Source organism: Carassius auratus, chromosome 6 (genome assembly GCF_003368295.1).
Source record: "Carassius auratus strain Wakin chromosome 6, ASM336829v1, whole genome shotgun sequence".
In the NCBI taxonomy this organism is placed as follows: domain Eukaryota; kingdom Metazoa; phylum Chordata; class Actinopteri; order Cypriniformes; family Cyprinidae; genus Carassius; species Carassius auratus.
The window spans coordinates 12,671,911-12,732,858 of record NC_039248.1 but is presented as its reverse complement, the minus strand read 5'-3'; the positions used below and the strand labels follow the sequence as shown (position 1 = coordinate 12,732,858).

General features: G+C 36.9%; 5 protein-coding genes and 1 pseudogene across 9 annotated transcripts; 4 read left to right on the top strand and 2 right to left on the bottom strand.

Annotated features, from left to right (window-relative positions):
* The first annotated feature begins 599 nt into the window (after positions 1-599).
* Positions 600-8,188, top strand: igfn1.4 (immunoglobulin like and fibronectin type III domain containing 1, tandem duplicate 4). Its single transcript, XM_026266304.1, has 21 exons — positions 600-717; positions 997-1,136; positions 1,257-1,356; positions 1,861-1,899; positions 2,001-2,052; positions 2,160-2,349; positions 2,550-2,663; positions 2,731-2,899; positions 2,991-3,263; positions 3,566-4,231; positions 4,362-4,486; positions 4,576-4,717; positions 4,827-5,120; positions 5,202-5,501; positions 5,588-5,767; positions 5,932-6,060; positions 6,136-6,215; positions 6,301-6,493; positions 6,760-7,053; positions 7,136-7,456; positions 8,184-8,188. The coding sequence occupies exons 1-21, from the start codon at positions 630-632 to the stop codon at positions 8,186-8,188; spliced, it is 3,894 nt and encodes a 1,297-aa protein (XP_026122089.1). The 5' UTR covers positions 600-629.
* A 3,712-nt stretch (positions 8,189-11,900) lies between these two features.
* On the top strand, positions 11,901-19,389 carry LOC113105160 (immunoglobulin-like and fibronectin type III domain-containing protein 1; annotated as a pseudogene).
* A 625-nt stretch (positions 19,390-20,014) lies between these two features.
* LOC113097160 (FK506-binding protein 5) lies at positions 20,015-24,434 on the top strand. 2 transcript variants are annotated; one of them, XM_026262375.1, is made up of 5 exons: positions 20,015-20,458; positions 22,217-22,695; positions 22,827-22,974; positions 23,055-23,135; positions 23,196-24,434. In XM_026262375.1, the coding sequence occupies exons 1-5, from the start codon at positions 20,195-20,197 to the stop codon at positions 24,084-24,086; spliced, it is 1,863 nt and encodes a 620-aa protein (XP_026118160.1). In that variant the 5' UTR covers positions 20,015-20,194; the 3' UTR covers positions 24,087-24,434. The 2 variants fall into 2 exon arrangements, with proteins under 2 accessions (XP_026118160.1, XP_026118153.1); XM_026262368.1 differs by having other exon boundaries at positions 20,016-20,458; positions 23,055-24,434.
* Positions 24,435-25,181: 747 nt separating this feature from the next.
* LOC113097147 (RISC-loading complex subunit tarbp2) lies at positions 25,182-29,783 on the top strand. Of its 2 annotated transcripts, none has more exons than XM_026262350.1 (7): positions 25,182-25,430; positions 26,092-26,403; positions 26,525-26,594; positions 27,210-27,327; positions 27,414-27,541; positions 27,618-27,810; positions 28,748-29,783. In XM_026262350.1, the coding sequence occupies exons 1-7, from the start codon at positions 25,378-25,380 to the stop codon at positions 28,903-28,905; spliced, it is 1,032 nt and encodes a 343-aa protein (XP_026118135.1). In that variant the 5' UTR covers positions 25,182-25,377; the 3' UTR covers positions 28,906-29,783. The 2 variants fall into 2 exon arrangements, with proteins under 2 accessions (XP_026118135.1, XP_026118144.1); XM_026262359.1 differs by lacking the exon at positions 25,182-25,430 and adding an exon at positions 25,443-25,467.
* Positions 29,784-30,003: 220 nt separating this feature from the next.
* LOC113097113 (protein TESPA1-like) lies at positions 30,004-41,395 on the bottom strand. Of its 2 annotated transcripts, none has more exons than XM_026262317.1 (11): positions 41,154-41,395; positions 39,534-39,687; positions 38,836-38,878; positions 38,058-38,098; positions 37,452-37,505; positions 36,504-36,543; positions 36,305-36,403; positions 34,517-34,725; positions 33,476-34,428; positions 30,924-31,026; positions 30,004-30,528 (listed from the first exon to the last, which is right to left on the bottom strand). In XM_026262317.1, exons 2-11 carry the CDS (start codon positions 39,673-39,675, stop codon positions 30,458-30,460), a joined length of 1,755 nt encoding a protein of 584 aa, XP_026118102.1. In that variant the 5' UTR covers positions 39,676-39,687; positions 41,154-41,395; the 3' UTR covers positions 30,004-30,457. The 2 variants fall into 2 exon arrangements, with proteins under 2 accessions (XP_026118102.1, XP_026118109.1); XM_026262324.1 differs by having other exon boundaries at positions 30,924-31,008; positions 41,154-41,393.
* A 1,881-nt stretch (positions 41,396-43,276) lies between these two features.
* LOC113097131 (isotocin receptor-like) lies at positions 43,277-47,746 on the bottom strand. Of its 2 annotated transcripts, XM_026262338.1 has the most exons (4): positions 47,476-47,746; positions 45,855-46,925; positions 43,884-44,131; positions 43,281-43,560 (listed from the first exon to the last, which is right to left on the bottom strand). In XM_026262338.1, the coding sequence occupies exons 2-3, from the start codon at positions 46,774-46,776 to the stop codon at positions 43,905-43,907; spliced, it is 1,149 nt and encodes a 382-aa protein (XP_026118123.1). In that variant the 5' UTR covers positions 46,777-46,925; positions 47,476-47,746; the 3' UTR covers positions 43,281-43,560; positions 43,884-43,904. The 2 variants fall into 2 exon arrangements, with proteins under 2 accessions (XP_026118120.1, XP_026118123.1); XM_026262335.1 differs by having other exon boundaries at positions 43,277-44,131; positions 47,476-47,745.
* Between the last annotated feature and the right edge of the window lie 13,202 nt (positions 47,747-60,948).

Genomic DNA, 60,948 nt, shown 5'->3' with positions numbered 1-60,948 from the left:
ATGACCCCTTTAAACATTTTTGTTCTACAAAATAAAGGACAAACTTGTAGCAGCTGGTTGTAATGATTATATATGTATATTCCACATACAGCCTAATTTCTTGACAATCGGAACAAGATTAAAACACATTCTGAAGATGCCACCGCCTGCAGAAGAGATTCCTGTTGGTCAGGGTAAGTTATATTTGAATGAAAACATTATATTTTGCAATGGTTTACATGATTAAATTACTTAAAAATACAAATGTATGTCCCAAATAGAAAAAAAGGCCTAGCCATATCGTGTTTAAAGGGTTCTAGCAATATAAAATATCAACAGCTGCTGAGTTATCAACCTGCCATTTAAAAGCCAATCATCAAGAGAACACTCTGAATTTTAGTTTTGACACACACACACACACACATAATAAATGCACCACCAAGCCTAAATCATTTATGGCAGGTTCATAGTGGTCGCTTATACTTTATTTCAATACCTACTTATTTGTTTTGTTCCTAACTTCCAAGTTAACATTGCCCTCATGTGGTTATATGGATAAATATCCAATGACGGCAATGGAGCTTGCACATCAGCTCTATTTTTTCTTTTACTAAGTGGAGATCAAGAAGAGATCTAGAGTGCCTGGTGTTATGATCACCCAGTACGTCAAGGAACTGCCACGTGGAAAATCTACACCTGATTTCACCAGAAAACCAATTGCCTTGACAGTTCAAGAAGGTATTATAATAATAATAATTAATAAGTGTTGATATTGTTAAGAAAAGTCCAAATATATTTTTTGAATATTTAAAAGACATGTTCTTTTCAGTTGTTACTAAATGCTCACCAGTAACTGATATATTGTCTAATAGACTATTCTGTGGATTTGATTAAACATTTATGTGTTAGTTGAGCAGTCATTTAGCTATAATGAAAAAGTAGTACCTTCGGGGTAGTAGATCCTTCACAAGCATAAACCTCAGAGATGATGAATGGATTGCCTTTCTGTAACTGCAGGCAAAGTGGCCATTTTTAAAGCGGTGGTGAGTGGAGATCCAGCACCAACTGTAACATGGGCTCGCAACAAGGGTGACACTTCTGACCCAGAAAAATATAAGCCGAGATATGATGAAAGGAACAGAGAACATGTTCTAGAGGTAAAATAACAATGCCAAACATTTGGATCTGAAATTACAACATTATCATACAGTACAGCATATTATGATGATGGAACCTCCTACAGTCAAATTATTGTTTCATTTGTTGCATTCAAACAGATAGCAAATGTGCAAGTAGATCAAGCAGATACGTACAAATGTTTCGCAACAAATCAATTTGGAAAAGCCATGTGCACAGCTGCATTAAGTGTATTTGCAGGTAGGCAATATACAGCACAGCACAATATTCAAGAATATTATCATAATCAAATATGTACATTCAATGAGCAAAACTAGGCAATAAGATCTATTGGTAACACTTTAGAATAAGGTTCCATTAGTTAATGTTAGTTAATGTATTAATTAACATGAACAAACAATGAATAATACATTTATTACTGTATTTATTCATCTTCGTTAATGTTAGTTAATGAAAATACAGTTATTCATTGTTAGTTCATGGTAATTCACAGTGCATTAACTAATGTTAACAAGCACAACTTTTGATTTAAATAATGCATTAGTAAATGTTGAAATTAACATGAACTAAGACTTATAAATGCTGTAGAAGGATTGTTCTTGCTAAGTTCATGTTAACGAAAGTAGTTAACTAACATTAACTAATGGAACCTTATTCTAGAGTGTTACCGATCTATTGCATAATCTGAATGCATGCTCACATTTATGCAATGTTTTTATGGTAGTTCCTTTTTCTGTCTTTTAGTTGGATTTAAGAAAAAGTCAAAAGATACATCAACAAAAGGTAGATATGTTAATCCTGAAATATAAAAGAAATATGAAGAGGGACATTTTATTTACATGCCGTATTGTTAACGTATGATGTTTTCTGTTTTGTTTGATAAGATGACCAAAGCAACGATCCTGAGGACTTCAGGAAAATGCTTAGAAAAACCACGTAATTGCTTAACTTCTCATCTGTCAGGGAATCAAGTGTTTAAGAAATGTCTCTTATAAATCATAGTTACTTTTTTCTTTCCTCAAAATGAAAAACCTTCTCTCTAGAATTGTCAAGAAGAGAAAGGAAAAACCCAAGAAAGAGGGAGAGATTGATCCCAAATTCTGGGAAGTGATGCTAAGTGCCAAAAAATCGGATTATGAGCGCATCTGTCATGAATTTGGAGTCACTGACTATCGGTGGATGCTAAAACAGCTCAACCTGAAGAGAAAGGAGAAGGAGGATGAACAAGCAAAGGTATTTGTTAGCAATTTAATCATCTGATGCTGGTGTCTCACAGTAGATTTGTCAGTCAATTTCCAATCATTTTGAACCGAGACTGTGCCTCGAGACACCCTTCTGCAATTGCAACAGCCAACTTTTCTAATCATTTTTTAAAAGGATGTTCAGTGAAGTCTTAGATTAACTTCTAAACTCCCATTTTTTATGTCTTATAGGTGGTTGAAGATGTTGGCAACATGAAGCCGATTGAAGTGAAGACAAGTGGCAGAGCTGAGTTTGAGTTTGATATGAAGCTTAAGGACACCAACAGTAAAATTTATCTCTTCAAAGTAAGTTCAAATGGTTTTTACACAGATATAAAAAAAAAGCATATTTTAACCCCTTCACTCTTTCCAGGATGGTCACATGCTTGATTATGGGAGTGACACTGATGATTCCTCCAAACACAATATTAAGAAAACTGGTGACAAATACATGTTTAGCATAAACAATCTTGGCTTAAATGATGGTGGACTATACCAAGTGGATGTTGACGATGTCAACATTATCTCAACGACCTTAGCAAGTAAGAAATCATTTCATTTTTAGCACTTCAAATAAAATACTTTGAAGTAAATCTCTTATAATAATACATTTTATTAATCATTTCCTTACAGTTCCTGATGTGGAATTTGATGGTATGCTAAAAGACGCTAAAGTGGTTGAGGGGAAGGACGCCATGTTTGAGGGCATTTTTTCTGGCCCTGTACCTCAAATCACTTGGTGTGTCAATGACATCTCTGTTGAGCATGGGGACAAGTACAATATCACAGTCTCTGAAGACAAGCTCACCCACAGATTGGTAGTTAAGAATTGCAAAAAAGAGGACAAGGGTGTGTACACTGCTATTGCTGGGATTAAATCATCCAGGGCCACCCTTGCTGTTGATGGTAAGTCTTCAATAAGACCAAAGAAACATCATATTTCAGCATAATTTTAAACTTTTATGTATAGCAAAAAGGCTGTTCCTCATGTACATACTATGTACTTATTATAGTAATTACAATAACTATGTAATAACTAGGTACTAACCCTGAACCTACCCCTAAACCTAACCCTACCCCATGTAGTAACCTTGCATTACCAGAACTTTCTTAGATAAATACATTGTAAGTACACTATAAGTACATGTTAGTACACGTACTGTAAAATAAAGTGCAACCGTTGTTTGTTATGCTATATGCCACATCAGAGGACCCTAGCATCAAGGGAAAAGGTCGAGGTGGTTCAAGTGATGGAGCAGATGTTTTTGCAAGACATCTGGCAGATGAACAGGCCAGACTGCAAAGAGAAAAAGAAGAAGCAGCCAGGAGAGGCAAGGGGACAGATGGGAGAGGTGATGGAGCGGATGACCGTGGTAGTGCAGCGGATGGTCGTAGTGATGGAGTGGATGGCCATGGTGGTGCAGCGTATGGTCGTGGTGATGGAACGGATGGCCATGGTGGTTCAGCGTATGGTCGTGGTGATGGAACGGATGGCCATGGGGGTGCAGCGTATGGTCGTGGTGATGGAACGGATAGCCATGGTGGTGCAGCGTATGGTCGTGGTGATGGAACAGATAGCCATGGTGGTGCAGTGGATGGTCGTGGTGATGGAACGGATGGCAGTGGAGGACTTGGCGGAGTTGGAAGAGAAGGATTTGGAGGAGATGCAACAGGAAAGTATGGACAAGGTGGCCTTGGAGGACTTGACGGAAGTGGAGGGAATAGACTTGGAGGAGATCCGACAGGGAAATACAGACAAGGAGGAGATGGTAAAGATGGAAGTGGGAGTATTGGAAAGGTTTCTGGAATGGGTTTGGGAACAGACGGACTGGGAGGCCAGTCAGCTGTGGTTGGATCTGGTGGTGATGGTACAGGTATGTTAATGACAAAATTGTACAAAAACTCTGTCAACATTTAACATTGCTTATCATTTAATTTCAATGAAAAACGTACCACTTAGTCTTAGACAAGTTATTGTAATTCATTCAAATGTATTCGTTCCAGATGATAATGTGCACTTTGCAAGTGGCTTAACAGACACAAATGCTCTTCGTGGCAAACCTGCAGAGCTAGTGTGTAAACTAAATACTGACAAAATTGATGGTGTGTGGTATAAAGATGGAAATAAGGTATGTTTGTGTGTCGTAGATGTCAATGACTGATCACTTTTCACTGACAAATACAGGGTTTGATATTGATATAAATCTTTTCTTATCAGCTGGCTTCCAAAGATGGAGTGGTGATCTCTAAGGATGGTTGTACACATAAGCTCATTATCCAGAATTGCAAGGATTCTGATGTAGGTCTATATCATTTTGAGGTAAATGGTTGCAAGACAGAGGCCACGGTGAGAGTTGGAGGTAATCATATTAAATTTTCATTTTTACATTTGGCTAGAATGAGGAAATGACTGTCAGTTTGGCAATTACAATAATCTTTTCTGCTGTATATTGCTTCTATTTTTCCCAGACCTTCCAGAATTCGATCCCGATGCTTTGCAAAAGTTCTCCAACCCTGTGATAGTGAAAGCAGGCCAGAGTGCATCTTTTAAGATGTCATTTCCTCCACAAGCTTCATTGGAGATTAAATGGTTTAAAAATGGCTCGGAGCTTCTCGATGGTGGTTCGGTGAAAGTTGTGAAGGAATTGAACCACAGTCGTCTTCAAATAAAAGATTGCCTGCGATCAGATTCTGGTCAAATCAAAATCCAGCTAAAAAATCCTTTTGGTTCTATTGAAGCTTTGTCAAGCCTTATAGTACTAGGTGAGTACAATATCTGCAATTAAACTGCTACCAAAACAAACAAACTTCTATATAAGTAACACACATCTGCTCCCCTGATAGACAAGCCAGGTCCACCACAAGGTCCACTAGAAGTGACTGAAAGCACATCCTCTGTCCTTGAACTGAAATGGAATCCTCCGAAGGATGAGGGTGGCTCAGAAGTAACCAACTACATAATTGAGCGTCAACAGGTCGGGCAGGGAGCCTGGAAAAGGGTTGGGGATATTTCAGCTAACCATCTAACCTTCAGAGACAGAAATGTGTCTCTTGGCAAGAGGTACATCTATCGCATCTATGCTGAGAATCTTGAGGGCGTCAGTGAAGCGATGGAGACTGAAAAAATCATGGCTGGCTCTTTAAGTAAACTTCTTTAGTATTTACTGCTAAATTTATCATATGAGAAGCGCTGAAGTCATCGAATATTCATATCACATATGTGTTGGCAGTGTTCCCTGGTCCACCAGGCATGCCGAAGGTGGTCAGTGCATTCAAAAACTGTATAAACCTAATATGGACCCCACCAGAGAAGTATGGAGGGAATAAAATCTTGGGCTACCAGCTAGAGAAACGCAAAAAAGATACAAACCAGTGGGTGACTCTGAACCCAGTTAAGGACCCTATCCAAGGTCATTTTTGTATTTTATTTCAAGCTCCATATAAATGAAAGGCACTGACTACCAGCTCTACTAAATGTTGAGTCTGGAAAACAACTGCTATGACAAAATCAATAAATAACCATTAGCAAGCACCTAACCTCAAAATACATATAAGTGGTCTCTACCTCTTACAGATCTGAAGTATGCAGTAAAGGATGTGTCAGAGGGGTCAGAGTATGAGTTCAGGGTAACAGCCATTAATATGTCTGGGCCTGGAGATCCCAGTGCTCCTTCGGTGATGGTCTGCGCTAAAAACCCCAACAGTAAGTCGCAGTCACATGATTAAGAAATCAAGTTAAGTTCAAACATCTTTACTGATCTCAAACAATCATTTTCAGTGAAGCCCCATTTCAAAGATCCTGAAGACTTTATGGTTGTGAGATCAGGAAATTCTATAAGAATCAGAATGAATTATGAGGTAAATATCCACATCTACATATCCAAACGTATTTACCTTCTAATTTTTTTTTAATCTAATAAATCAATTGATATTATGCACACAGGCCTCTCCACCTCCAGACATTACCTGGCTTAAAAATGGGGAACCTGTATCTCCCTGGAACAAGATAATTCATGCTGATGGCACTTGTACGCTTGTCATACCCTCTTCAAAGTACTCAGATTCAGGAGTGTACACCATTGTGGCCAAAAACTCAAGTGGGCAGGCCAGCTTTGACATAGATGTCAGAGTAACAGGTAAGCTACATTTGATGTAAATGATATAGCTGTCATCACACAATGTTAACAAGTCAAGTGCTGTGCTGTGCTTCACACAATCTGTTGCCATATTCATTCATTGTTCAAAGTAAATGTTCATGCTTTAAGCCTAGGTGAGACCACCCCTTCAGAGACAACAAACCAGAAAAGAGCATGTCAAAGAAACAAAGAGTTACTCATAAGTGAAAGAAACTATTGCATACATATTCTATTCCTATAAAATAATCCTCTTTATGTGGCTACAGATGAACCCAAGCCCCCAGGCCCAGTGGAGCTAGAACAGGTGGTTTATGGCAAAGTCATTATCACATGGAGTCCATCTCCAGACCACAACAAAGACGACCGACTGCACTACATGTTGGAAGAATATAACTCCAACACACGCATTTGGCGCAGAATAGCAGACCACCTTCTCTGTACTACCTACACTACCAGCATTCAACCAGGTCAAGAATATCACTTCAGAGTCTATGCAAAAAATGATATGGGAGTTTCTGATGCTTCAGAATCACCAACTTGGGGCAAAAACAACAATAAAGGTAGGTAGCAGGACCACTACCAGTTTAGCTTATTGTCTTGCACAATGCTTAATACTTTTTTTCTTTCCTTCCTACCAACTAGTTCCATTGTCCTCATCTGTGTCTGCTGTGGTCACTTTGGAAAGGCCACCATCCGTCCTGGTTCCACTGAAACTCCACACTCCACCAAAAGGATACCAGTGCTACATGACCTGTGCTGTCCGTGGCTGTCCCAGCCCATACATTGCATGGTACCATAACGGGATTTGCATCAACTCCGACAACAACTACTACATCACAAATGCATCTGGCATCTGCTCTATGTATATCCTTAGAGTTCGGCCTGAAGATAGTGGCGAGTACAAAGTGGTGGCGGTCAACCCATTTGGCAAGGCAGAATGTTCTTCTACATTAAAAGTGAAAGGTATGACAGCTGCAGTGTTCATTTCAATGCTTGAGAAGTGTTTACCACAGTCACTTGATTTACTTGATGGTTTGTCCTTTGTGAATAGTCACGTTGCTAATAATTTTCAACATGGTTACGTAATGCGTATGGGCAACTGCTATGCCAGAGCTTGTCAAAAAGTGACCTCCAGGGCAAATATGGAGCATCAATCATTTTTATGCGGTCACAGATTGATTTAGACAAATTAGCTGCACTGCTTGATGCATTAGAGCACTTTCTGTGCAAATCTCTATGGTGAATTCAGAAGCACTCAGCAGCCAGCAATAAAGAAAGAAAAAAACTACACCTAAAACTAATTGTATAAGACAGATCACACTAGTGTTCTATACGGTCTCTTTTGACAAAGCACAGACATATGTACTTGCAATGCATTATCAGTTGCAACATGACTTATTTTGAAATTCAGTAACAGAGAATGAGATCTGCATAAAGTATGTTTCAGTCATGAAAATGAAAGTGCTAAGATCTGACAATTATTCAAAAAAATGAACTGTCATTTGGATAATTTGGTTTCTAAAAAAGTAGATGAAAAGCCCTGGCCAGTGCATTACATATGTAAATCAAATTACATTTACAAAAACATTTTTCTATTCAGCTTTTACAGAGAAACTAAGGTTTATCACAATAACAAAAAACTCTTAAATATAATTTTATTCTTTTTCTTTTTTTCTACTGTGTATTTCAGATTGATCTGTACTCCACTGGACGTGCTGGTTTTTGCTCCGCTTCTGCCACAACTAATTTCCTGCATGCATTTTAAGCTAGGACAGTGCATGAATATAAATGAACATAACTATGGTTGCAACTGAGAACTCATAGAATTTACTATTATACCAAGGGATGTGTGGCCTGCTACTAAAAATAAAAGAAATTGGAAAGTATTTAAGCGTATATGACTACACAATATGCAAATAAACATTTTCTGACAAGCATACTTTCTAGCATTTTATTCTTTGAGACTTTAAATGTCATCCCCAATGAGTTACAACTATAGTGGACTCTACTGGACATTCTTCTTTGACATGGTTGAAAAGTTTCACAGACATTTATTCTCACACACATTCCCCTTCTCATTGAAATTACAGTTTCGAATATTCCAACAAGATATGCAGCCCTCAGCAGTACAGTGACACGACATCCATGTCTGTGATAGCGTGAGAACATGGATAGTACTGTTTCAGATTGCAACGTGAATAGTTCCAGTCTCAGCATGGTTCCCCACAAAACCAACTCCAATGTCAGGCATCCCTGAAACTGAAACCACTATCAAAAAAGCATATTATAACACTTCTTGTACTCCCTACTGGATACCGAGATCCCCTGTGCAGTTACTGAGCGTTCTCTTGGATTTACCTTCCACACCAGCAGTTATCCAAAGACTATAGAATACCCAAGACATGTCACTCTATAGGCTGTGTCTGAAAGCCTATGCGGCAGGACTTGCTGCCTCACTGCCTTATGAGGCAATGACTTTGCAGGCAGCGTTTTTGCAAGGCACATCATGAAAGTGATTTTGGACAGGCTTCTGAGGCAGCAGTTTAATGATCTACAACAAAATAGAATGAGTTTCGGTGTTAACTAAACAAATATTGAATTACCATAATAAAACTTTCTCGTTAGAAATAAAATCAAAAGTTCAAAAAGTTATATACAGAAATATACATTTACACACAAACTGATCACCAACGCAACTTTCAGACGCCATCTTTATTTTTTAACTCAACAGTCATAGAATGGAACACACAGGATTGTGGGATGTCAAAGGCAGTGAATGATACATCTATGCTGCCTTCAAAATTAGATCAGAAGAAGATACCTCCGGACACAGGAAGTAAAACAGAATTTTGATTTGTGCGTTTCTCGATGCCTTCCTGCCTTGGAAGGCTGCTTTTAAAAGGCAGCATTTTAGATCTTTCAGATGCAGCGATAGTTTTGAATGGGGAAAAATGCAATGCACAATATGGCCACTCAATCGCAGGAAGGCCCGCCTTTTGAAAGTAAAAGCCAATGCACACTGCAGCTGCCCTTAGTTATCTGGTTGCTATAGAAAGTCTACTTTCTGAGACGTGCGCTTAGAACTGCGCATGCGCACTGGCTGATCTAGCCTGAAAAATAAGCTCTTTATAATGTTATTTAAGCAAAAGAAACAACAGTTGTTGTCAGATTTCTTTGGCGATTTCAAATATGAAATTTAATCGTAAGCTTAATGAAAAGTTCTAGAGAATTTGATGTTTCCCCATACAAAGAGATTGGAGCTGCACTTGCATGCCCGAGAGGCGTTTCAAAGATGGACGCCGAGTGACGTGACTTGTCTTAAAGAGACTTTGTTGTATCTCAAGTATCTCACATATGCATTTGCCACTAAGGTCTATGATAACCGGAGGAAAATTATTGGGAAAACTTTGCTTCTTTTAAAGATTTTAGCATTTATACTATAGCCTATGATGCAGCGTTGACATATTTTTGTTGACTAACCCAGAAGTTAACTGAAAAAAAAAATCATTATTGGAAAAATATATATCTAATTAGCTCTAGTGTATGATTCTTAAGATAAAATATATTGCACTATTGAGATGAGTGCTGCTATTGTGGAGTATTTCATTATCTTAAATCTTATTTTACACATCCTTATGTAAGGTCATTACATAGACGTGGTGTTAAATAGTGTAGCTAATGACTAGATCAAAAAGTGCAATAAAGCATGAATGAGATCCTGTTTTCTGACAAAGGTGACATTAGGCTACATCTTGTCCCTGGCAATGGCAAATGAACAGTCATCACCACAAAAGCAACTTGAATGTCACTCTCACTATTTAGAGAATAAGTATGACCATGAACCACGGACAGGGCCTCTGTCCCTTCGCCACTGTAAACCTCACCCAAATAACAGATTTAATGTGACAGCTAATAAGACTGCAGTGCTTGAGAGGTTTCAATTTGGCCCGCTACTGTTTTATTGCTGAACAAAATGGAGAGACTGCAATAAATTGCGGGAGTCAAACACGGTTGTGTTGACACAGAAAGTTAGCTACACGTGAAGGTGAGTTGCTTCTCCTTCTTTCTTTTACTTCTTTTTTTTTCAGACAAGAACATTGAAATAAACAATATTAAACATTCATCTTTATTAGTAAATAATATTTAGAAAAAATATCAGATTTCAGGTTTGACTTGTAGCCTACTGTATATGAGAAGGTGCCCAACTACCACAGATCTGATTCTAAGCATTGATGCATATTAAATTTGTGTTCTGTGTTAAATTAATGCTTTAGACGCCATCAAACAATGTTAAAGTGCTTTCTTACTTGTGATTGCCAAAGTCAGGCTGAATAGGATTGTTTTATAAGAACTTATGTAGCAAAGGGTCTGTAGTGCTTTACTGAAACACACTGATCTTTTAACCATATTCTGCTTGTATGATGAGTGGTTTATCAGAGAAAGTGCTTTACTTTTTCACATACAGCAGTTCTCCTCATATTCTCTTATTATAATAATTCAGTATGATTTGCTCTCCTAAGCTAAAGCGTAATTGCTCTTGTAGCACATCTCTGATAAATTTATGAGGTATGTGACCTATCAAAAGCAGGGGTAAAATGCTTGTAAAATGATTGGCAAGGATCATGTACCTTATCATGGCATTAAAAAGAATTTATGTCAGTCTTGTGTTACTTTACATGCAAAATGTATAATATCACCTCCCAATATATCTTTATTGGTTCATAGGTTCAGTTCCTGGCATAGTTTTTGTTTACTGACTAGACATTAGGCATCAATAAAGTAAAATGCTATAATTTTATATATATATATATATATATATATATATATATATATATAGTACTTCCCATGTTGTATTTCTACATAGGACATATTTCTTGAATTTCACCATCGCGTGAAGGGATGTTGACAAGGTGGTATGGGACAGGTGGCTGCAGATAGTTTCATATTCCTTATTTACACATATCAGCCCTTTATCAGGGTTAAGACCTTATCATTTTCTCAATGACAACAAAAAAACTCTGTCTGTATAACAAGAAAAATGTATGCACCCCATAGAGTTAATCATATCTGTTTGCTATGGTGACACTTTATACTAATTTGTCACTGGCATTCTTTTTAATAAAAACACAAATCCTAATATTTCCGAACTTTTCTGGGTGCTCACTTCTGTCCAAATATTGTATTACACACCCCCAAAAAATGGCATGCATTCTTCGTTTAGGATTAAATTACGGTTGTTTTAATAAAGATGTGGCATATTTGTCCCACTTTAACCTACATTCACAATAAAAAAATTATGATAACAACAATAATAACTGATTGCATGTGCAATATGCAATATTTTTTCTCGATTTTAGATAAGATTAAATTCAAATTTTGAATTAAAGGCCAGTCTAGCATTGTGAAGATGCCAAAGCCAGCAGAAGGAACAGGCGGTAATTTAAAATCATGGCAGTCACTGTATGCCAAATGAAAAAATTCTTAAAACCATATGAATAATTTATTTTGGAGTTGCTTTGTTCCATCACCCATGACCTGATTTTTAATCAAGCAGTTAGTAGAAGTGAGGATAAGGAAGAGTTCATGATCAAGGCTGTGATTAAACATCGCCATCATGTGGTCAACAACAAATCCACAGCTTCAAACTGTGAAGATAAATACCTCATTTCATATTTGATGGCCATGTTCCTGTATAGTTTCAAGAAAATATTCCAGTGTTTTACAGAACTGAACATCATGGAATGATACGTTTTTGAAAATGTAGATATATATAAAAGTGAGGGACGTGACACGTATATACATATTTCATTGGCAATTAGGAAGAGATCCAGAGTGCCTGGTGTTATGGTCACACAATATGTTGAAGAACTGCCACCTGGATCTTCTACTCCTGATTTCATCCTAAAACCCATAGCCTTAACTATACAGGAAGATAATTTTTTTTTTTTTTTCGATCCGAGGTTCTGGCAGGTGTTACTGAATGCACCGAGGAAAGATTATGAACGGATTTGTGAGGAATTCGGAGTCACCGACTTCAGATGGATGTTGAGAAAACTTAACCAGAAGAAAAAGGAAAGAGAAGCAGAACAGTCCAAGGTCTTGTTTGCTTTGAGTATCATACTCATTTCCTCACCACTGTTTTTTATACACCTACAATATGACAAATCCCCACTCTTGATTTTTCTGTGTTCAAGTATGTCGAGACAATCCACAGCTTGAAACAGATCGAGGTCAAAACGGATGGCACAGCAAAATCCTTCTCTTCAAAGTAAGCGGCCTCACTTAAACAGCCCCAGTGTCATCAACAGAACTACTCTGAGAGTAATGAACTTCAATTAACTATTACCAGGATGGGGAAATGCTTGAATATGAAGATGGAACCGATGAGGAAAAACTGTAAAAAAGAGAACAAGGGAGTCTATACTGCTATATATATAAAATGTGTTATACATATACACTACAGGACAAACGTTTGGAATTATTACAATAATAAAAAATAAAAAATAAACTGGAAAACCAAGCCCACATGTATTTGATCAAAAAGACATTTAGCTCTGCTATCAAAGAAATCAATTTAAATAGAAAGCAGTTCTTTCAAATTGTAATAATAGTTTTACTGTTTGCACTGTATTTTCATCAAATGAATGCAGACTTGATGAACATTACAAAACACTTTTCAAAAATTATTTCAAACTTTTGACTTCTAGTGTACATATATAGACCCTGGTGAATTTTCCAGAATAAACACTAATAAATGTTCTCTGTTCATGTCCATTTTGTTGCCAATTTTACAATTCAGAAATTTGTCTGATCACTGTATAACACTTAAAGTATATACTGTAACTGATACTGATTTCAGATGATCCCAGTGTCCACGAAAAAGATGATGGTGTAGATGAACTAGCCAGACGTTTAGCAGAAGAGAAAGCCAGACTGCAGAAGGAACAGGACGAGGCGGCCATGAGGGCACAGACTGAAAAAGATGAAGCAGCCAAGAAGGCCCAGGCTGAGAGAGATGAAGCAGCTAGGAGGGCACAGGCAGAACGAGATGAGGCAGCCAGGAGGGCAAAGGCCCAGCGAAATGAGGCAGCCAGAAAAGCTCAGGAAGAACAAGATGAGGTGGCCAGGATGGCCCAAGCTGAAAGAGATGAAGCATCACATAAAGCCCAGGCTGAAAAAGATGAGGCGCCCTATATAGCCCAAGCTGAAAGAGATGAGACAGCCAGCAAGGCCGAGGCTGAGAGAGAAGCTGTTGAAAAGATGGCAGCTATGGCAGCAGGAAAAGGCAGTGGAGGATCTAACCTGGAAGATGGGAGTGAGGGTGATGGAACGCAGAAGAAAGGAAAAGGAGGAGATGGTACCTTGGTAAATGGATGAGAAGATGGGAGTGGAACTCATGGAATAGGTGATCGATTGGATTTAGATGGATCAGGTGGTGACTGGTCAGGTGATCAGGGTAAGAAGCGGACAAGAGTCGGTGAGCTGATACCTAATAACATTATAGGTATACGTTCATGTCTGAAACTCCCCATTAATATGAAGTCACCTGTTTCTCAGTGCTGAGATGATGTAATCTGACATATTTCCTATGCACTTTTATCCAGACCATGGAGTTCACTTCATGAACGGGTTGTCAGATACTGCAGCCAATGTTGGAGAATCAGCAGAGTTGTCCTGCAAACTAAGCAGTGAAGATCACAATGGATTATGGTACAAAGACAGAAAAAAGGTTAAGATGTACAGAAATGTATTATATTTATCCATATTTGGCAGCCAAATGTAGTGTGTGTATATCTATATCTATATATATATATATATATATATATATATATATATATATATATATATATATATATATATATATGTTATCCATTGTAATTAGGGGTGTAACGATACGCGTATTCGTATTGAACCGTTCGGTACGTCGCTTTCGGTTCGGTACGCGGTACGCATTATGTATACCGAACGGTTCGTTGGAGTAATTAATTATATTTGAAAAAAAAAAAAAGAGAGAGAAAGAAATATAATGATATGCGTTCAACAAGGTAGCCCAATAACCCAAACAACGTAACAGGCAACGCCCCTGACACTCCCGAAGTAGAAAAAAACACCATCTTATATGTTTATGTTAGGCTACTCAGCAGGCGCTCGCTCACTCAGTACGCGCTGAAGGCTCGTTGCAAAATAGCCAATGCGTTTAACAGACTAGAAATGAGAAGATCCTCCAATAACCAACAGGTCTGGTGTTTGGGTGCACTTTGGATTCCCTTTAAGCTATAATGGTGATGGCAAGAGAGTGGTGGATAAAAAAACAACGGTATGTCGCATAACAGGGTACACCAGCGGGAATACAAAAAAAAAACAAAAAAAAAACAGCGGGAATATCTGGGATATATGCGTCAGTACTATCTGGGAAAAGACGAAAAAAAGGAGAAACATGCACGCAGCAAACTATCCCTGCAGCATTTAGACACTATAGCTTACAGGGAATCCAACCCAAACACCAGACCTGTTGGTTATTTTAGGATCTTATATTTCTGGTCTGTTAAATGCATTCGACATTTTGCAACGAGCCTTCAGCGCTATATCGTGCCTAAAAACGCATGGAAAACGCTAAGCGCGTCTTTCTCCTCCTTTCCAAAGCGCTCGGGCAGAAGCGCTCATGAGGCGTCTGTCTTTGCTAAGCAACAATGACGTGCTCTCTCCATGAGACGCGGAAATTTCAGCGAAGGATAAATGGATTTGCAGCTCTAAAAATCGCTTGCAGTAGCTCTGCTACTGAATTTATTTCAAAATTGCAATCCATATACAACTATGATCAGCTGTTCCTTCATCTTGGCTGAGCTCTCAACGTTGTTACGGGAAAGGATGAAGCTGATTGGTTGGTTCTTGTCACATGACCCGCGGTGCGCTTGCGGCATTCTGAAAAGTTGAGATGTTTTTACATTTTGCTGTATCTAAAACGTATCGAACCGAACCGAACCGAACCGTGACATCAGTGTATCGTATCGAACCGAACCGTGAATTTTGTGAACCGTTACACCCCTAATTGTAATATATATATATATATATATATATATATATATATATATATATATATATATATATATATATATATATATATATGTTATTCATTGTAATATATTCTATAATGTGACTTTTCATGTGTGGGCAGAACTACATTTTCTAATGAAGTGTGGAATAATGGCTGCTCAAAATTCTGCGTTGACGTCATAGGAATTAATCACATTTTACAAACCATATTCAGTAGATTTTAAATTGTAATAATATTTCACCGTATCACTTCTTTCACTTTTTATGTGTTCTAGTAAATGTAGCCTTAGTGAGCATCAAAGACTGTTTGTTTAAAAAATAAAATCCTAGTTAATTTTAACTTTTATCTGGTAGTGGATATATCATGCATTACAAAAATTAAATGCATTTTTTATTTTACACCAGCTGGAGTCTAAGGATGGAGTTATGATTGTAAAAGATGGGGCTCACCACAAACTAATCATCCATGACTGCCAAGAAAAAAATGCTGGAAAATATAAGTTTGAGGCAGAAGGACGTAAATCAGAGGTGTTTTTTTTTTTTTTTTTTTTTTGCTTTTCACTTTGCACATTAACATGGAATTGGCAGTAAAATGCATTACATTTTGTAGGAGACATAATTGATTATTTACATTATTTGCCAGTGTATGGTCGAAAAGTACTGCTACAGAACCCGGGCAAAAAAATTGGAGGGCTCCAGTGAAGTCTTGACAGCTAATGATATTGCTGCTGGCACTTTGAGTGAGATTCTTGATTTCTTACTGTATACTGATGTAGTAAATTATCAGTTGTTAGTCTTTAAAAAAAAAAAAAAAAAAAGGAAGTGTGGTTTATACAATGTGTTCTTTTTGTTCTCAGCATTCCCTGGCTCACCTGCTCCTCCTAAAATAGTCAGTGCCTTTAACGACTGCATTAACTTGGCCTGGCTTTCACCCTCCAGCACTGGAGGGGGCAGTATCATTGGATATAATGTTGAAAAACACAAAAAAGGTAGCAATTTTTGGAGTCAAGCAAACCCAAAACACGATCCAATCAGAGGTACTGAAAATAAATGTAGATATAATTTAAATAAAATATTACAAATATTAATTTAATTTAATTTAAAGTAGCCAATCTGACTCTCATTTAAAATACAGCACAATTAAATTTTTTCATTTTATATTTAGACAAAAATTATGCAGTAAAAGATGTAATCGAAGGTGTGGAATAGGAGTTTAGAATAAGTGCTATTAACACTTGTGGGCCTGGGGAACCTAGTGGGCCGTCTGAATGTGCAATCGCAAGGGACCCCAAAAGTAAGACATGCTCAACAAATTTATACTCAATACCACTCTATACTGACATTTTTTATTTGCCAGATAGAGTACAAAAATATTTGTGATGTTATTGTTCCCAGAGCCTCCTGGTAAGGTCAAAGACCTCAAAATAACTGGATCGAGCTACACCAGTCTGTCTCTTGACTAAACCTAAGGAAGTCAAAGGTGAGGAAGATGAAGCAAAAGGCTATTTTGTGGAAATCAGACCCACAGACCAACTTGAGTGGAGCCGTTGCAATACAAACTTAGTGATTCAGACTTCCTTCACTGCTGTAGGATTGAAGTCAATGACCATGTATTGGGTTAGAGTGATCGCAGTCAATGAAGGAGGGGCTTCCACAGAGCTTCGACAATTACGTCATTGTCATGCCTCCTCCAGGTAAAGAATCTTGTATTTTTTTTTTTTATTTTTTTTTTTTGAATATCTTTACATTTTTGCTTTAGAGTTCACACAAAGATAAGTTAATCTGCCTTATTTCACTTTTTAGTAAAGCCAAAGTTCACTGACAAAAAAAATGAAAAGTTTCATGGTTGTTAAATCTAGAAGCACTGTTCATGTCAGTGTCAGTTTTGAGGTAGGGTATCAAAATATATCTTATTTTACCAAAAGCATATTCACACGTGACAAAATATGAACACTCTTTTTGTATAATACTGTATATCAGGACTGAGTATTTGTTTTATTTTATGCACAGGCCTCTCCTTCACCAGACATAACATGGTTAAAGGATGATGTTCCTGTAGTAATAAGAAATTTCTCTTTACATTAAGGTAGTAGCCTAGTGAGAAAAAGGGGAAATCACCTTTTTTTCTCGTTTTCATCAAACCGCAGTTTCATCGCATAAAATTGCAAAAATATCCCTCATATTCCATCACATTTTTTAAGAAAACGTGCCGCAAAATCAAGGATTTTTGCCCACAACAATCACAAAAAAAATCAGCGTTTTTCTGGAGGAACTGCCATAGAACTGGAACAGCATGTCCAAGGCACTGTGACTCTGTCATGAACTCCTTCTTCCGATGAGAAACGAGACAACCATCTGCATTACATGGTGATGAAGCAGGTCTATGTCAAGCAAATATGGCTTACACTCGTTGACTGTTTATTCAACAACAAATTCACAGTCATTAACATCTTGCCTGGAAGAGAGTACAATTTCAGAGTGTTTGCCAAAAATTATATAGGTCACTCAGAGCCCTCGATGTCTCCAGTTTGGGGAATCGCAAAAAAAAAGAGGTTTGTGGATGATTTGTGGATGAGTTTTAAAATGAAATACTTTTTAAATCTATTTTAAACAGCACTGATTGTTTAATTTTTACTACAGAATTTAAATGGGTATTTCACCTAAAAATGTTAATTCTTTCATCATTTAATCACCCTCAGGTTGTTCAAACCTGCAGTTTCATTCTTCTGTTGAACTCAGAAGATAAGTTGGGAATGCTGATAACCAACAGTTGATGGGAGCCACCGACTTTATGGAAAAAAAACTTACTGTGGAAGTCAATGGCTACCATCAACTGTACAGTTACCAACATTTTTGAAATATCTTCTTTTGTGTTCAGCAGAGGGTAGAAACTCGTCAATGTCAATGATTGTCAATGGATTTTTCATTTTTGGTCCAACTATCCCTTTTTGACTGCATTGCCTTAGAGACATTTAAATGTCAAATATATTAATATACATTTCAATCTAAAATCTTGTTAGTGATGAAAAAGAATCCATAGTCTCATTATGCACCCACTACCCAAATAAATAAGCCTGAAAACAAATGAGGTTTGAACAATCAATGGTCTCGGCTGCATTACAACCAGCAGTGCAGTGGTCTAGGCTACTTGCCATTTAACAGACACCTTTTCCCAAAGCAATTTACAGAACACTAATTGCAATAAGTCCCTTGGAGAAGCCTGAGATAAGTGTCTTGCTCAAGGGTGCAGTGATGATAGAAGATCTATGTAACTCTATTTATGGGTCACCCTTATCCAGGTTTATACTTCTGGGATTTGTGATGCTGTCCCTGACACATCACCACTAAACTATCTCCTCCATCTTCTGAAAATGTTGTTCCTATTAGGTTGACTGCTGCAGTACATGATGGCCTATTACATTAACCCTGTATAATTGTTTTGCCAGTGATGGTGTGCACTTCATATGCTTCATAAATTGCTCACAGCCCTCCAGCTTATATTGAACCTTCATCTGGGCCAATGAACAAACAGATAATTGAGATGCACAATGTGAGGAGACCAAAAACAGACATTACTAGAACTATATAATCACTTTTTTGCAATGTTTTCATCTCTTTCAGAAACATTCACATATAGCATGACTGTATCAACAAGGTTGTAGCCGAAAGCCCTCTTGGTCATGATGAGTGCTCCGCCAAACTTACAGTCAAAGGTATGTCTTCTATTTTAATATTAAGTAACCTATTTCGGTTAATGTTTTAGATATGAGGTTTATCATGCATATGATTTTACCTTTTATGCAGCAACTACTACTTTTCTGTTTTCTTATTTTACAGAGTGAAGAAACTTCAAACAACACAGGCTGTGTTTGTTTTATTTCTTGAAAGTGAAATAAATGTAATAATTTATGTGATCTTACTGATGTGTATTGAATGATCTGTCTTTTTGTCTACCTATGTATCAGCTTAGAAAATCATGTTTCATTTTTCTTTAGAATTATCAGGTTACCCTTAAGAAGCCATCTGTGACAATCTAGTGTATAAAGTCACAGCAGGCAAAGATTTCCAGCCATTAGTTATGTTTACATTCAATAAAACTCAATTGATAGCCAGAAGCAAAGCTTTATAGTATTAATCATTGTAAAATTACATTAGTTTGGACCAACCAAGACTCCTGGAGCCAAATAGAGCAATATAATTCTCATCCTTATACGACCTACCCAAAGTCTTCTCACTGTATGTCTGCTGTAAATCTAAAGAGAGACTTCATCATCAACCAGTCTGAAAGTTTTCGAGAGTGTGTAAAACAGAGTAAGAGAAATAAAATTAAACTGCACAATGTTCTTGATATTTAATCAAAATATTTTATAATATATAGGCCTACTGACCAGATTTAAGGATCAGTACAGACAGACAAAAATTCTGAAGGTAAGTTTGTACGTGGCGCACACCACCATGAAAGTGAGACCGCCTCCAGTGCACAACGCCCCCTAACTCACGCTCCTCGTGCTTGAAAGTTCTCTTTTGATTGTTCCCCGTCGTTGTGGCCCAATAATACCGCGTTGAGGTCGGATAGAGCGCTAACCAAATCACTGAGTAAGGGGGAGTGTTACAGTATAGATAGTGTAGATCATCCGCGAAGACAAGATGACCAAGCGCAAAGGAAAAGGTACCAATAAACAGGACGACAGTTTGCTGCTCTTGGAGACGCCATCTGTAACACCACCGAGGGGATTTAAAGAATATGCAGTCCCTGCCATTGTTTTCTTTATTTTCGCTGTCGGGGGATCAACGGCAGTCTGGTTCTGCAGCCAGCAGCAGCAAACCATCGACAGTCTAGCAGAGACAGTCAATGCAATGCAACTTAGGATAACAAAGTTCCAACAGCAGTTGGGAATGGGTAATGCACAGGTATACGATTTTGAAATACTTTAGGATAGTTAACTAGTTATAAAAATTGAATTGTTTGTTGTTGCAAGTTCACTTTTAAATCAAATAATCCAATGCATTACTTTTACGCGCAGGAAAACACACTGTATGCGCATTGGAACATTATGTACTAAGCGCATTCTTGCTCAAGTTCATATATTTTGGTCAATATTTTGAATCATTTGTAATGTGATTGTAAAAAATACATAATACTAACGGGCTTGAATGTATGCCTCATGTGTCATTCGAATATTCCTTTCGCTGAATTGTGTCATGTTGCTCCAAGGCCATTAATAGTCTGGTCGAGGAGGATCGTGTTTCCTTTTGCCAGGATGGCCTGTTTAAAGGACATTATCCAAATAGTATCCTAACCAACATGTAAAAGTAAAGATAAATAAATACGTAAATTACTGTTTCATTTGTAAGGCAGGCAGCACTGCATTACTGATCAGAATATTATGTATAAAGTAACCCTTTCATTTAAAATGTCACACATTTTTCCTATCACTGGTGATTTGTAGAACTGACTAAATGTTGTCATTCACATTAATAAGTCTTGTCAAATCTACATCCAATAAAACAGTACACCATCATTCCATTAACTTTGGGTTAAATTTCTCATTGCCAATAAATAGAGCATAAATAATGTTATTGTAAAATAATGAAACCTTTAGCATAAGTAGTACTCTTAATTCATCAAATGTTATTTGAATTTGTATTAAAAGAAGTGTCTCTATTTTAAATGTCAGTGGTTTTACAGCAACTTAAACTCAATAGACCCCTTTGTGGAAAACATTCTAGGAAATCTTTCCATGTCATTTGCTGTGACGGGTTAATCGTAACCACGTGTTGTTGTTGGGTACACCAGCTTTTGCTCTTGATGTTTTAAAATGCCACTGGTGTTGGGGGTGGGGGGGGGGAGCAGCGGGATGCAAGGCAGGATTAAGAAACACTGCTTTAGAACATTGATTTTGAAACTTGTGAATCCATTAGAATCATTAGAACACAGAATCACGATTTATATATGAATAGATTTTTTTCGGGCACCCCTAGTTTTGACAGCATGGCAACAACTCTTCCTCTTCTCTAAAGCAGTGCAACATGGCATGTCAGGTTGCATGTTTTGGGGGCTGGGGTTTATCAGGGTTTGTGACATCACAAACCCAGGAAGTAACTCATTGTAGTCCCTACGAGCCATTTGTGTAGGCATTAAACTGCCATAATTTTAAAAGGTGATATCTTTCAGTGTCATAACTGAAACTGCAGATATTGTTTATGCTCAAACAGCAACATTATACACTAACTAATGTAAAAAAAAAGTGAAATTGCAATCAACAACCCCTTTAAGATTAGAATCAAATTATGATAACATTAATGTATGCATTGTCATGACATTTCTTTGGTAACTACCTAATACAAAGATCATTGCCATCATTTTTAAAATACTTTCCTCTTCTGAATCAGTTGAATCATAGAACTCATTGCTAGTGTAACTAGCTGCCAACTGTACTGACGAGAGCATGTCATGAACAAACGGTTATGGTGTAAAAAGTGGACTTGTGTGAAATTATTTATTAATTACTAAACACTGTAGATTTAATGTATGATTGATGAATTTTCAGATGTTAACTAGAATTGTTTATGGACATGAAAGTGATTAGGTTCAATAAATATCTAAATTGGTGAAATGCTGCATATTGGTCAGATCTTCATTGCAAATAAAATATTTTGTTTATCTAGATTGCCAATGTGGGTGTTTTTGAAGAACGTCTACAAGCACTGGAAGAAGCCTTCACACAGGCCCAAAAAAAGGCAGATGTTGCACTGGCCACTTCAGAAAAAATAAAATCTACTGATCTTCAAAACCAATTCTGGTCTCTTCAGTCTGAGATGAATGGCAAACTTTCTGAACTCCAGCAGGAATCTGTTTCCACTGCAACGTTGAATGCTGTGGTCAAGAATAAGACCGAAGAGATAGAAACACTGAAGCAGAGGCTTATTTCTATCCTTACTGCGAACTCCGAGGTAGCTGTTACCATTTCTGGGCTCACAGACACTGTTTTGGTCACCAAATCACGTCTTGACGAGCAGATGTCCACTATAGACGGTCTCACATCTGAGTTGGAGGAACAAAGAACGGAACTTTCAAGCCTGAAGGAATCCTTTATCAGCAATAAGAAGGCTCTTGAAAGAAACAGACAGAAGGTGATGGACATCAAGTGAGTAACCTGAAGGACTTTGTGGAATCTTAGTTTATGGTATTATCTCTACCATTTCTGGTCTTTAGCAGTTTGGTGTTGTTACTGATAAAGATTATTCCTAATTCATCTTTATTTGTTCTCTCTGCTAGAGACCTCCTGGAGATGGAACAGGCAAGAAGATCCCAAGTTCTCGAGGAGCAGCTTATGGCAGTCCGTAGGAGTCTGGAGGACCATCAAAAGAGTACTCATAGTCTTCACTCTCACCTTGCTGCCCAAATTGAGATCATCCAGAGTCAGGTATAGTCCTAACTGTTTCATTTTTCCCCACATATGATCATTTTGACATGTCACATCCTAATTTTCTTTATATGTTTCAGATGTTATTTGAAAGCCAGCAGTCCAGTACAGAGGAAAATATTTCAGTAGAAGAGCAGCAAGTGGAGCAAGCAGCAACTCAGGAGGAAGTTCTGATCAAGGATGAAGAAGTAGAAACAAAGGAACAAGCAATTACTGAGGAGGAAACCGTAGAGGAGGTTCATGATGAAGAAGAAGAGCGAGTAGTACATGAGGAGGACGAGACAACTGAGGATGTTCAGGTTCATGGGGAAGAACCTGTTGAAAAGCAAACCAATGAGAATGAAATTCCGGAGGAAGCTGAAGTCAAAGAAGATGTTGCTGAAGAGCAAGCTGTAACTGAGGAGAATGAACAAGCTGATGATGTTCCATTGCACCAGGATATTATTGAGGAAGCAGTAACTCAACAGGATGAAATGGCAGAGGAGCTACAGGTATCTGACAAGGAAGTACCAGCTGAGGAGGTTCAGGTCCTCGGGGAAGAAGAATCTGTTGAGAAGCAATTATTAACTGAGGAGGATGTAATAACTGAGGAAGTTGAGATCAACGATGGAGATGTTATTGAGGAGCAAGCAGTAACTGAAGGGGATGCAATATCTGAGGAAGTTCAGGTCAACGATGAAGATGTTTTTGAAGAGCAAGCAGTAACTGAAGGGGATGCAATATCTGAGGACATTCAGGTCAACGATGGAGATGTTATTGAAGAGCGAGCAGTAGCTGAGGGAGATGAAATAACTGAGGAGATTCCAGACCAAGAAGAAGAAGAAGTTGTTTTTGATGTGGAAGACCAAGCTTCCATAGAAGAAACAGGAGCTGACAAAAGTGTGTCGAGAGCTGTTGACAACTTCTCTGAAGATCAGATAGTTGAAGATATCAGTCAGGAGCAGACATCACAGGAGCAATTAGAAGAAACTGAGAAGCAGAAAGACTTGGAAGAATTTGAAGAACACGTGCAAGAAGAAGAAGAAGAAGAAGAAGAAGAAGAAGAAGAAAACCCTACTGAGGAGATTGTGGAAGAGCTAGATGAAAAATCCATTTCTATCAATGGAAGTTAAGTTTCTGAGAGGATGATGGTTCAAAATAAAATACTTTTTCTGAGGACTTGAAATGATCCCAAATGAATCATGTGATGCATAGTATTTCACATTTGTTGAAATGTTCCTCAGTCTTATGTTGTATACCCGAAAATGAACTTTGAACCTAGCAATGAGTTTTTCAAATCCAATGGTGAATTTGTTTTTCTAGTGATATCTCTTAAAATGTTGAAGTGCTCTGTTTACACTGAAATGTAGAGTGTGTTGATGTTGTTGTACTAGGTTACACGCGTTTTTCATATAGCAGTTTGCCAGCTAACTAACCTCAGGAGTGTCACTTGAATAAACAGCTTTATCTTTTTTTTACTATTTCCCTATCCCAGCCTCTCTCTCATCTGGTGTTTAGCTGTCTGTTGAAATGGGACACATGCTGTGTGTGTGTATATTTGCAGCTCTTAGGTCAGGGGTTCAGGAATGTGCTGCTGGTCCTGGACACTGGGGACATGTGTGTCCCATTTGTAACTATAGTGCTTATTTGAGCTCATCAAATGCCTGAAAGACGAGATGTGTACCTTGTGCCCTTCTCAACCAGACCACAAGTTATACTGAAACCAAGTCCCAATAGTGCTGTTCAAAGGCAAGCAATATTGCTACCGTAATTAAATTTGATTATGTACAGCTTTTCTCTTTGTGCTGTTATGACATAAATTAACAGGAACAGAAGTTATAAAAGATAATAAATTAAGAATCAAGAATAATATGTAAAGGCAGAATACTTACTTAAAGCAAATCATTTTACTGAGGAAAAAAGGGAGAGATTTTGCCTAAAGCGTTTTAGCCCATTTAAAACATTAAGTATAATGTTGTCTTGACAAGAGGTTGCTTGGCAATTTTTTTTTTTTTTGAATGTTTTACTTTTAAATTTGCTTATTTGTAATTCTGATTATCCTCAATGTTCAATTTGAATGCGTTTTTATTATTATTATTATTATTATTATTATTACTATTATTATTATTATTATTATTATTATTAAAGGTGAAATATGACCCGGACTGTTTTTGACAGGCTTTGTGGCATTTGTCAATGTCGAGACTTTTATTATGAAAGCTAATGGCAGCTCTTTCGGTTCGCTTCATGATTCCGTCCGGTTGTGTTGTGTGATGCGGGATGGTGTGAGAGAGGGGGTGTACTGTCTCCTCGTGCCTCAGTCATTCCCGCTCGGAAACTTATTAATGATATCAGGGGGATTACAGTCACCTCGGGGGGTTTCTGCAGTCCGAAACAAGTCAGCTCTCTATCTGTTATTGGGGAATGAACGACGAGAAAAGCCCGGATAACGGCAAGAGAAACTCTGGGTATACCAGGTAAAGATGAATCATCAACAGACCGGCTGTAAGCTCGTTAAATGACCACGACAAAATATAATTGTTAGTTATATTTATATTTTACGAATAAACTTCGTTTTTTAAATGACAACACATACATACCCAGCGTTTCCTGCTTTCCTACACACTTTAATGGATGTTTGCATAGCTCTTCTTAGATTCGAACGTTACAGTCAATCTAATGATGATTGAATCACTAAAGCGACCTTTCAAATCATTGTCTAAACTGTTAAACAAATAATCTCATTGACATTTGTATCACTATTTAACAGGAAGGTTTAAAGTAACGTCACTTCCTTAATCGAACGTCAGAATCACTGTCCAAATGAAACGTGAATATCTTTTGATTCCAACCGAAAGTTCTAATATAACGTTATATATATTTGTGACACTGACATTTGAAGAAATAAGCTTTCCATTGGTGTGTGGTTTGTTAGGATAGGACAACATTGGCTGAGATACAACTATTTGAATATTTTAAAAAAATCTATAATTTTGAACCTTATAAGGTATTGTTGGCTATTGCTACAGATATACCGGTGCTACTTCTTACTGGTTTTGTGGTCCAGGGTCACATTAGAGTCTAATTAGACTGCAACATCTAATCCTTCTCTCTGTTGCTTTGTTTCTCTGCTCACAGTATTGAGCAAATGCTGGCTGTGAACCCCGGGAAGACGCCCATCAGTCTGCTGCAGGAATATGGAACGCGGATAGGCAAGACTCCAGTGTACGACCTGCTGAAGGCTGAGGGTCAGGCCCACCAGCCCAACTTCACCTTCCGCGTGTCTGTGGGAGACATCAACTGCACCGGCCAGGGCCCCAGCAAGAAAGCTGCCAAGCACAAAGCCGCCGAAGCTGCCCTGAAAATGCTGAAAGGAGGAATGCTTGGAGGGATCGGAGGAAATGGGATGGAGGGAGAAGGGTTTGTCGGGATTGATATGGAGGGAGAATGGTAAAGATCTGATTGTGTTCCCATTTTAAAAATACATTACACAAAGATCCATTTTCTCAAAACTGAAGAATTAACAGAGGTTTCTGTCTTTATATCATGTGTTTTCTCAAATGTGTTTTAGCCCTCAGTCAGATATGAAATCTTCCAGTTCAACGCAACAAGCTGAGTGCAATCCAGTTGGAGCTTTGCAGGTGAGTGGCCATAACTCAAGGCTGGAATAGATTACATAAATATGACTGAATCTGCAGAAACATGTGCCTCATTTCTACAAGACATATGATTAAGCTGCAGATGTTGTGTATGCTTCATACTTCATATTAGATTACAAGCCTAAGAAAAGTCATTGCTGTTGCTTTTTGATGTGGTAATAAAGCATGAATTATATTTACTGATATTAGCATATTGGAAGCAGATATTGTCTGTGCTTGTAGTTTAACTGTGTATATAGTTGCAAATATATACACCTGTGTATGTGTGTGTGTGTGTGTGTGTGTGTGTGTGTGTGTGTATATATATATATATATATATATATATATATATATACACACACGATATGTAAAAGTTAATAGTCTGAATGCACTGTAATTTGCTTTGGACAAAAGCGTCTGCTAAATGCATAAATTAAATTTTTAATTTTATATATATTTATTAAATTTGTTGTTAGAGATTGCATTAAATAGTTATTTTTAAGCTGGCAGAAAAAACAACATATATATTGGTAATGTTATTGTTATCACCTAACAAATATATTGTTGATTCCAATATCATGAAACTTATATTTATTGCTTTAATTGCGATTTCCACAGGAGCTAGTGGTGCAAAAAGGCTGGCGTTTACCCGAGTACACGGTCACTCAAGAATCTGGACCTGCACACCGCAAAGAGTTTACAATGACCTGCAGGGTGGAGAGATTTGTTGAGATAGGTACAATCTTGAATTTTTCCTATAGTGGTTATTTTTAAATATGCAGTCCATTCAAAGTAATGAATGTCTTTAATCTTGTTCTTAAGGTAGTGGCACATCAAAAAAGCTTGCTAAAAGAAATGCAGCAGCAAAGATGCTCTCTCGTATCCATGATGTTCCTGTGGACATGCGCAGCAGCCATGAGGCCGAAGCAGAAGATGACACCTTCAGTATGGTAAGACGGGCAATATTTACTAAGCTGTAAATGCAGTTTTAGGGTGGACTGATGTAAATTCATCTTTTTGCAAAAGCAAACGGGTGGCAGACCAGAGGGAGGGAAGTCTAAAGGTCTCGGCTGCACATGGGACTCTCTGCGGAACTCCGCCGGGGAGAAGATCCTACAGTTGCGCTGTCATCCTCTGGGCCAACCTGACTCCAATTTCTGTTCTCTCCTTCGTGAGCTTTCTGAGGAACAGCGCTTTGACGTCAGCTACCTGGACATAGGTGAGATACTAAGTTGGTCCAACATGCACATTAAATTAATTTAAGTGCTTTAAAGGTGTTCCCTGATGTCCTCCGAGTGTGTATGTGAAGTTTTATCTCAAAACACCCCACAGATAATGTTATAGCTTCTTGAAACTGCCACTTTTAGGGTATGAGCCAAAACACTCTGTTTATGTGTATGTCCCCTTTAAATGAAAATTAGCTGGTGCTCCCGCCTCCCTTCCAGTGTTGCCAAGTCTGTGGTTTTCCTGCGGAATTGGTCTACTTTAACACTGTTACTGCGGGTTGATTTTCATGTCCGCAGGAGGGTTTTGTTCAGGCAACCCTGATCCCTTCTTAGAAAAGTGCGAGCTTCAAGAGCTCATGCTTGTGGGCATACCAGTGTTACGGTGACCACGTTACTGACCTCACACATTGCTTGCAAACTCAATTTAAATTTTTAATTACCACATTCCTATTCACAAGGCAGAACGTGAAGGCAGCATTAGTGAAAACAGGCAGAGACAATGGTAGCTTTAGCAACATTAGCCTTGAGCCATGAGCCAGGAAGCTTTTTTGGAAAACAAAATATGATGCATGAAACTTACTTTGTCTGGAGTTAAGACGTTTGCAGACTAAGTGTTGGTATCGATCCCTCTTTCAGAAGCAATCTTTGCACAACTCCAGCGCTGAACTGATCCTCGTTTGTGAGGCAGTCCGGTGTAAAATGTTAGCACAAAGTATAGGACTTTAAAAAAAAATTTAGCAACTGTGTCCTCAGTGGCTATTGTTTCATCCCAACACATGATCCTTTTAATGGCTCTTTGGCGCTGACATTGTATCTCCAGCAGCTACAGCAAGAGAACTATTGCGGATGCAGCTTCTCACTCAGGGCTGTGTATATGCTAATAGGCGATTTCTTAAAAACTAATTTTTTCTTTGGACTTTGTTCATTCAGAGGAGCGCAGTTTGAGTGGCCTTTACCAGTGTCTGGTGGAGTTGTCCACGCAGCCCATTACCGTCTGCCACGGATTCGCCTCTAGCCTGGATGCAGCACGTGCCAGTGCTGCCCACAATGCCCTTCAGTACCTCAAGATCATGGCAGGGGGGAAATAAACCACACTAAGAGCTCTCCTGTAACATTTATTTTTCGTTTTGCTTCCCAGAGGAAAATAGGAAAATCAGGTGAAGCTTACCTCTTCTGCCCCTAGTTGTGTAATCTGAGGGGCTTGTTTGTTTGATGCAGTAGGTTCACTATAATGGCCTGTAAAGCCCTTCTGTTTTGAGTCCCTACTGCTACCAGCTGTGAAATCAGTTGGAGAACATACTGATTGCCTAATTTTCACCTTGGATATGACACCAAAAGCATGTGCCCTTGCTCTTTAGTGCCTCCAAACAAAGGCAGGGGACACTATTCATTTGAAATCTGAGGGCAAAGGTTCACAGGTGTTCAGTATGTGTGAATTTTTTGATGTAATTTATTTGTTTATTTGTTAAGTGTTGGTCTTTTTAACTTTTTTTTTTCTCCATTTAAATTATGACCATTAATTTGCTCTGTGACTTCGATGAATTGATGAACCTAGAACAGACTAGCATGACTTTTTTAAAACTGTAAATATTTCACTTTTTTACATTTTTATTTTCACTATATTTTAGTAATAGAAGTTATTTGTAAACATTTATTTTGCTTCATAGAACATATTTGTGAAAAAGTTTTTTTTTTTTCTCAGCCAATGAAATATAATTTTTAACATAGACCTGACAGTTTGTGGTAAATATCTACCTCTGTGTTTAAGTGTTTCTGCCTCACAAGCTTCATCATTACATTTGGACTGGCAAAGACTGAAATATTCATATTCAATATAATAGTATACGACCAACAACAGTAGTATGTGACTGTGTGACCGCTGATGTCTTTTGTACCAAATTGGTGAATATGTAATCTATTGGATATTTTATCTTGAACAATAAACTTGAAATTGCCATTATCTTCTCCTTTTTGCATTTAGTCATTTGTTATTTAGCAAATTCTATTCATCCTGTTTGCAAAAATGCAGTCCTGTCGTTCTTATTTAACCTTCCTCAAGAGGGCATCAGAGATAACTTTTAATGTCAGTAGTTGACATGAAGAATGTTTATGCAAATATAGTATGCATTTGCAGTGTGGCGTGAATTGCTTTCTAGCAAAGGCTGAAACAAACATTGTTCACATACTTGGTTTCATTTCTGTATTCAAATCAAGAGTGTTGGGTTCGAGTCACCTCTGCATTATCAGACAAGTTTTTAAACCAGTCTACCGAAATGAAATAGTTCAAATAAATTATTTATTACCATTGTGGAATGACAAATAAAGGCAGTATGTACAGCAGTTTATCCAGCTGACCAAGAAGAACGAAAAGTGCACAAAACCAGATCATATGCATCATTCTAGGCTGCTAGTTTTCACATTAGGGTAATATAAAAGCAACGATCATACATGCTCCTGGTCTTATTGTGCATGAATTATCTGTGCAAGCTTTTCCAATGATAAAGTCATTCTCGATGGACAAATACACTTAGAAAGATAGGTTTGCAAACACCATTTAATTTTGACTTGAAGGACATTAGTAGACGCAGTTTGTGCTTCATTAGCCTGAAATTTGATGATGTTTTCTCTGGGGTTAAGAGGTTAATGGTTCACATCCTCATCAGCATATCCACTGCTGTCTGACTGAAAACTGTCCCCTCGCAGTGGCGACGCTGGGAAAGAGAAACAATGGTTACAAAAGTTGATGATTTTAGATTTTCAAAGCACACAATTCACTTTCAACTGTTTCTGTGAACCAAAAAATCGATAGTGTGCAAATTTTTTTGTAACTTCCTGTTAGGTTGTTCCCCTGAAATGTGATAAGGCAGACAAGATCAGCCGGACCCAATTTACCGCGTACAATGTGTTTTTAACAAGTCAGCAAAACACCTCCCTTTATCGCCACATTAACACATGTTGCTTTTTGTGAACTTGTAAAGATGACTTCGCTTATTATCAGCTGTTCAGCTGAATTTATTTTACTAAACTGATGAAGAATTAGTCAAATTAGTGGTTAAAATTTTCCTCACGAGTTCTAATCATGATAAGGACTACTCATGTTACTTACATTTGTGGTGATGCGTCGAAACAGACAATGTGACTGTGGAGCAAAATTCTGATGAAGTGGCTTCCTCTTCCTCTGCACTGTGAACCTGAATTGAAACTCTATTCTTCATGATCATGCCACAAAACAATGCCACAGTATAGAAAACTAGATCATTACATTGCCAGAGTGATGTTTTCTATTAAAAAACATTGTTTTAGTGTGATATGCATTTCCTAATGTGTTCGTTTTGGTTTTTAGCATGTTGCTAACTGGCCAAGTCAAAGTTTCCATGATTCTGCTGTCATTCATTATTAATTAGGGGACAATTGTAAGTGTGAGAGGCACCATTCATGTCTGAAACAAACATGGTGGAGATGCAGTACATGCCACAGGTTGAATCCTTACAGGGACAGTTCACCTCTAGGACTGTATGAGGATCCATTTGTGCCAAAAAAATAACCGACTGCTCGTGCTTTGTACTACACATGTCCTTGTCTACAAACATTGCCTACTTGTTCAGATAATTTTGTATATGTCCTCTTTTTATGTCATGTTGCTCTGTTAGTTTTCTGGTTCTATATTAGCTCGCATTTTGCTTAGGCTGCTTAAGGGACCATCTGCAAATTCCACTCGCAGTGCAAAAACATAAACAACGTCCAACTGTTCATTCAAATGAATAATTCTTTTACAAGGTTATAGTAACCAGCTAGTGGACAGACTTGACTATATGTGCTTTTGCCAAATATCTCATTTTATACGTATAAAGTACTTGTTTTAGGGGGAAAAGCTGTAATTCACCTAGTGATATTTTGCCAATACCTCGCTTCATAAATGTACAATCCAATATTATTTTTAGAAAACATCCATGTATACAAGTACAGTACACTTTTATTATAAGAAAGAAAAAAAATACTTTCCCAATTTTTTCCCAAAGGTTGTAGCACATTACTAGTGAAAAGTCTGATGTGATTTAGTATCTCCCTTCATATATGTATATGTACAGTACAGTATTATTTTGGGAAAAATACCGTACTTCACCGAAAGTTGTAATATTTTTTCTCCCTCAAACTTTGTACTAGTGACCAGACAGGTGAAGTTTTGACGATACTTTATATATATGGTTATGGTTAAAAATATGGCTTATGGTAAGAAAAATACTATAATTAATATATGAAATAATGTATAGGTAAAATCTTATCTATAGTAAGTCAGTCTGGTCACTAGAAACATAATACAACCACTAGAACATGAACAACTCTTTAAGTGAATTACTATATATATATATATATATATATATATATATATATATATATATATATATATATATATATAAAATTATTATTTTTTTTTCAATCTGTACTGTACTCTGATCACTACTAGTGTACTAGAACCTTTGAGAATTTTTGTTTTTTTTAGTTAAGTACAGTCATTTTTTTCTAAAACAATTACTTTACAGTCGGTGATTAAAGGGGCAGGGTCTCTAGAAACCCCCAACACCTGTGCATGTATTTACTGCTGTCTTTAATCAGAACATGAGTAAAGACAACAGTAAGGACAACAGAACATTATTGCATGAACAGAGGACATATACATCAGCATATACTAATTTATCTGAACAAGTAGGCAATGACTGCAGACAGGGACAAATTTGTAGTACAATGCAGCGGGTTCATTTTTGGATCAAATGGATCCCCCCCAAATGTGAAACTTCCATCATTATTTTCTCTGACTCCTGTAAATCAAAACCCATATGCCTTTTTTCCCCCTAGAACACTAAAAATATTTTTAAGAATGATTTAATGGTTCCTATTATGCTTTTTGATTGGTTGAGCTGCTCTAGAGAAGGCACGGACATTATCACTTTGTGGGCGACATGCTAGCTTTCCCAAGGTAGACGGACTTAGAGTGGTTATAATGATCCAGGTTTAAATCACGTTCATTGATTTGATTTTGATGCAATATTTCCCCTGAAGCTGGTAGGGGGCATGATATTTCCCAGGCCAGACTTCATTTGATACAGGAACTATTTGTGCCATTCATGCCAATAATGTGAAATATGTGAAAAAATAATGTGCTTTTCGAACAACCTTGTTCTAGTACACCCCCAACACAAAATCAAGACTTTAATAGCATAATAGGGCCCCTTTAAATGTTTTTGTGCATTCAATGAAGCCCAGTGGGGACCCACTTTAATATTTTTCACTGTTTGTCAGACATTTTTCAAAATATTTTATGTTCTATAGAAGCTCTGGAACTATATGAGGGTGAGTAGATGATGACAGAATTCTCATTTTGGGTCAACTGTCCCTCTAAGGTTTGGGGTTTGTTCAAATCCCTAACCCAAAGTATGAGCAACTGTAATTGTGTAACAAGTTATATCATGAAAACTTGCGGTATTATAAAAAACTAGTCACATTAGAATCTCTATGCAGAGGTGGAATGCAAAGAGGGAGTTTTAGGGGGGATTCAGCAATAAAGAGTTGGATAATACTGTTAATGACGTCTAATGGGAGAATCAGTGTGGGCAATTGCTCTTGGCATGACATGCATTAAAATGACAAGAGATGGCATACCTCTTCCAGCTCGAAGGAGTTGCCTTGTTTGTTCAGGTTTAGTGGTTTTACTGGCTTTAGTAACCTCTTGATGTTGGATGAACTCTGCTCCTGAGTGTCTCTGTTGGAGAGGGTAGTGTCGTCCTCCCATCCAGTGATTGTGATCTGACACAACTGATCTGACTTGGGTAAATTATTTGCATTAGATTGTCTTACAGGAGATTTATTAGTTGTCTGGTGTGCAAATGGTGAGTTTTTGATATCCATACTATTTGTGTGTATGCAGCGGTAAGGTGCCTGATTCACATATTCAACAACCTGAGGGCATATGATTTCATGGGCAATGATAGGAACAGGTTCCATGGTAACGCTGGAGCTATTTGAAAGCCCAGAACGCAGAGTACAACCTTTGGACTTCACGTCCATGTCTGTTTTTGGTTCTAGGCAAGGTGTACACTCTGCTAATGCATGCCTGAGGTTGTGTACATTTTCATTTGTCGTCTCGGATAGTGATTGACAAGGCATACACTCTGAGGAATCAGTCCTTTCGGGGTTTACCCCGTACGTCTCCTCCTCGAGTTCTTTCTTGCTCTCTATAAACCAGTCCAAGTCTTGTTCCAAATCATCTACTTCCATTTGAAGACATAACTCTTCATTGTCATCTTCTGCACTCTTCTCAACTACACCTGACAGACTGCATTTACGCTTACGAGGTGAATTGCTTGGAGACGTGGAGTCCGAGCCACGGGATCCCGTATATAAACACATTTTGGAGATAGTGTCTTTTAGCCTTTCAACAGGGGAGCGCGGTTCACTGCGGACACTGGTTCGAGACATAGTCCTCTCCACGATTGGGGAGGTGAAGGTTAACTGGGGCGGTGCAAGCTTCTGAAGAGGTGTTCGGGACACATGGGAGTACAGTGAATAGAAGGCATTGGCCATTGCTGTCAATGCCTCTACTTGTCGGAAACGACCTGCACAATAAAGAGAGACGAAGGTGAGGGAATGTGAATGTTTCTATAGTTGTATTACCAGCAACATTTGAAACACTGAATTCCTTACTTGCTAATGAAAGACAGGGGTCTTCCTGGCGTATCCTGGAGAGCTGGGATTCAAGAAAGAGGCGGAAGTTGATGCCTTTGAGCTGGGATGGGAAATTGAAGAAGCGGACTGGGATACGGGCAGTGACCTGCGGTTCCTCGCAACCGAAACCCAGCTGGAAAAGGGTCTCTTCTGCATCTTCAGCACGCATTTGGAGGACTTCAGACACGCTGGGGAATTTTTGAGATGTTACGAAGAGCGAAAGATATTTAAGAAACTAGAGATGTTCATTTCGGTTATTTTTTCTAACCGACATCTTACACTCATTAACCTATTATTAACTGTTAACCAACAATATCATTTTAAATTAGAATTGAATTAAATTAGAAAGGATAAGTGCCTGGGACCCATTAAAAATACTAACATTTGTTTCCTGGGAATTAGTTTTACATGCGAAACAAACAACAGAACATGAGAATTCACATTCTTCATATCACATCACACACCTGTAGCGCTTCTGCAAGCTGAGAAAAACATAATAAAGCTTTGAAATATATTTTAACTTGAATAATAAATTATGAAAATGAATGAAAAATGCAGAGTTTCCGAAACAGGAAATGGAAACAGGCGGCAGAAAGCACCATTCTATTTTTCTTTAGGCTTATTTTATGCACAAAGATTTGTTTTGATTGTGAATGTACACAAAAAAATGCAAAGCATTTACTATTCCAATTATCTTTATGACTAAAAGGAGAAGTTGCTTCCACTGTTAGAAGGGGGGAAAAATCAAGTGATTGCACTGGCGCTGCATGCACACACAAAGTTAAGCTTTGCTACTTCAACAATGTTGCTATAACTTTTTTGCTATTTTTTTATTCTTGTTCTTTTTTAAATAGGCTACTGTTAATTGAAAGGATTTGTTGTGGAGTGAGGGGAAATAAAATAGCATAGTTATGTTTACTGTGCTTATTAAAATGTTTCTAAACATTTCAAGTCAGCATTAGGCCTATTTTTGAATTAAATAATAAAATGCGACTTATTAATAGAACTACGCAACGTATATTTCTTTCTCTCTCTAAAAAACGTTTTATATATATATATATGTGTGTGTGTGTGTGTGTGTGTGTGTGTGTGTGTGTGTGCGTGTGTGTGTGTGTGTGTGTAGTGTAGCCTATTTTAACAATTTTAACAATCTGTCAAAATTCTTAACAGTCGGTTAACGTTTAACTGGTTAAAATGAACATCTCCATAAGAAACCAAACTAAAGTATAGAATGAACTCAGGTAGACATAATCTATGCCCACGGAATTCCAGCACCTGTCATTCACAAATACCTTAGTTCATCGTATGTTTATTTGTTAAATTTTTTTTCATAATTTCATGCTTTCAAATAGCAATTTGGGTATAGTATATCAGTTCAAGGAATTTTGTTTTTGTTAGAACTGAACATTGTAGAAAATATGAAAAATAACTGAGCAGTTTGGGTGATGGACTACTTTAGTGAGGGACACATATTTATATTACAGGGTCTTATTGTCATACAGGTTGCATAAATGTACTACTTTATTATGCATCACTCTACATTTGCAACAAGCCAACCGCCTTGCTTAGCTCTGGCAAAACTATTTACAGTATGACTTCAGATGCACAAATCCATCTTGAGCATGAAAGGAAAATGCACACTGCAGGAAAGTGTTTTTTTTTTGTGGCTGTTTCCTGCCAGGCACTAAGTGGGGAACCTTCATCCAGCAGGTCAGTTAAATGTGGTGCTATTTGGTCCAGTGTGTTCTGCCTTTCCCATGCTCTTACCTGGAAACAGTCCTGTTGGTAGTGGTTGAGAAGGCACTGGATGCGACGCTCTGCCCCATGCTTAATAATGCCAGGTTGAGTTTGTGTTGTGGTGTGCTTCTGATATACAAACACAATGAAATGAGGAATTATGGTAGGATTAGATTTAGAAGCATAAATGTGTACCTCAACGGTAAAACTAAATCAACCTATTCCTTACCTAAACTGTGGTGCACCTGATGGATAATGTAATGCAGTAGCTGTAAAATAAAGAATTCAGGTTGAAATTAATGCTGCTGATGTTTACAAAATTATGTATGCAAATGTTTGCGGTCACTTTTTTTTTCAAATAAATACTGTTCTCAATACTGTTTTCAATATTGATATCAGCTATAAATGTTCCTTGCGTGCCAAATCAACATCTTTAATCATTTCGGAAGGATCATGTGACACTGAAGACTGGAGTAATTGCTGCTACAAAATCAGCTTTGCCATCACATGAATTAATTACATTTGACAATATATTAAAATAGAAATGAGTTATTTGAAATTGTATTAAGTAAATGCTGCCTTGGTGAGCATATCTTATCAAAATCTTATAGATCCCAAACTTTTGAGAAGTACTATACCTTACAATAAACACTCCTTTTAAAAAAATAAAAAATAAATACAAACATACATACATAAAAAATATCTCATTTACCTTATCACTGTCTTAAAACACTATTAATTTATTACTTGCATAATAATCGTGTATCTGTGAATCTAACATTGTGCATGTGTGTTTCCAGATGCAAGAGTGGCTCAATATGATATGCAGCACTTAAGATAATATTCATGGGGGGAGTGAGGAGAGGTTCGCTCTCAAACATAAATGCAGTGCTGCTTCGTATAATATATAATCACCGTCATCATGCTGATTATGAGATCCTTACAAACAAGCACGAGGATGTCACTCAAGAAAGAGGTCTGTCATCATAAATAACCAATAATCATTCAAAATCCATTACAGCGGCACAAGGGTCTAGCACAAAATAGACACTTTTAGACTCTACAAAACAGAACTGTTTGATAAAGGTGATATGCATGTTCTTGAACAATCTCAAAACAGCTGTCACCGCTTCTCAATTATTGCTTAGTTACAGTTATAATTGTTGCTTCTACTCACCCTCTGCACCCAGACTCAGATCATCCTCAAAGCTGGTACCTGTCCTCGAAGGGCCTGTAGAATTACATTTTGCAGTTTTATCAGAAAACAGAAATACAACTAAGGCTTAACAAGGTCTCCAAAATGAGAATTTTGCACAGTTCTAATGGATGATATTCATTGCATACATTCAGCACATGCATCAGGTGGTTTCCTCCATGTAGTGCATTTAAAAACCTTTTGATGCATGGCAAGCTGTTGACTATCACACCTATCCCATGGTCATTTGCCAAGTTTTAGACAAGTACTAGTATTGCGCTTTCCAGCACAGTATTTGACCGGGAGGTCTCTCTCTCTCTCTCTCTCTCTCTCTCTCTCTCTCTCTCTCTCTCTCTCTCTATATATATATATATATATATATATATATATATATATATATATAGAGAGAGACCAAAGAATTCCATAGATTTTACTTAAAACATGACAGAAAATCTATGAAGGCCTACACAATTGCATATGTAAAAATGAGATATTTTGTAATTCTACTCTTGGTTGCACTGGTTTTATGCTTCAACTCAAAATTTTGAACTTAATCGTTATCCAAAACCTGTTTTTACCTCAACCTACCTATTGTTAGGTGACTGCCTTTGGCAGGACTGGCTTCATTCCTACAGAGAAGATGAAGAAAAGAAAAAGGAAAAACAAAAGAAAAGGAAAAATGCACTTTTATCAAGTGTGAATCAGCAAAGGTCTGTGGGTGGGATGCGGGCACGCAGTAAAATACTGTGATAAAAATAGAGACACACATGCACACAACACATCTTTCAATTCTTGTTGCATTATGTACTGGTAGCCCTTATTAAACAAATGTCAGAAAGATATCTTGCATCTTGTCAAAGATGGCATTAAGAAGACAGAATTTTGCATGCTTTACAAGCACTGTTGGGTCTGGCATCTGACTACCGCTGCTATGAATGTATTTAGATATATAATTTATAGGCTTTGTAGAATATATTTCCAATGTGTAAAATGTGTTTATCTTTTTTCCACAAAATTTGTCTGAAAACACTTTATTCATGACCCCTCTAACACAACTTGACATTGCAAAACCTACACGGTGAGAAACAATAACAAAAATGTCAAAATTTGTCTGCTATTTCCTGATCCAGAAAATGAAAATTTGAAAACAGAATCTTCCTCAGAACAATCTATAAATAGAGCAAAACAACGTAGCTTTCATGTGAAGGTACCTTGTGAAAATGTTGTCCTTGATTATTTTTAACCTGCATGACCTTCAACGAATAAACCCAAGAACATTTGTGGTTTTCCACTCACTTGTTGTTATTGTATTACAACTGACACACAATGTCTGTCTTTTATAGGAAGCGTTCACACAAACACTTACCCACAACCTTGAAGCCAGGTTTCAATTTTTCCAGCAGAGCATCCTGTGGAAACAAAATAAAGACGCACATTGTGATCTCAGCCTGTCTATTTGAGAATGGGGGTGTGTGAGTGATAGAGAGACAGAGGTGTAAATGAGCTTTCTGTTTTGGAAATAGAGTTTATCTAGAGGTAACCATGCACTGTTTGTGGTCTGTCTTTTATCTCTGACAGTAGCAGTTATAATCTAGTAAGCTAAACTTAAAAGTGACCTGATTAAGCTGTAATACACTTTATTTTCTCTTTTATTCCAAACTATTGTCCAATATATATATATACATATATATACATTATTTTTTTTTTTTTTTTTTTTTTTTTTTTTTTTTTTTAATCTTGACTGTGTTTTGCTTAAAACTATTTTACAAAATAAAGCATTCAATGCTCCCAAAAAGCATTTGGGTTTCTAAAAATGCATTATTAAAACCAAGTGGGGTTCTATTTAAACAAGGATTATAAAAGTGAAGCTTTCAAGCTGTATACTTCCCAAATTATAAAAGAAAATGAACTAAAATATTTAAAAGTGAACCCATAAAAGACCCTGATTGCATTAGGTACTGTAGCAGCAATCCACATGCTAAAGAGGAAATGAGATATGCAGCCTCTTTCCATATTATCAAACTATTGCCACAGCTGAACTTTAAACATTAACCTTATGCTCACCATCCACAAAGACATCATCTTGGAGCGAGAAATGAGACTGATGTTCTGCTGTGGAGCTGCGGTGTTCTGCATCTTTTACGGTAAACTTGTGGCGACTGCTTGCCCACGCTTGTCGCCTCTCGATCTTAGAAGGACTCTCCATGTCTGTGGCCACCTACCGCGAGAAAACACTTTGCAGGATTATTTAACCAAAACCGGTGACTGACTGACAAACGGTGTTGCCTAAAAAAGCAAAGATTATACAGCAGGATAGACTACAAAATTAAAATGAAACAAATACTAAACATCACTCTCAAATGTAGGCCTCTATATATAGTTAGATTTTGTTATATATCAAAATAATTCTTAACACAAACTCATGATGCTAATGATTACAATAACTTAATGCTTAATGATTTAGAACCTTCTGATTCATACCAGTACTGTCATTTAAAATGCAAAATCGCAAATAAATTAAGCCATATGTGACATTATTCTTTCAAAGCTACCTCAGAACTATTTTGTGCAGAAACGAACAACTTATTAATACAGACACATCAGGGAGGGTTTTGGTCATGTGTAATAGTGTTTTCACTCCTCTGTGGGTGATTTCTAATGTTTAAGTTGTCAGTGTGTCAACTGTAAATTTACTCACAGGGAGAACATTTTCAGAGAGCGACTGGAATTTCTTGCAATTTTTTTATTCATTTTGTTCAGCTTTCAGTGTAAAACTATAATAAAATGATAGTAGCACCATTTATTTATGTTTGGCCAATGCTTCTATTGAAAATCCTGTAGCTATGTTGATCCTCTATAAATGAAATTAAGCTGTCAGAAATAATTTTTACACAAAACACATTGTTATCCTTTATAAAACACATAGGCCTACAATTAGCTATGTAATAAGTACTAAGTAATAAGACAGTGTTTTGACAATGGCGCCTGATGGTTATAATCCTAACTGAAACTATTTGTCTGCATTGAGGTTAACGTTAGCCTACTAAATAGGGTGACGCTATTTATGTTAGCCAGCGGTTTTTTACGGAAGGTGAAAAAAATGTGACAAGACTACAAAAATGAAACCGATAATAAATATGGAAAGCACAAAAGAAATGTAAATACATCTAACGTTATTAGTCTAAAAGTACTCGAGCGCTGTACCGTTGTAACAGTTACTTTTACAGCGGATTACTGTTCACGAGCCTCTTGATGTTATACCAAAGTTCAACATAAGTCCCCTGACTAACTTTTGTACTGACAAAATGTTTAAAAGCTCAATTGAAATGCACCTGTATGTAAAAAGTAGCTAATTCAACCCATCCAATCTTTTCTTTTGACTTCCTGAGCCTAAATTAAAGCGTTATATCCTCAAACCCTCCATCACCCTGCTGTCTTCCATACATTAAGCTAACGTTACTTACATGACAGATTGCGTTATAAAGGAAATCACGCGCTAGCGGCAAACACACGTTCAGTAACACCACATTTGCCATATCACTTTCATTTATAAAAAATGTCGCGTATTATAGGCTACACATAGTCGAAAGTGCCTTACATAAAGCAATACGCAAGTTGAAAATAATAAAACGATCTTTTCTTAAGGATGGAGGGTTCCATTGCGCCTCACGCTACATAACCTACCTTTAAAAGTGCCTCGATCAGTCCACTCTCACGACAACGGCATAATTCACCGCTCTACTGTCCTGCATCCCACTCACACTTACATCTTAAAGGATGTCCATCGCATGACTAAAAATAACACACGGGAGACTCAACCCCTTAGCTTAAAAACCACGATCGATTGTTGATTCGCCCGCCAACGCAAACTGTGGTGCCACAGTCATGACGCGCTGTAACTGACGGAAGCTGTAGGAGGAAGATGTGCTGCTGCTGTGAAGAGCAGAATGACAACTATGTTGTGGCCACACACTGTTGTAGGAAATACTGTTACACACAGTTTACACAGCAAGTTTGGGTGGTTGAAGCATAACAGACGTGCAAGATATCGCTCCATAAACGCACAATGTCTATAGGTTTATTTAAAAACAAAAATTGTTGTGTGTGTGTTTAAATCTAATACTCTGTTATAGTTTACTATTTTAACTATTTTGTCATAATCTGGCTGTTATTATGGATTTGTGAATTCTATGTTTGACATTGGCTTGCTTTACTGTAAAAGAAGTGTTACATTTGAAGTTATCAGTGAAACTGCCAGTAAACAGCAACTGTCTGAGGCATATGATTAGAGTGTCACAACCCTCACTTTAACCATTAACCCAGTCAAATCTTCTCACCCTGTTTCACTTCTGAGAACCAAACTTGTAATTCAGAGAGAATTTGACAACTGTGAACTAAGAATCATCAATTTGGTGTGGTAAAGACAGGCCTGACCTGCTCTCTTTCACTGTGAGGATTTGCAATATTAAAATATATAATCTTGTGTGTTTTTGAAACTTTTATGGGGCAACTTTGATATTAGAAATATAGTGGAGTGGGTAGTGGAAAAGGACAGGGAATAGGAGGATGAGGGGAAGAGCGGAGGAGGGAAAAGAGATGAAGAAAGAGAAATAGAAGAGATGTAGGAAGAAAAGAGCGAAAAAGAGTGGTAGCCACTGAAAGAGCAAGAGGAGAGGTAAGCAGTATATAAAAAAAGTATTATATATATATAATACTTTTATTATTATTATTATTTGACAAGGATACATTAAAGTTATAAAAAGTGACAGTAAAGAAATATATTATGCTACAAAAGAGTTACGTTTTAATTAAATGCTGTTATTTTGATCTGTCTAATCAGCAAATAATCCTTTAAATAATCATGGTTTCCACAAAAAAGAACATTAAGAACCGCAAGTGTTCTCAACACTGAACATAATAAGATTTATTTTCTTCTGAAACAAAAAAAAAATTATATATATATATATATATATATATATATATATATATATATATATATATATATATATATATATATATATATATATATTAAATAAGACTTCCTTAAAATGTTGATTTTAGGTGTCCATTTTCGTTTTAGTGGCAATCGCGAAGATAGTGCTAGGAATAACTGAAGAACACTTAATAGCACTCTTTTGCTGTAAAGTTGTAATGAAACACTAGGTGTCAGTGTGTATCCATTTATATCCAACGAGCTTTTTGGACAGTACTACTGAGATTTTTTTGAGTTTGGAAATCATATATACTGTGACAGATTTATTATTTGGCTGAAGAGGCTAATATCTGTCAAACAATTTATTATATCTCTTAATCTGATTTTCGCCATGAGCATTTTTTTTTTAATCAAAGGAACTCTTAAACTTTTTGTACATTTGAATATTTATAATAGATTTAATATGCTTCTATGTCCAGTTAGATGTTGAAGATATGACTGCTGAGTCTGTATGAAGTGGTTGTATTTAATTAACTTATAATTTATAATTAAAATTTGCCATCTCTCTGTTCATGGACCAAACATTAAAATTAAATAAATGAATAAATAATTGGATTCATCCTGAGAATAATTGACTCTTATTTATGTGAGCTCAAAGAAAACGTGGATGTCTTCTTTGCTGCTAGCATTTTCTGGTTAGAAATTAGAAATTTATTGTTTTATCTGTGTGTGTTCAATTTCTCCAACTGCAGTCGATCATGTTCATTCATATCCACAAGCACAGTCTAATGCATTTGTAAGAACACAAAAAGTTTAATAAATAAGATTACATTCAAGTGACTCACAGCCTTATTGATCTGCTGTGTGAACAATATTTACAGTATATTCCTTCAAAATAACGATTAAGGAACATCGCTGGGACATCAAAACTACTGAAAAGTCACCAAAAAATGAAAATATCCTCATCATTTACTCACCCTCAAATCCACATCAGTATGACTTCTGGCTAACTTATCTTTGAGCTGCTCTTCTTCCAAAAAGAAAGCACCATGTAAGTCCATTCGAGCACAACGCTACAGGAAACTCAGAAGTCTTCAAAAGCCATGCAGTAGATTCTAAGCTGTTATTTAATGTAACTCCTGTAGTCCCTATGCATGGCTGCAAAAGAATATAACATTAAGTTACTCTTTAAAATCTTTAATCCCATTGATATGATTATCAAACGGGTTTGGAACAACACGAAAGTGAGTAAATTATCACACAATTTGCACTTTTGGGTGAACAAGAGATGGGTATAAACACATCCTGTATCAAAGACAGCTACAGGTCAAGCATTAATTTAGTAAAGATAGTTTTTAAGCTGAAGATGATTGTAGATTATACATGGCTAACGTATCTGAGGTCTGCACCACACCTGTAAAAATCATATGGAATGATTCCTTAGCTTATGTTATTTTATTGTTCTGTTCAATAATACGAACTGCATGTATTCCAACTTTCTCTCATGTAGTAGAAGACTGTGTCACGCTCTTCTGGCTGCTGGTGCTCCTCACTGCACCCGTCCCTGAATGGCTCTTAGATCTCCATTGCCTCTTACAGCCGCAGTGTGATGCCATAAGACAGCGCTGCATGAGATCCCGGAACAGATGACCAGCGAAAAACATGTAGATCCAGGGGTTACAGCAGCTGTTGAGACTGGCCAGAAGCATCGCAATAATGAACGCCATAGCTATTAGAGACAAGACATAAAAAAGTTAGAGAGGTTATGTGACTATTAAACACGATGATTATATATCTATGCACTGTCCACACACTTTGCCTAGATAGATAGATAGATAGATATTTTCATAATGCTACTGGCCAGTAAATTTAAATGTACTGTAGGCAAGATCAATTATGGTCATTTTTAAGTCTGTGTATTCATTACATAGTCAATATTCTGAAAATCTTAATTGAAACAGAAACAGCAGGATGTCAGGTGAAGATGTGTAGACATCCCCCCCCCCCCCCCAAAAAAAAACACCTTAACGACAAGAACTAGAGCTGTCTCTAAGAACAGTCTCTGTCTCTAAAATAAGTATGAAACAAGGTTACATGATGGACTGATGATGTGCACCTTGGTATATTCAAATAATTGTTCACAAAAATAAAAACTGGTCCATGTTGCAGCATGAAACCAGGGTCACAATGAACTGTCATTAGGGAAAAGAGTTGCATGCAAATTCTTAATAAAAATACTTTTGTTTTCCACAGGAAAAAAATTATACAGATTTTAAAAGACATGGAAAAAAGAAATAAAATGTTAATTTTTGAATGAACTGCTTGACGTCAGATTGTAATATCTAAACTTAATCTCTATTGTCCTTCAATGTCTTATTGCTGAAACTCCAATTATATTGAATTTGATTATTTCAAACGTATTGCTCTAATATATTAGATTAGTCTAGACCGTGGGTAGTCTCTCATTTGTTTGAATAAACAGGGTCTGAAATATCTGTACTATTCATTTGTAAATTTCAGTGAATTCAATAAGTCTTAAGTGAAAACTGTCTTAAAATCTATTGTGCATTTATATCTTCCATTCCTTTAATAAAATAAAAATAAAAAAACAATTTTAAATCGTTTTTTTTTTATATATAATTCAATTTAAGTTTTTAAGTTCAAAATAAATATTCTATTTTTCAGTATGGTCTCAGTCTTTTGCAGCCTACTGTATACACATTTGGCATTTATCTTGATGAAGTAACCTTAATTACACCCCTTTTATTGTGGAGGAGTAATAATGAGCAGGGGTGGGAAAGGAAATGCGTAGCAGATGGATTCCTTGCAGTTGTCTTCATTTGGGCCTGGTGGATTTGTTAACAGCACAGGACCTCCTCACAAATTATGTTATGAAATTACATGGAAATGACACTCCTTAGGATCAAGACAAGGATAAAGAGTAACCGTTTTGATATCATGCAACATTTACTTTATACCAAACCCACCCGAGGGTGTCTGAAATGCTGTTCAGACTCTCATTTTATCTGTCTCTGTCTGTATTCTACTCTGTAAAAAGTTTTTGGGTTTATGCAACAATCAGTGGGTTTTAGAGCACAATTTATATAAAGTTAAAAAGAGATGACTATAGAGGAATACCAAAAAAAATGGAGAGCATAAAATTATTTAGGTACAATTTTATATGTGACTGGACTAAGGTATATCTTGTTTTATTGCCATAATAGATTTCAAATTTCTTTTAATAGACCAGAAATAAACATGACCTGCAGATTAAGGACATAAACTGATTTTATTACTATCTGAGGGTATGATCAGGACATCTCTCCTCTCTTCAAAATCCTAGGGATCCAATTTTCCACGGTTTAAATATATATATATATATATATATATATATATATATATATATATATATATATATATATATACATACATATATACATAACATGTATTACCTTCTCTTGGAGCCATTGGATCCCAGGCGGACCACATCTGTACGAAGAAAAACGGCGTCCAACAGATGATATAAGCCAGGACGATCACAAACGTCATTTTCACCGTCCTTATCTTAGCTTTGGAGATCAACTTGACGCTGCTGACGCGGGAGAGCGCGGTGCCCTTGGCTGGCCGCGGGGTCAAGGACAGACTCTGGTCGCGCCGGGTCTTCAGCTTAAAGTTTTGCCATATTTTATAACTTATAAGTCCATAACAAACGCTTAAAATGGCTACGGGAATTATGTAGATTGTGAGACTTATCCACGTAACGTAAGCCTTTGCGCCCCAGGGCTGAACAAAATCCGCCCAGCAGTCGAAGACCCCGTCGCCCACCTCTCTGAGGGAGAAGATGTACACCTGTGGCAAACTGAAGACAAGGCTTATAATCCAAGAGGCCAGCACGAAAAAACGGTCCTTTCGACGGCGCAGGGATCGCAGAGGCTGCCATATAGCCAAACATCTATCGATAGACATCAGCACGAGCATGTAAGTGGATGCAAACATGCCAACCACCTGTAGGTACTTCACCAGGCGGCACAAAAAGTCTGGTCCATAAAAGCGAAAGGTGATGTCCCAGATAAGTTGAGGGAGAACTTGAAAAACCGCCACCACCAGGTCAGCTATGCTCAAGTGTTTCATAAAATAGTACATCCGCGACTGAACGTGTTTACTCGTCTGGATAGCCACAAGGACGCACAGGTTGCCGGCGAGCGCCAGCAGCAGAATCAACACCAGGACGGTTACTTCGACTTTCGCCACCTCTTCGTTGCGCTTCAGAGGGTTTACGGTTTGGTTCAATCCTCTAGTGTCGTTTTCCTTGCTTGAATTTGTCCAGGAATCGTTGTAGGGCCAGACAATCGTTTCTTTCAGCAGGCTCTCCATCGTGCGTAAAATGCGCGTCCGAGCGCGCTGTATTTGCGGTGTTCTGACGACTCAGGCGCTATAAATCGTTACACATTTGTGTAAAGATGCCGTTAGGATGTGCATTTAGCACCATATGTTGATGATGTAAAGAAAATAGGTCCTGTTCACTGCAAAATAAAAATGTAATAATTTCAAGACGGCTGTTTTTTCTCTTTCATTCAGTAATTTTCAAATCGCATTTTTTTTAGGTTCGTCTTGCAGTGAGCGAAAAAAAAATCACTAGTTGGTACGTGATATATTTGCAATATGAAAAGTTATAATAATACGTAGTTTTCAAGTTTTTTTCAATGTTATGACTGATTAGGATCTGTTGCTATGGTTACCTCCTTGCACGCGATTACTGTTCGCGCGCGTCTATTTCGCGCCCTGAATAACTTTCATGGTAAATAAAATATTTGAAACCCCAATGAAAAACTGCATATTTGTAAATTTGGAATTAATAAAAACAGCCTTTTCTTTTGAGTTCATTTTTTGCAAGTCCCTTTAGTCAGCGTTTATACTTTTTACCACAGAGCATAACCAATAATAAACAATACTAACCGTTTAATTGTAATTTTAAATACCAGTTGGCTATATAATAAATTGATTAAAATAGTTAATTTCAAATATTCAAAATATTCATACTATTGTGACAACTGTGAAAAATAAATCACTTACCCTTAATGTATTTCGAAAGGGATCCATTCTGTATGTCTTTGGTTTGAAATGAAGCTATCACTGATGTATAGCGTTGACTTTCTCCCATGAGTGCTCGGATACAGCAGCTCTGTCTGCTCAAATCTCAAAACGAACACAGTTATATGAGGGTGCACTGGGTGGATTTGTCCTGGCATGCACTTACACATTTCTGCCACTGAGTGCCATGGTGCTGTGCTGGAATATTGAATGTATTTTACCATGATGATATTTATAGAAACAATCAACAGCTAATGTGCGGCCCAGTAGGAGAGACGGGGTCTAGTTGTCGAAAGCAATTTCAGCTAGCTGCAGATTTCCATTGTGGCAACTAACCCCATATATTTTGACAGCATGCCCCAATAGCAGGTTCAGTGTGTGTCAAATGAACTTTACCCTATCTTCTTTTCCTGAACAATAATGGTGGAAAAGTTAAAATGTATGCCTATATAGAAACCAACTTTCAAAAATGTAAATAAATAAATAAATAAACAATGAAAGTAGACAAAGCGTTGCTTTTTATTGTGCAGTGAATGGGTGCCGTCAGAATGAGAGTCCAAACAGCTGATTAAAATTAAAACTCCTTAAGTTAAAGACATCTTAATGATAAATCGGTTTATTACAAAGACACTAAGCTTTTCACTTGACAAGACGTTAATGGATTTTGTCAGCTGTTTGGACTCTCATTCTGACAGCACGCATTCACTGCAGAGGATCCATTTTGGTGAGCAAGTGATGTAATGCTAAATTTCTCCAGATCTATTCAGATAAAGAAACAAACTCGGCAGCTTGAATGGCCTAAGGGTTAGTAAATTAATGGAATCCCAAAAAAAAAAGAAAAGAAAAGAAAAAAGAAAGAAAGAAAAACTTGAGTTTCCATTGCACTTAATATTTGTTTCCATTGTTTCTGATTAACACTGACATGGTTAACTTCTTTTAGGGGCAACATCCTGCCCCATACAACATCCTGCCTTGTCAGGTGCAGTAAGGAGTCTGCCAGCTGAAAATAAATCCGTTTTAGATTGCATGGAACGAGAGAACTGTTGCAATTTCCACTGTTTACTTGGGTCAGACTTTGCCACAGCCAGTTTTGGCCATGATTAACCGTTCATACATATTTTTGCTGGGCGAACCCAAATGGTGCTGGACAGTCAAGTTGTTTTGTATTGGCACCTCAGGGTGCTGATTTGGTCTCTGTTGCAAAGACGAGCAGCTGAATTTAAAAGCAGGCAGGAAAAAATGTCCAGGGAAACATATCTGGTTGGGTTAGTGGAGAAATAAATCAATATTATTTAACAATGCATTTCCTTTATGATTATTTAGCATAGTTTTAGAAGCTGAACATTGTTTTTGCACTGACAACACAAATTCAGTTCACACACAAACAGTTTCTTTCAAATGGAGGATGTGACTCATGGTTTTGTCTGGAATCCACAAAATAAACTTTCTTTATTTTGCCATGTTAGTACAAATTACAAATACAATATACTGAACCAATTCAAGCAATTTGAAATAATTATGAGTTACACTGAGAATAGTAATTATGATGTTACTTTCGTTATGAGCCTATAAGGGGAACAGATATAAATAAAACCACTGATTAGCACTATTACCTATGACTGCACCATCATCCTCAGTACCCTATTGAGACCACACCAGCATGAATTTCCAACAGGATGATAATGTTTGAACAAGTAAACTGATTAAAAAGGCTGGTGGGAAACCCAACACATGCTGGTAACCAGCTATGTATCTTCAATGCACAGTTAAAGGCAGCTAGCTGACTCGAAACAACTCTGTTTTGGTCGGGAGAGAGATTTAAAAACAATTAAATGTTGTATCTGAATACACTATTTCTGGGTAACTGCTTTCCACTGATGTCCTTCCACTAATGTGGCTCTGAAAGCATGCAGTGTGAGAGGGCAGCGCAGGAGCATAACAATATACGCACAAGCTACATAAAGGGACATAGCAAACGAGTGCATGAACATAAAGAAATACAGACAGAATATAAAGACATGCTGTGGGGTAAATTTTTAATTTACAATTAAATAATTGTATGAATATATATATATTTTTTCCATATTAATAAAGTCAATAGAATGGCTACCATCAACTGTTGGATTATCAACATTCTTCAAAATATCTTCTTTTTCTGTTCAGTGGAAGAAAGAAACTCATACAGGTTTGGAAGGACCTTGTGGGTGAGTAGATTTTAGGGTGAGCTATCCATTTAATGTGATTTCCAAGACCAAACTAAATGTATGTTTTTATATTAAAATCAAAATTATATTTAATTGTGAATCAACCAGCCTGCCAATATTTCAATACAGTGCTCTACAATCTGCATAAAATCACATGCATACTAGGTTGTGTTTTGAATTGTTCTTTCATAGAACATAAGAGCATAAGAGATTTCTTTTAAAAACATTTTTAAAAAATTTATATTATCAACACTGCCTTGAACTGTATTTTGTTGGTGAATTTAGACAAATCACCCCTGACTTTTTGCTGCAACAAAAATGTATCTTTTTGAATCATGTGTTACCAAATCCTTGACCCCTTACATGTTTTCTCCTCTATTTGAAAATAAATTGAAAAGAACGGAATTACTTAAAGTAAAATACAAAACATGCAAACCATGTTCAGATTATAGAAAACATGACATTGTGTTAAATCATTTTATCTTCTAATGCTTCTAATGCTTTTTCAGCAAACTGATGAAAAAAAAATTGGTTTGTTTACATTGGTAAATGCCAAGATTTATAGGCACTGTTAGTCTGAATCTTCCTGTATACAAAAAGCGCATGTACTGCAATCAGGATTTGCCCTAGGCAACAGCAGTTTGGGGAAACCACTCGTCTCAGAGGAAAAAGATTTTTCCTGTAGATAAAGAGGTTGAGTCTGCAATAGTGCAGGAGTTGTGTGAACCATTCTGCACATTTGTCCATTTCATATCCCCACAGCTTCACATGTCAAAACCAGTTTTCATAAAAATTTAAGATTTGTCAAATGGAGCAATATGGCTTTTAATTGCTCCATATCTATAAATGAATACAAATGCAAACCCAGATGTAGAGAACTAAGAAATGTTTATATTCCTGTTTAGGAGAGTTGTTTATAGCTGTAGACTACAGAGTGAATACTAATCAATGTAATGCTGGGTACACATGGTGCGCTCAATCCCCTGCACAGACAAAAAGGAAATAGACAGGACAAGATGACAACATAGGATAATTGCACCTGTGTGACTATAATCTACTGAGTCCTTTAGGTTCCTGATAACCATAATTTCCTAGGATCTTACGAAGCAAACACATTTAAGAGATAGAAGACACAATGGCAGTGATTTTCAAAGATCAAACTGCTGCAAGCCTTGATGATTCAGTTCAGTTCAGTATATTTATATCAATGAATCGGTCAGCATTTGATCCAGAATGGTTTGGTACAGCTTGTATCTCACATGTGAATGAGACTGACTTAAAAACATTGGTTGCAATCTGCCCTCCGTTTACAAGGACATTAGTGACCACTCACATAGTAGGCAGCACATCTTCGAGTGACTATACTGTATATTCCAAGACCCAATTCAAAGCCACTGCACCACAGGAAACAAACAGTCTTCCTGCAGGAAGCAGCCCTCATCACCTGAACTATGTACCTGCATAAAAACAGCTGCACTTTGATCATCAGAAATCCTTTGTATATTCAGCACCTGCATGCAGAATCATTCAAATACATTCAGACATCCAGCAGCCCACATGTTTGCATATGTGACAATGCTGACATGTACATTGTAATCCAAAAAGTACCTGGACACAATAAAATATGTGAATAGGATCTAAATGGTCACATAAGCACAGTTTAAAACTAAAACTATATACAATAACTATAGAATAAAATATATTATTTATTTCTTGTTGTCAAACTTTTTAACAGGAGTTGTACTAAAGTACAAATTGCAACAACAAAAAAACTGCAGCATCATGTTTGATGCGTTTTTTATTATTATTATTATTTTTTTTGTTAAATTATGTTATTTTAAATATATTAAATTAAATAAACTAATCAAATTATATTAATATAGTATTTGTATTATATGTATTAATATTGGGCTATATTGAATATAATAATAATGCTGAACATTGAACATATGATATATATATATATGTATATATTTTACATTGTCACAGATAAAACAAGCTGCTCATAGAGAAAAAATATTATATTTGAAAAATGGCCAATAATCTTCATATTGCATTCTGCCTACATTTGCAGACATTTCTGGTGCAGAAAACTGCTGTTTTCAAGAAGGTCAAAATCAGTGGCCATAAAAGCTCCTAAATCACATTAACTTAAGAGAAAACATCTAACCTGGTGCAGAACACTGTGTGAAAAGAACATATGCCTGATCAAATCAGATTTTTTACATTTTATGAAGGTTCCTGACTACTGTTAGGAGGTCGATATACATTTCTAAGGTGCTCTGGTTGGTTAGTTAGTTGGTTTGTTAGTTGTTACTGCTGTGTGGTTCTATGATTTTTATATTAGAAGACATCAAAAACAGCCCATCCGCATGTACGTATGATTTTCCGGTCTCTAGATATAGTTTGTTGTTTTAGTTTTGCATGTTATTGTCCACCAGGTTAAACATTTTACCTGAAGAGGAAAAAGCATTAATTTTCACTCCAAATCCTACCCATCAGGGATGTACTCAGATCATACAAAAATATATAAATGAAACTGCACAAATAATGCACCAATTTACCAAAATGTAAAATAGTTACAAACTGCCATGAGAGTGTGCTGTAAAAATCATATATCTGAGAACTGCAAAAGCTTGAAATATCGTTCATGATCATTGAGGGAGCAGTTACACACCAACGTTTAATACTTAAAATAAGGGGCTTTGAAATATCTCAAGCAAGCACCACTAATGACAGCAATAAACCCCGTTGAATTTTCAGATTCAAAGCAATCAGATTCTGTGGTCTGTATCCTGCTGGACCAAATCTGTTCTTCGTTGTCCCTTTTAGCTCTGGTTTTTGTCCATGCTTGTGAGATTATTAAAAGAAAAAACACCAGGAATGAAATTTCACCAAGCTAGGGTGATTACACAGCACAATATGTCATGGGAAAAGTGTCATGCATTCATCATATCTGAGAAACTCTGCTGAAGCTGGACAGGACAGATCCATCTGGGCCTCATTTCATGCGTGTGGATTTCTGTTTGGGGTTTGAGGAGTTCTGTTTTAGATTGTACAGTATGTACGTTATAGTTGCAAAGCCACTGGATCAATTCATGTGAAAACAAGAACAACCAAGCACACTCGTTCCTACATTTTAGGCAGAAAATTTGGTGGGTTTTATTTATTTATTTTTTTTGAGATTTGTAAAAGGTAAAAGAAATTGCAAAAAATAAATAATCTAGCCTATATAAATGAGACAAATTAACTTACTTTAATATACTTAATATAAATGCTCTTCTTTTGAACTTTCTATTAATCAAAAAAATATTAAAATGGACTGTTTTTAACATTGATCATAATAAAAAATGCAGCCCTTGTGTGCATAAGACGTAAGTGACCTCTTTTCAAAAGCAAATACAAATCTTACCAATCACTAACTTTTTAGTATTATTGTGTTTACATCTACAGACACTCTTGTGTTTAACTGAATAAGCCTCGCAGATACTAAATATCCCGAGAGAAAGAAGGAATGAGGAGAATTTGACCTTTCCAAAAACATTTTACATCATCTTCATAATCCTGATGGGTTTAAGTAGTTTTACTGTTGCTCTACAAATCATAATTCAATCAGTTAGATAAACGTAGCCTACAGTGAAATCAGCCAGCAAAACCAACCTGAAAAGAGAAACATTTATGCTTGAAAAAGCTCGTGGGAGCCCCATGATAAATGTTATTTTGAGAAATTAAGTCTCTGATTGAGTGTAATGCACAGATCTGAAGCTGAAACACATACTGTGCTTATTGGATTAAGTTTAAAGCTTAGCAGAGACTGTTCGATGAGTGTGAGAGTTCAACTAGTGCACCAGAGCTGTGTTGATGTGCAAGTGAGCAGTAAAAGCTGTAGATGGTGTCCACGTGCAGACTTTCACACCTGTGTTCTTCTATCCACGCTCATTCACCAAGGAACAGGACAATCAGCATCCATTTTCCTATAATGGATAGTCAATTTCAGTCGCTCTTTTTTTCTCTCCCCACAATATATATAAAAAAACACAATGCTCCTTTTAAATACCAAAGTACGAGTCACTGAATGAAATCACTGAATCAGAGTTGCAAGATTTTTATGGTAATGTGTCTCTGTATACCGACAGAAAATGTTTTTCTAAATAATCCCACTATTGTTACAGACTGATCTCGGGTGACTCATACAACTTGAGTGTTTTAACATATACTGTACATCATTTTATGGTACAAATCACACAACCAAACACAGATTTATGCTATCTGAGGTTTTGTCAGAAAACAAGCATACAGCCATTCCCTAAATTAACAAAAACTCCTTTCCATTCAGTGTCTCCCAGTGGATGTCTGGCATAAGAGTGCATTTGTAATCTTAATAGTTCCTGCATTTTTTTGACACATCTGTGCTACTTATTTTCACCTGGTCAACATTCTTTTTTAATCGGTTGAAGGAAGAAACATGAGCAGCCAGTAGCATCTGCTCAGAGTAATGGTGGACAGTCATCTCATCTGGCCATCTTAAGAGCTGTAATCTGTTTAAGATCCATAAATGTGTTTCCTAACTCACAGGACGAGGTAACAGTCTGACCTTTTGCAAATGCTATCTGTAGCTGCAGGTAATACTTTCCAAAGAAGCAGGGTTTAAAAATAAGTATTTTTGCATACATATATACACTGTTAGCAATTGATGTAATTTTTACAATAAATTTTACAACAACGCACTGTATTCATGTTTTTGTTGTAAATGCAAGTGCATTATGGGAAATTAACGGACAGTCCTGTAAAATTATTGTAACTACACTGTAGAAGCATTTTTTTACAGCAACCGCATAGCATTGTGGGATCGCTGCTGTTTGAATTTTGAAATTACGCGGCCAACGGACGGTACTTTTTGGAAGAAAGAACATGTCTCAGGTATGTAACATAAAATTTGTTTTATAAGTCTTTATATATTAATACTGGTGATCTGAGTGAGTGCTGATTGTTTCATTTGGTATAATTCAGTGGAATAGGGTGAAGTTAGTTAAAATCGCGTCTTCATACTCGATCCAGATTTACATCGCAAGAACTTTAACGTTACCCAGAAACTATGGACTTTGAGCTGGAACTCGGTGTGCTTCCACCGCAGCTACCATGATCTAAATAAAGTTCTGGGTAAAAAAAATGCCCCTCAGAAAGTCCCTGCTCGCGAGGTACTTGTTCAAAGGTAACGTTACTGAACTTTCGGGAGTGGCAATGCAGCATTGTAGTTTCAACCACCATTTCTTTTGATAATTTTTAAAATATTACTGACATCGTGTCATGAAAGGTATAACGTTAGTGTTTTAACTATTTCAGGCGAGAATGTAGTTGTTTAAAACTCAAATATGCGGTTTATTTATAAAGACTGCGTCTATTAAAAAATGTGTTTCGCTGATGTCGGAGACGGTCAACTCCACGCGATCAGCGGGAGCTCAGGGATCATTAATCCGTCGGGAGCACTCTCAACTCGGGTAGACATCTGACATTTGCCGCTGGCTGTGATGTCTCTTTAGTGGTAAAGCATAAAATATAATTCGTTTTGGGTGAACCGAACAGGTAATCTTTGGTCTTTATTCAGTTAATCTTTTAATATGTTAAAATGAAAATAGGAGACAATAGGCTACTGTTTGGTATAATATTTTGTTTTATATAATGAAGGCCTAACGTTACACATTTCCCTGAACTTTATTTCTGCGGCTATTAATATGTTTAACGAATGAAAATGAGAACGAAAGGAGGCAGTGGTGTTTGATATCATATTTCGTCTTATTGAAATGAGGGGGGGTCGGTGGAAACGCGTCATAACTGTACCACGGTCATGAACGGTCAAGGCAGAAGGAAAAGACTGAGCGGGAACAGCTGTAGACCGTCCGCAGGATCAGCTGCACACTGGCTGCTAGATGGAACATATGTTTGCTTGCTTTAAGCCCTGTTAATAATTGTCATATGGTTATATGTCAAAGAAGAAAGGAAAGGCTGTAATTCAACATAATCCTATTGCATCCTTAAAATGCCTAGTCTAAATTAGGAAAAACCATACCATAACTTATTCTCCCACCTGATAAAATTGGTACTTTTGCCCATCCTGCCAATACTGCCACTCATGCGTGTGTAGTGAAGGGTTCTAGTGCTCTTTTAGTTATTATATTGTGTATGCATTTCAGGAGAGGCACTAAGTGCAGACAAATGGATGATGTCTTTGGAAGGGACAACTGTGATGGGGCCCCACAACAGCCTTCTGAATGGAGTGCAGCGACCTTCACTGTCTACATGTTTAACTAACAGTATCCTAAAGAGGCCTCAAACACTAAAGGTATGTTTAAACTGTTTGCACACTTATAAAGAAAATAGACTCTACGATATACTCTATGCATTGATGTCAAAAGACAGGTTTCCATCCAATTCCTTTGCACCTTTTAAGCGCATTCGTAGAAATTTGGCAAAGAAACCCTATAACTGGAGAGCATTTCCATCAGCTCTGTTATGTAAATTAGAAATGGACAGGAGAGTAGTCATGAAACGCTGTGGGATCAAAACTTAAGGGGCAACTTAAAACAGCCGATAGAGTTGCAACAAATGTGCATTTATGTTGCATTTATTAGCAAGTCAATCCACATAAAAAGTTTTATTCACATTAGAATATTTTGTGAATTTGAACCGTTTCCATTCAGGATTTTTTTGTTTGTTGTCAAAATGTTAAAATGTGCATTAAAAAGCTGGATGGAGACAAAGCTATTGCTATTAAGTGTCTAACATAGAGTTGGTATTGCCCTGCAAGACATTTATGTAAACACAGAGAAGTCTGACAGACAGCAGTTTAACATTACAATTTTCATTAAGTCAATTTTGGGGGTTAAAGTCATTAGATGTGATTTTACTTTTTCCTTTCTCTTTGGAGTGTTACAAGCTCTTGGTGAATGAAGAAGATCTGTATAGGGTGGCCATATGCGCCGTTCATACGGGACACGTCCCCGCCAGGATTTTAATATTGCCTAAAACATCCAGGTCGATCGAGAGCTAAAGAGAGCAGAACAGACAGCTCCTTAAGCTTTTGAAATTGCTCTCATGTGTTTGTTCGTTCGTTTAAATTGAAGCGTCACTCTTAAACGCTGTTTCTTTAAAAAGGGAAACTACTTTGTTTGGCCTTCCAAAAGAGAACACGACTAGAAATCATGTTTATATCACATTTATAATGGGTTTGACATTATAATGAAATAAACATTATAATTAAATGTTTGTCTCGTTGCTTCGGCCGGACAGGGCACAGTATGTTAAGTGGCATAACATTTCAGTCACATGATAGATAGATTGGATAGCTGGTCAATCAGAGCACACTTTGCTTTTCAGAACGATGAACTTTGTAAAAATCAACACGTTTCAGAAGGCGAGGAGAGGAGTACCTGTAGAGGAGAAACAATAATGTGTTTTTTAACCTTAAACCGCTTAAACATTTCATTACACCAAATACACAAAATAATGTTCTTTTTAGCAACGTCATATGACCCATTTTGCAGACACTTTTGTCCAAAGCGACATTCAATTTACAGTGCATACAGTGACATTATATATTTAAGAAAAACAATGTAAAAGCCAATGTTATTCTAAATGTTATGTTGTTAAATGTGTTGATGTTAAATAAATACATCAACGTCATTTTTTTTCTACAAGCAAGTTTACTTTTTATGTTTTTTTTTTTTACACAGTATTTATCATTACCTGATATGAAAACTTGTTTTTACTATCTCTGTTTTCAGAGCTTTTTGTGGAATCAATTCCAAGATGTCAGCAAAGCAGAGAAGAGACGGAGGATCAACGCACCTGTCTGCACCCTATTAAGAAGACTCCTGGGTTTTGAGTTGATGGGCTAGTATTGATGCCCACCCACACCCCACAGCTTCCCCAGTTCAAGACTGGTTGGGACCTTTTGTTATTTATTACCATGTTCCCCCTGATGATAGACTGTCTGGAAGTGAGCTAGATTCTTCAGTGAAACTGTAATTTTGTTTGTATGAAAAAAAAAGATAAAATACATTTGTAATATGTGATGTTGCATAGTGTGTTAATAATAAAAAATAATAAAAAGTTGCCATTGTTTTGGTTTTAATTTTGGAAGATGGAAAATTGCAGTATTTTATTATATTTAGAAATTACAATATTGTAATTGTCTCCTGTAAAATTACAGGAAATTCCTGGCAACTGAGTTGCAGTAAATATACAGTAAATTTAAATAAATTACAGCATTTTACTGTAATAATGCTACTTTAATCACAGTAGCACTGCTGTAAAAATACAGGACTCTATTGTATTAAAAAAACAATATATTACCTGTATATTACTTGCTGTAAATTCACGGCAATTAGTTGCCAGGAATTTCCTGTAAAATTACAATAAATTTTTAACAGTGTACATATGGTACAGAGAGAGCGAAAGAGAAAGAGAGAGAGAGAATTTGGTTACGTATTGGAAATGTACAGCATTATTTTGAAAACATGAAAATATGAGACAATATTAATATTATTTATTTGTTTATTTGCATTTTTTAAATAATATAATAATTAATAAAAACATGTATATATGTATATATATATTAAAAAAAATCAACTTAAATATTTTTGATTTAGGAAACCTGTCTGAAACACATATTACTTTTGCAGTTCTGACTGTTGCCACTAGAGGGGCAGAAACACCACACACTTTTAAAGCAGAGTTTGCTTCACTGTTTTCTTTCTGGCCTTATATGGAGAGTTATTTGTCCAGGAAAGCCATCTGACTTTCATACCCTTAGTATGATAGCTGAGAACCCAAAAGGTCAGCAAAAATGATATGGATAGATAATCTTAAATATAATATTGGGAAGGATCAACACTCCTTAAATCCTACAAAAACTTGTGTAAAGATCACCACAGTGTAAACTCTGAGTCCGTGCTTAGTCAATGTCTGGCTAATCCACAAAACTGGCTAGAGACCAGATGTGAAGCTGAGCACTGTCACCTGAATAAAACCAGACTTCACTTTGATTATTAAAAGCTTTGATGTCCATTTAGACCTTGCAAGCATTTGCATTTTTACACATACCTCAAAGCACAGGCCTCCAATTAGATTTCAGTCCACTTTTTTTAACTTGTATTACAGAAAAAAATTAGACATGGAATCAATCTCTTTATTTCCTGCCAAGTATCTCAAATTAAAATCAATACGGATCCTCTCGTACTTGTCTACAGAGACGTGAAATCAATCTTCTTGGAGATTCATCATATGAGATTTGCATCAGACATTTAGACAAACAGACTTCAGCAGTCACAACACTTTCTCACAGTTAAATGTTTTGGAAAGGAAAGGATGTTACGTGTGGCCAAGTATGGTGTCCCGTACTTGGAATATGTGCTCTGCATTTTACCCATCCATGTGCACACACACAGCAGTGAGTAGTGAACAAACACACACACACCCAGAGCAGTGGGCCTTGCTCAAGGGTCTTACCTCAGTCGTGTCATTGATGGTGGAGATAGCACTGGATATTCTCTCCCCACACCTAACGTACAATCCCTGCCAGAACTGAGACTCAAACCTGCAAACTTCATGTTACAAGTCCGACTCTCTATCCATTTGGCCATGACTGGCCCAAAAATGAAGATGTGTGTACTTCTGTCGGAGTCTAACAATGACAGAAGTAATATATCTTCCCAATAGTGAGTTAGAGAAGGGAATGAATGATGCCAAACAGCAAAAGACAAATTGAGAGTCATACTGCACCAGAAGAAAATGAAATTAGGAAGATAGAGGAAAGCATTTGGAGTTGTTGCCAATACGGATTTGAAGCATCTAATCAACAGCCAACAATCAACTATTTGGAAACAAATAATATCTGGGTGATTCTATACCGAGCTGTCAAAAAAAATCAATGTTAAACTCACAAATTCCTAAATTTGACATCCCTCGTTGTCTCCACAGAGCTGCCACCCACACAGAAATGCATAGCTGGTTCTTTAATCATAAACAACAAAGCAGTTGATTGATTTTAAACCTAAAAAGGAAATTAAAGCTTATATACATTTAGCACCTGTACAGTTCCAGATTGAAATTAGCTGTGCATATCTGACTACTCCCTGCCATGAACAGACTGTTCCTTGGAACAGATAGTTCCCAAGCCTTTCTAATGCACAAACAATTAACATGAGAAAGACTTCTGAAGCCATTCTGAGAATCTGAAACCTGATATACTGGTATAGGACAATGGGTATTGATAAGAGAAAAAATTCAAGGCCAAGGCCAAACCCAGGTTGCAAATTTCCCAAGTTTACCATATTGGAATTAGAAATATATATTTACAAATTAATAGTTTACCAGAATTGCAAATTTACTCACTCTCAACCCACCCAATTTGGGTTTCTTTATTGGAGAAATTTAGCATTACGTCACTTTTATCAGCTGTTTGGACTCCCATTCACTGCAGAGGATTACAGAATATATTGATTGACACCTGTATTTATTTAGCAGTGTCCTCATGTGACCCAAGATGAGGCAGAGAGGTAAAATGTGAAACTATAAGAATCCCACCAAGAAGCTTCTCATTCAAGATTATTTACATAAGCATTGAAGGGAAGAGGATAGATTGCCCCATTTGAACATGATACACAAACAGTTTGAAGCTCTACAATGGATAAAGGCAGAGATGGTTGTTGAGACCTGCTGGAGCCTGGGAAATACATCTTGGCAGATGAAGGCTTTTTTTTCAGTGGAAGAGCAATACTTATTATAAATGGGTTTAAAAGAACCCCAGAGTATACTGAAAATTCATAGAATAAACAGCCAAAATGAGGCATTTTTGAATAAGGGTCAATTTTGTATCTAATAATATTACTATAGAGTAAAGAAAACCTCACATTTGCCCATCTTAGTTCATTGTGCGCACATCAAGCGAATAAGGGAATCATTTGACATTGTGATATTTTCACTACCAAACATGGTTCATTTGTGTAAGAGAGCCTTTTTTGTTCAGTGTAAATTCAATCCAAACTCAAATCACTCTTGATAAGTATAACAAATCAGTCATGTAGCTGCCATCTGCCAGAGGGATTTTGGTCATGGTGGTCTGACCATTTACAATGTTTAAGACGTGTGTCAATAGATCTGATTGATATGCGTGTTTGGATTCAGGGCCAACTTTAAACTGTTTAAAAGTTGTGTAAAACATCGTTGTCATCATCACATTTGATTCAAGCAA

Coding starts and splice junctions, on each gene's coding strand:
- LOC113097113 (XM_026262317.1), bottom strand. CDS start 39,675: ATGGAGAGTCCTTCTAAGATCGAGAGGCGACAAGCGTGGGCAAGCAGT. Junction 36,544..37,451: donor TCTGAGTCTGGGTGCAGAGG/GTGAGTAGAAGC, acceptor TTTATTTTACAG/CTACTGCATTACATTATCCA. Junction 34,726..36,304: donor ACCAACAGGACTGTTTCCAG/GTAAGAGCATGG, acceptor AAAATTCCCCAG/CGTGTCTGAAGTCCTCCAAA.
- LOC113097160 (XM_026262368.1), top strand. CDS start 20,195: ATGACCAAGCGCAAAGGAAAAGGTACCAATAAACAGGACGACAGTTTG. Junction 22,696..22,826: donor CAGAAGGTGATGGACATCAA/GTGAGTAACCTG, acceptor TCTCTCTGCTAG/AGACCTCCTGGAGATGGAAC. Junction 22,975..23,054: donor TTGAGATCATCCAGAGTCAG/GTATAGTCCTAA, acceptor TATATGTTTCAG/ATGTTATTTGAAAGCCAGCA.
- LOC113097147 (XM_026262350.1), top strand. CDS start 25,378: ATGAACGACGAGAAAAGCCCGGATAACGGCAAGAGAAACTCTGGGTAT. Junction 25,431..26,091: donor AGAAACTCTGGGTATACCAG/GTAAAGATGAAT, acceptor CTCTGCTCACAG/TATTGAGCAAATGCTGGCTG. Junction 27,542..27,617: donor AAGATGACACCTTCAGTATG/GTAAGACGGGCA, acceptor TTTTTGCAAAAG/CAAACGGGTGGCAGACCAGA.
- igfn1.4 (XM_026266304.1), top strand. CDS start 630: ATGATCACCCAGTACGTCAAGGAACTGCCACGTGGAAAATCTACACCT. Junction 2,664..2,730: donor GTAAAATTTATCTCTTCAAA/GTAAGTTCAAAT, acceptor CACTCTTTCCAG/GATGGTCACATGCTTGATTA. Junction 7,054..7,135: donor GGGCAAAAACAACAATAAAG/GTAGGTAGCAGG, acceptor CCTACCAACTAG/TTCCATTGTCCTCATCTGTG.
- LOC113097131 (XM_026262338.1), bottom strand. CDS start 46,776: ATGGAGAGCCTGCTGAAAGAAACGATTGTCTGGCCCTACAACGATTCC. Junction 44,132..45,854: donor TCCAATGGCTCCAAGAGAAG/GTAATACATGTT, acceptor TGTCTCTAATAG/CTATGGCGTTCATTATTGCG.